Raw genomic sequence first — 52,423 nt, 5'->3', positions numbered from 1 at the left:
TGCCAGTAAATGACCGCAGGCTTACGGCGATTTTGACCCATTTCTACCATAAAAATCAGCGTCAGTCTTTGTGTTTATTGAAAAGCCTGGAGGTATGTTTGCAAAAGAGACACTGGTTGTATAAAGTTATGTTTGAATACTTTATTTGACAGATTGCAATTATTTGTATTGAATTCAGGTCCAAACAGTCCGTCAGGAGAAGCAGAGGATAGAGTATAGAGCTGCAGGAGTGGCCCTTCACCTTAGGGTTCCATCTCAAACCAGCTAACGGCAGCTAATAACAAAATGGCCACACTATTTTAACTTGAAGATGTATCCAAAAATGTATAACTTAATAACTTTTTGTATTTTCTTTCTTTGAAAGGATTGCAGTATGGTCATCAGTCACTACATGGCTAATTTAGTTTCCGCTGTGACTTTAAACCATTGAAATTTCAATGTTTTGAAGTCATTGTGGATTTTGACTTGCTGAACCAGAGCTCCTTAACGTAATGAATACGAAAATAATAAGAAATTTGTTACGTATAACTTTCCCTTATCACTATCAGTTAAGTTAACGTTCAGAAAATGTAAACTAAGTAACTCATTCCCTTCGAGGCCATGAGTGCCACTGCAGGTGTCATAGCACGTTGCGTTTTTTTGCTCATTAATTGTCCGTGAGAGTAAACACTACGCTGACAGAAAAGACAAAGGGACAAAGGGATATTGTACATCCAATTTAACAATGGAGATATTTTTTCTCACTCAAACTTGGCTGTAAATACTGTTTAAGTGGCGCTAGCCCACAGTTAGCTTTGCCCGTTAGCCTGTTAGCTTCCTCTTCGTGAGTCCATTAATGTGTATTGGTGGCGCCTACCCGGAGACCGTGAAGTTGCAATTGTGGTTTTCTGGCCACAGACACCAGGGGAGATGAAAGACCCCCCAATCATCTTCCAATCAACTTGTATTATCCCCAGAGGGACTACGAAAAAGCTTTATTAAGATAAACAGGTTACTTAGTAGTTCTTTAATATTTTCAATTGTAATATTTTGGCCACTACTATATAGGAAGGTGGTTTATCGTGTCAAATACCTGGGTGTGATAGTGTAATCTCAAGCATAGATCTGTTCTTTTGTTTTACATTTTGTGCGATAAGGAGTCGGGAATGCCCCACAAATTGGACTTTGGTAGGTTGTTGCATTGCGCAGCAGACAATAGACGGCTTCAAAGCGTTGCACGGGGGGCTGGAGTGTGTTTGTCTGCGAAATGGCTTCATTTTACTGCTCACAGCACCTGTCCACACTTTGAACAATAATCAAACCGGCGTGCTCTCCCGCTATCGCTTCAGTGCTGGGGCATGCAGACTCATAAAAACGTAAACATTTTGAGTACACAATTCATCTTTTATTACAGCGCGACACCGATTTCAAATATACATAGTAATGAGTACCTTCATTTCAGTGTATGATACAAGTATTTACGGTTTCTCTCAGGGCATGTCGGAAAAAAATGACAACAAAACGAAAGACCCCACTTTAGAAAATACGATTATCAATAGACACCGCAACACAGACAAGGTGCAACGTAGAGAATAATCTCTCTCTCCAGCTTCACATTAACGTCAAAATAATAATTAACAGTAGTGATGATGTCTGCATTAAAACATACATGAACAAAAAGTGAAGTGCAAATTTCTTTGGAAGTTAAAGTATGCTTTTCTTCATTTAAGACATAAATAAGTTATAAAATCGCAGCTATCAAAACAAAAACAGACTTTGAAGAAATAAAGGCAAGACATACATTTTCTGATAGTTTCAAGTAGGCGATACATTGGAGCCGTACAGACACACTGTACACATAGGCCGATGTTATAGACAGACAGCTGTTCAGTTCTCTTACAGCGACTCACAGAACCCTTTCCCAATCTATAACAATCAAACCTGAAATCCGTCAGACCTTGCTTGTTTTAATGGAAAATGTCAGACGCAAGTACTGAGCTGGGAAGTACTATTCATTTCATTCACTGAGCATCCCTCGTCTGCTAAGTTTCCTGCAGTGATTTGCAATACTGTCCAAAATGCCTCATCACCCGGCCGTCTGAAATGTTAACAGTGACAGCGCAAAGCAAGCCATTTCCTTAACCGCACTTAATGATTTGAATAACGTCAGCAACAAGTTGATAACCTCCAGCCTCAAAAATCCTTCCACCTTTTCGCCAACTTTACTCATACTTGAGGGTCTGCCGTTGGCCTTTTCCACAAATCAAAATTCCTCGAAACCCTCCGAGGTTTACACGTGTGACAGTCGATCACTTCTTTCGCTGGAAGACGTTGGCTAGCATCGCGCCCGACGTTGTGAGCTGCCCCATCTTGCTCAGGAACTTGGTCTTCGCATCTTCGCCCACCAAACTGGACGCGATTGACACAGATCTGCAGGAAAAAAAAGAAAAGAAAAAAAAACACAAAACAAATGTTGTAGTCAAAACAAAATCCCACACCAAAACCTGTAATTTCCACTGATGAGCGAAGCGGCCTTTACTCCACTTTTTTGAGGAGGAAACACTATTGCCGACACAGCCCCTCCTGACTTTTACAGTCTAACGGCTCCAGAAGTTCCTCTTTTGAGCAATGAGTGGGTTCAGAGTGAAATGGCACCAGTTAAACTATCTGCAAAGGTGGAGTATTGTTTAACAGAAGAGCAAACATCGTATTGCGGCACTTGTAAAAACGGCCGAAATGTTGACTGTTAAGTTTTAGCATTTGTTTGCATATTGCTACTACCTTTGTGTTGCCATAAAAAAAACAAAAAACAATAACACTGGGATATACAGCATTATTAGTGAGCAGCAGATTGCAAGTGAATTAGTTTGCATATTTTGCAAAGTGGAAATTCAATTAAAGCCGTAAAATATTGTTTATCAATTCGTATAATCGGTGTCCAAATATGAGCAAAGGTTGTTGAATAAACTGAAAAACATGTTGCAATGAGACATGAATAAGACTTGGCACGTGTTTAGCGTTTTGAACTTGAGGCCGGAGGGGAACACGCCTCTAAAATGAGCTTATGTGTGGAGACGTTACAGGCTTTTCTTTTAATGAGTCTGAAACACATGTTTACAAGATGGGAGAACTCTCCTCATCATGGCGGCTGTCCCAGTGCCCTTAAAAGCTTCCCCAAAACTATTCCTCTCATTTAGCCCCTGTGAAGATAACCACATAATGATTGTGGTGCTGACACTCTTGCATGTTCAGAGAGCAAAGCCCCGGGGAATAGAACCCACAGCATTGTCCAAATGGGTTCAAATGATCTTCCTCTTCACAGTAACCTCCAGATTAAAGCTTTCTGTCTCTGATGTAATGTTGGCCAAAACTTGTTTTAATTGATAAAGGTTATTGAGGATTCCTTTGCTTACCCTTGTGGATCTCCCATTGCCCTGTTTTCCACTTTGATTTCACATTCTTTGACCATCGAACTGAGAATGACCTGGGGAAAAAGAAAAGGGGGAAAATATAATAAATATTTGAGGTTAAAGCGGAATCACTGTTTTACTTTCACACCAACATAGAAAACATTTGCTTTTCAAAGCAGAAGGGAACACTACCACAAGGGCCTCAGACCAATTGCACGATGTGAGCTACTTTTACCAAATAAATAAAAATTGAGATCTTAAACCCATGCATTTACAAATGCATCTGTAAATGTGGCTTGAAACATGCGAATGGACTCATCAAGCGCAGGTACAAAGCCTTAAGGATGGAAAGGGCCGACGACTGCTCTACGCCTTCATACATAGTATATTTGATTTTGTACTACTAAACAGTATTGGACATTATCACGAGTGGAACACACACACTGAAACCACAATTTGAGAACCAGTGCTTTAAATCATTCTGAAAATAAAAGTCAGCTGATTATAGAGAAGTGTTAGTCAACAAACTGGATAGTGCTCGATCACATGAATGGGATCTTGCAATTTAGCGCTGTAAATAAAAAAACAGTGGAGGTGTTTATGACTCCTGTGAACACAACACACTGGCCAGTCATGCAGTCTGTCTGAGGAAACTCTGCATGGTTCCCCATCGCATGAGAAGCAGATAGACAAACAAAAAAGGTGTGAGAAGCTTGAGATAAAATGTATTTTGGTCTATGTCTAAATATATAACTAATACACCCATGTGATTATGCCTGCATACTATGCCTTCATACCTCATGCTCAGGAGAAAGCTGCTCCATGTCTGCCCGGAGACACCTCAAACCAGGCAGGAAGTGGTTGACCATGACCTCCTCAGAAATAACTGGACAGTATGTTAAAGATACGTTAAGCCATAAAGCAACATCATAATAACACACAAAATGAGTAAGAATAGTACGAGTGTCAATTTGGATTTTCTGGATTTTGTTGAGAGATAGAGTTCAAACGTGTCATCTGTATTTTTAAAGCCCGTAAACCATTACCAGACCCGTTCTGTACTCAAACTGCATTTATCACAGCGTCATTGCTTCATTGGCATGCCGCTGTCTAAATATGGTGGCTTCTACCTCTGCTGCCAGCGACTGACAGCGGTCCAGGCAACATATAATATGCTTAAAGGAGCATTCTCTTCTCTTTCTTCTGTACACATAATCATTTAAATAATAAAAAAAAACGTGCCACTGTGCCCAAAAGCAGGTTGATAAACCACAATCATGCCTCAACGTCACTTTAATGGCACGTCATTATTATAAAGTGCTAAATATAAATGAATAACCTCATGACAGCTTATTATCCCGTTTTCGTTTTCATCCACGACTGCATAATGTGTTCTGCCCTGTCACAGCCCATGAAACTATACGAAGCAACAGAGTGAACAAATCTGTATTTTTAGAGATGGGAATGTCCAATTCCAGAGACTGTCAGGCTGATTACAAGAGAGCCAATGCAGTGGGAGGTAGGTCTTTGAGGTTAGGGCTGGAGCTCCTGGACACTGCTGCTCTGTCAAATCACAGCCTGAAAAAGACCCACAGGAATGAGGCTTGACGCAGCTGTCCCGGGTGAGTGCGTGGAGGGTGGGGTACACATTGAAGGGAATTGTGAGAAATAAAAAGGGGGCAAAAGAGGGGAAAGAATCGCTGAAAACAGGAACCAGAGTAAATGAGCCAAACCTGGGAAATTTAACTAGATTAAAGCACACTTTCTTTGCGCTTCTCATGCTCCCTGTGTCTCTCTCATCCTTTCCTTTGCCCAACCAAACCCTATAATTACCCCGAAAATGGAGACAGCTTGTTTTTCCTTTCTCCTACAGCCAAATGACAAGCTAACGGTGCCAACACACACACTCGACCGCACACTCCAGCAGCGGGGCCAGAGAGATAGAGAGTATCTGACCTGGATATAGCTAGTGTTTGCGCTACGCTGTAGTTACCGAGTCACCATTACGGCAATGGATCTGAACGGAAGCCAATAGTAATGCGCAGTTATATTGGAAAACATTGGAATTTATGCACAGTAGTTCCCAACAGTTCAAAGGGAGGAGACTTCTGGGAAAAAAGAAGGGGGACGCTTATAAAATTGTGTTGAATGTGTTCATGTCAATAAGGATACAGCAACAGGAGAGGGCGCTGTAGGCCTCAAACAGCTGTGTGGCGATGTCAATCCGTTTGCTCTCCACCGTCTGGCTGTTGTTTGCAAGTGCGAGCCTGTGAAGGTGTGGCAGCACGACTGAAAACAAACACAAGGTCAAAAATAAAGCATAGAAAGTGTTTTATGTATGAAATCAAAGAATATTTTATGCTGACAGTCATCTCTAAACCGCGGCTCTGCGTTAGGTCCGACCCGCCCAAACGTCCGAATGATCTCCATGTGCAAAGAGTGCTGGTCCTGGTACTGAGGGTCCTCCAGGAAGGAAGCTAGCTGCATTTTGACACGCTCCAGTAGCTAACATCAACAAACAAACATATCAAGTACACATGTAAATTAGTCAAAAATAATTTCAGCTGTCAGGTAGTTCTGGCTTACCTCTTTTTGCGTGACAGTTTCCATGATGGTCCCAAACGCTGGAATAGTGGATATCCTCACCGAGCTAAAAATATCAGCAGAGCATATCAGCGTCAACAGCTCGAGACAAGCAGTCCACTGTGGTTTATGTGAAAATGTTTTCCTTCAGTTTTGAGTCTTAATATAGTACTCCAGAACTTCGAAAGGTGTTTTCGGCATGATATCAGGAGGATAGACTAATGGAAAATGCAAGCCAAATCAATACATGATCAGTCGTCATTTGTCAGTAGGGCTGAGTACCTGTTTTTTTGTTTTTTTGACAGTATTTATGCTGCATTATTCATTATCTTTTCCAAATATAACACAACCCAATGCTCATAAAATCTGTAAGAGACCCACCAGGCATCAAAATTTGGTATCCAAGAAAAAAAAGGTAATAGTAATGGTACCCAGCCCTATTTGTCAGTGAAAGAATAGTTATTATTTAGTGTTAATCTGTGTAAATTAAAAGGGGTATAGAGAGAATGGTGTGAAAACGTGGGCTGCATTCCAACAGAAACAACTCCAAAAATGGTTTGATTTTTTTGTTGCAGTTTTTAGAATGATGTCATGCATTTTCGATAAACGCATTGCCGAATTATTTTTACTAATGATTCCAATCATTTTGTGGCTTTCTGCAGAATGGAGCCCACAGGATGGTCATGTTTACGGAGATTGTTCTGTGTCAGATGACTCACAATTCAGGCCCACTGCACAGAGTTATAAGGGCCGGAGCCGCCCGGCGATCAACTAATGCTTCACTCATGCCCCGGAGAACCAACTGCAAACCCACCACACAGCAGGATGAGAGGGAGGCGGGGTCAGGAGGGGGGCAAAGGCCGGGACAAAGTCAGAGAGAAGACAGAGGATAGAGGGACTAACAGAGTGTAGCGAGTTATCGTAGACAGAAGTCAGGACATCAACCACTAGCTCATGATCAGCCAGTGGGAGGGGCCTTACTTGAACAAATCGGGGCTGGAGGAGGAAGGGAAGGAATGGTGCATGCTGGGGGGGGGACACATGCAAACAATCAAACAAACAAAGCTACAAGACTTGACAGCGATTGTGTTTTAATCGTGTTTAGTTCTTTTACACAGTGAAATGAGAGCTAGCAGGGATTAGCGACGCAGACTGATGTTGCGTCGTGTTAATGGTGATTTTGCTGATGAAACACCCATTAGACAAGTCCAAACCAAACTGGAGCAATACTGCGGAAAAGTTTCCTATAGTGAGGGAGCCCTATGCAGACCAGCTTTAGTTCATTTGAAGAAAGTCGCAATCTTTTAGTTTAATTTAGAACTAGTGACTTTTGGGCTTGATATGATCTTGGAGAACATACTTGTGCTTCGTCATGGTCACGACCTAGTTCAAATATAGTTTAGACTTTTTAAAAGTGTAATGCACTGCTGAGGATGAAACTAAGTCCATAATTTATACAATTTGAGATAATAGCCAACATTTAGTTACATTTAGCACTTTAAAGCACGGTAAATACATGATATGAAACGGCATGATGGCAAAGAATAAAGCATTACGGTGCTATTACGGTGTTATAAAGTTTAGTGCTACAAACATTTGCATAGAAAAAAAATTGGGGAACCATAAAATACTAGAAATACGTAAAACGTAGTATTTGCTCCTGGTGGTGGCAGACTGGTGGCAGGGTGCGGGTGTCGGGCGGCAGAGAGAAGGGGGAGAGAGACGCGGCGCGGTTTGTCAGTTTGCTGCTGCTGCTGCTGCTGCTGTTATTGTGCTGCTGGACTTACATTTCTGGATCGGAGGACAGTGTGATGAGAGCCGGGACCACTCTCTGAGCTACCAGCGTCTCATTCACCCCCTTCACCAGCAGCTGATCCCATTGGACAGAGAGCCAGCCGGGATGTCGCAGAGGTAGGCGGGGCATTGGGACAAGAGCGAGCAACACCGCCAAATAGGTAAGAGAGGGAACAAAAAAAAAAGGCCAAGAAGAAAAGGGAAGGAAAAAAAACACAAAAAGAAAGGAAGAAAGTGATAAACAATGAAAACTGTAGCTGCAAGGCACGGAGCGACACAGCATGTACATATCTAGGAAGTGTGTTCACATTGTTCACATTGACACAAAACATACATGCACACAAATATGTACACAATGTACACAAAATCAATACAAAGACTGTAGGGGATTGTAAATTAGGGGATTGTAAATGAGCTCTTACTGTCTCCTTTCCAGACCATGCAAAATGTGACCATTCAACTGAATGTCTATATAAATGTGATACAATCACAAAACACCACGAAATGGGAACATTAAGGTGTTTGAAGAAATTAATAGATGAACTACAAAACCGCTTCCTCTCCTCCTCCCCTGACCTCAAGTCCACAAAGTCCAAATGCAGGACCCTCTGGTTATGCACAGGTCTCATCTATTATTATATTTATTAATTTACAAGTTCCAAAAAGCATAAGTGGATTAAAAAAACAAATCTGAAAAAGCTGTGTTACAGTGTAAATAGGTTAACTTGTGTCAAACACAGTGCCTTTAGACCAGTGCAAAGAGTCCATGCGTTTGGAACCAGTGCTAGGATAACAAGTGGAGCAAGGTTGGCAGGCTGAATTTACATTTGCAAAACAATCTAGCTTCACATTGAGTGCATGTATAATAGCAGCAATAGCAAGCAAAGCTACCACATGTACAGCAAATTAATACATTACATATCTTAAGTTAAAATGTTTTAACACTATAGCTAACAAAGTAGACTAACTTCATTCTTTTAAAGTCAAACAATATACAGTACATTTTAAACACATTCATGCTGTTTGTCGTAAAAGCAGAGTTATCCATTATGATGTGAGTGTTTTGTACCTCGAACATCCGCGCAGCTGTACAGCGGACCAGTGCCGACGTATGGACCACCCCATACCACAGCACAGTGAGCAACAGCTCGTGGTACACTGGGTTCGCACTGGAAACAGACAAATGATTGTAATGTGTAAGAGCATGCTATAAATATACTGTGTTGCCGAGAAGAGTGGCCAGTCCTGTTCCTACCCTAGCTCCACAAAAGCAGCCTTTAAACTGTCCAAAGGTGCATGGGACAGAGACAGGGTTGTCATAACGTCTTCTAAAAATCCCACCAATAATTTGCGGTCTTCCTCCTGTAGGAACACAAACAAATGGAGGATGGTGGCATTTATCAAGATGAAGTGAACATTTCATCCCTGATCCCTGTGTTGAGAGTAAATATGTATATGGCCCTTAAACATTGAGCTGTAAGTATGTTTCAGTTCATGACAGTGAGTTACCTGGTTATAGCAGGTCAGGACTCCAGTGGCATAGATAGGGACTGTAGCTTTGGTTAGAATACCATTTCCTGTCGAGGCATCTGACAAAAGAATCCAGACATAACAGTATTAGTAATAGCATAATGAACAACATAATCTTTTGTACTAACATTTTCTTAACACAGACTCTTAAGAACATTGAAATGATTGCGGCTGTCTAAGTATTGACCACAAATATGTAATAATAGTTGTGATTATCCAAAACCAAAAAGGCAGCTCTCAATTGAAAACATATTTCCCAAAGGGTTGTCACTAAATCACTGTGTAGAGACAGTGGAGACAAAGGAGCGTCTATAAATTCAGAAACATGTCTGGAATTAAAAATAAAAAAGGAGTGGATTACCATAAGTGACTGCAAATTGTTTACAGCAGCACTGACAGTAACCGCTCTAGGAGTCTAGGATTGTATCTTACCAACATTTTCTTCAGACAATCTTAGGATCTCCTGGAACTGTGGTTTGACCTGAAAGAACAGGAATGGTTAAAAAACAGATTAGCTTATAAAAAAAAAAGGCAAAAGGAATCAAGTTAAAAAATAATGCGCATTACCTTGGTGTTAGTGAAAATCTTGCCAAATGTGCGACAGAATCTCCAGAAAAAACGCGAGAACTCGTGGACGCATGTTGATGATGTCACATTGATGCGACCGACAATCTCTATTAGCTGTGGAAGGCTGCAAATAAACCACATGTATTAGCATAATGGGTCGCACTTTACTTGACGGGCCAGCGACAGTACGGTAGTACACTGCCTGATAAAACTAAAAGTCACCACCTGGATTTAACTGACTGTCATGATCTGGGGTTGCTGCCGTTGGTCAGGTCTAGGTTCAGGAACACTAAAGCCCAAAGAATGAGAGCTGAACATCCTCAATGACCAGGTTGTTCCATGATGGATTTTTTCTTCCCCGATAGTACAGGCATAGATGACAATGCCAAGATTCATTGGGCCCACATAGTGAAAGGCACCAGAGAGTCCAGATCTTAAGCCTTTTGATGTGCTGCTAAAGGCTTTGAGCAGTGTTCACACTCTCCCATCATAAATACAAGATCTTAGTGAAAAATGAGCTAAAGGTGCTCCAATAAAATATTAACGCCATCTCTTTTTCTCATGGTTATTTTGTTGGTCAGGCAGTGTAAGATGGAAATAACATGTATATGGTAAAGAGATTTGTGATCATCACCATAACCCATAATAAAGTTAGCTAGAATATAGTTAGATATTATCCACAAGCCAGGTCCAGCTGACTGAAGAACAGCTTTATCGACCAGGAAGCTGGACTCTCTCCCTTCCCTTTCCGTACCCTCCCTCTGTTTTCACCTGCATCACCTCCACTCCCCCCTCAAGGACACTGCAAGTAAATGTCCTATACCCATTATTAGTGTGCTGTAAAGTGCGACCACATAAAGCCTAAACAATATGAGATCTGCACTTCTTACAGTTGATTGACGACCCAAAGAAGGCTCTCCCAGCCGGTGGTTCCTTCGTGCTCAAGCTGATGGTCGTATAATATCAACAGGGCACTCAGCATCTCCCTGCTGCCGATAATTGTCGCTACATCCTGAAGTGGCGAGGCTGGCCTTGGAAACCGTGTAACTGAGGAACAATTGTGAAAGATTCAAAGCACGATCCTGCTATAATACAACAGGACAACAGGTACAGAGGTAATGTACCTTCAATGGCAGGTGTGTCACCATGGAGTTTGACTCTGCTGGTGAAAGGGGCGTTCAACAGCACCACACCGAACAGAGGAGGGATGAGAGACTGCAGCGCTGACAGGAACATATGAAGCTTGTGCTCGTCCAGACTATGTTCTCCTTGCTTAATTTATAAATCAATCAGACAAAGCAGTAAAGAAATGAACTGTTGGCTCATCAAGACAATAGCCTTCTTGAAGCTCTTACCATAAGTAGTTTCTCTATCCGTGCCAGCAGGGAGGGCATGAGTGCAGTGTGCAGGGAGCCCAGCTCAGTGGCCCAGGCAGCGAAGGCGGGGATGAAGACCTGGTGGACTGCACTGACCACGCGCTCTGACGGGTCACCGAGGGACAGCAGCATCAGCTCAAAACCCTGGACACACATTGGACCACAATAAGACATTTACAAAGTGTGTTCGATAAATATAGACAAGCTTATCTAAAAGTTTGTGTACCTGAGAGTATTTGTCAGGGTCGTCAATGTAACCCATAATAATAGCCAAGCTCTTGACTACAGCTTCTCGGACCATGTCGGCCTTATCGTCAGCAAGCATCTGCTGCAACATGGACAACACCAAGGAGCTACGGATCTCCTTCTGCAGGGACAGAGTGAGGGGTGGTTTTAGACAAAATAGTGCAAAAAGTAGTCTTGCTGTTGCTTTGTGTTGTGTGATTGGTAATGTTTCAAAATGGCTTTTTCTGCCAGCAACCTTAAGAAGGATCATATGATAAAGGTGTAAATCATTTTCTTACAGGCAGGTACGGTGCTAAGGCTCCACAGGCTTCTGCCACTAACAATCTTCTTTCGGGATACTTGTGGTTAATCTGTGGAATAAATGGGAGGAGGATATTTTGAAGAGAAAGAGGGCATAAACAGACAGAGGCAGCCACAACGGAATGGAAATAATGAAAATATTTTTAACATTTTGGCCCTGTGAGAAACCACAATTTGTCTTACGAAGCAGATTCTCAGCCTCTAAATTTGTTTTCAGCCGTTATTGCCATCGCTGCAAAATTACTCTCTATTACATGGTGTTGACTGATGCGGATAGTGTCAATGGAGACAATACTGATATCACCATTAGGTCAAACACATTTTCTGGATTAGAAATGATAAATGTCCATATTGACATTGAAACTGAATATTATTTTGTCTTCCCAGAAAGGCTAATCAGTAACTGCGCTTTTAATGGGGCACCTGCACCTGTTTCTCACCTGTTCCCAACATTGGGGAAGTAGCTCGGCCTCGACACGTGTGGGACCCACATGTTTCGCAAATGCTACACACCCGGTCAAGATCATTTGTCTGAGAAAACCACACAAAATGGCATGAATGAGCAGCTGTAGGACACAAATATAAAACTGGGGTGTATTAAGAAATAGAAGCGCACCTCTGCTCGTCATCCGGTCTCTTGATTAAGTTGAATAGAATATGAAGAAGCTGGTCCCTCTCCTTAGGCTCTGGGTGAAGGCATGCGGTACATAAGATAAGTGGAATTAACTCCTACAGGGGAAAAGGCAGACAGAAAAAACAGACAGACAAATGTTAGGGCTGCATTAAAGTCGGTATAAAGATAATCAGGCTTTGAACTCTGCTAACAAAAGGGAAAAACATGAGGGAGAGGTTGAGTTATTTGGGACGAGTCATAGGAGAACCAGCATTTGGCTAGGCTTGTCACGATAATGTATTTAGAAGTGTGATATATTGCAGCAAAAAATGTTAACAATAATATTGAAGACCATTTGAGTCCCCTTCATATTAATGCCATTAAAGCAGAACTAAGTAAGCAGGTGTCGTGGCATGTTGCGATTTTTTACTCACTAATTGTTCGTGAGAGTAAATACTACACTGACAGAAAAGACAAAGGGAGAGAGGGATATTGTACATCCAACAACACAATAGAGATACATTTTTTCACTCAAACTTGGCGGTAAATTCTGCTAAAGTGGCGCTAGGCCGCAGCTAGCTTTGCCCGTTAGCTTGTTAGCTTCTTCTTCGCGATTCCATTAGAGTGTATTGCGCCTCCAACCCAGAGGCAGGGAAGTTGCAAGGGTGGTTTTCTGGCCAGAAACACCAGGGGGAGAAGAAACTTACCCCAATAATCCCATTAACACTTGTATTACCCCCAAAAGGATCTATTAAGAACAAGTTACTTCTTTAAAGTACATATGACTAGTTTTTATGTTTTTCTAATATTGGTGGGATTGATAGGATAATTCACTGGGTGAGTACCATAGCTTCATAATAGTTCGAGACGAGTAAAGCAGCAGATTTATAAAGAAAAGTTGATTATTTTTTTACATTCTAAAATGACGTGATAAAATTTACAGTACGGTTGAATGCCGACTTTATACCTATTCTTTTGTCACATTGTTTGCCCATTTGAATACAGAAATAAGATGGCAAACATTACAAGAATATGAAATCAGGGAAAACTAGGTAACATTCTCAGTCTAATCTTGCATATAGCAGCCCATGTTTTTCTAAATGGACTTCATCATATCTTCAAACAAACAGAAGCAGCAATAAAACAATTGACTTCACAGAAATAGCCTGCGCCTAGCCTTGAGAGTTCACAAGAATTTTATTTTTAGAATAATAAGGCCATATTATTGTGACATGCCTAACAAGGAATACAATAGGAACATGTGGAAGCATAGGTTTGCCTAACACAAAATACTGATACAGCTACAGTTCATGCACACACCCAGTTGCACTTTTAGTTTACATCTACTGCCGCGTCTCCCCAGAGGTCCATATCTATCCGACAAGTTCACAAACAGTTCGCACGACCTCCACCCAAAGCAGGGAGCGCTCGCTGGCCCATGATACACAGCCTCCATGGCCAAACTGTGGTCAGCCCGACATTCCACCACTCGCAACGCGCACCCAAATTAGAGAGTGCACACGGAGTTAAAAATGTGTGTGTTTTTCAAGCAAACTCTGTTTTCCAGAAAGGTATCATATTTTCCTGCCAAGTGTCGAACGCATGAGCAAGATCCCAGAAGTGGCTGGACGGCTGCGAGGCCGGGGTAAAGATAGACTGCAGTGAGTCACCGCTTGCCGCTGGATCAGACAGTGCCATGTTGGCCTTCCATTCATGAGGAAAATATAGCCAGGAATATTTCACGAGTTCTTGATGCAGGTAGAATAACCCATATATCTAGACTAGTAAACCAATTTAGCTGTCAAGTTAAATTTACATCAGCAGTCTTTCCGAAAATATTTAAGGGATTAAATTATAAAAAGAATAGATTCAAAATTCCTTCACTGAATATAGTGTTTTACCTTTGGGAGACTAAAGTAGAGCAAGGATAAACATGGTGGTCAGGAAGTGGACAGAAAGACGCCAAACCTACGAGAAGCTTCTACATTTCTAAGAGAAGTCTTAGTTTGCTCAATGTATTTTTATAAAGAAGATAACACAGCATAAAAAGGTTTTCTGTCTGCTGTTAAACTGTTGAGTTAGGCACTGGCCTCTTAAAATCTACAGTATAAGCACTGCACTACTGCACAGACACAGTCATACAATCAATGATTTACAGCGGACTGTTATAAGGTGATAAGGCGGCCAGGTGGTATGTTGAGCCTAATGTCGCAGGTCTTTTGTTCTTATGAGTGAGATGATCAAACAAGTGAAGGTGTGTCCTGTGCTGCCCGAAACTTCTAATGAACATAACGGACAGAGAACAAAGTCCACAGCAGACAAACAGGTCACAGCCAAAATGTTATGTCTTGAAAACTGATAGAGACAAATACTTTTTTTTTTTTTGCAAAGCAGCCTGTGTCAGAAAACCCAAACAAGCCACAAAGAGCAGCCCCATTAGCTCAATTATTTTCAAGATCAAATTAAATTAAGTTGGAAAAAACTGATGGTTTGCTACTCAAACATACTGTATTATTATTATTATTATTATTACACTGGGAAATTTGAGGGGGAGGTTTACATTTGCTTTTCTTTTAGGATAACAAATTTAAATGAATAGATACTGAATTATATCAGAAAGCATAAAAGAAACAATATTGGCAGGTAGGATCAGCCCAAGGCTATAGCTGCCTGCCTTAGACCATATAAATCAATTTTGTTCAGTCAATAAAGCAACAGTCTAAGCAGTAACAGTTGAAGCTAATGGCAGCCAGGCATTAGTTGTAGCTTTAGGTTGGAAACATGCAGATGTGTGCGTGAAAGACTCACCTGGCAAAGATGTGCAACCATTCTCTAGAAGAGAGGCATGCATGAGAGTGAGAGAATGAGTGAGAAAAATCAAACCAAAACTCAGAGCAGGCGTAAGGCCAGCAAACGTGAGAGATCGACCAAACAGAAGTCAAAGGGATGAAGATACCAGAACGGACAAATGGTATCATAAAAGGAAATGAAGTCTGCTGCACATAGATGGACACAAAACAGGTAAGTGTTGATTTCAATCAAATCATGTTAGGAAGATAAATACTACTGCCACAGTTTTCAAAACTTGTCATCAAATTTGGGAATTCTTTGGCATAAGGCATTCATCTCGATCCTTCTGATAACAGCAGGTGGTAAAATGAATGAGTCACCAATACATACATTTGTTCCAATATGTGTTACTTGGCTGAAGTTGCAAAGAAAACATCTGGCTGCAGATGAAACCCACCTCATTAAGATTATGAGGGTAGACTGTATTAGTTTCCCTGTTTGTTAATGCTGTTCTGTGTGTATCTATTAAACCAGACAAGAAGCAAGTGCCTGTGAACATAATAATAAAGAAACATAAACATAAACATAAAGTTTACCTCTCGTTTAGCAAGCAGCACATTAGGGACGATGTGCGGGAGACAGCGGCCGAGCATCAACATTACGCTCTGCTCACTGTCTGCAATACGAGACACCTGAAGAGAAAAAGGCAAGAAAACACTATTCATTTGTTATGGAAGGGCAAGACTTTTGAAATGTTGCTCACTGTGATATTTCTGACAGACATTGTGTGATTAGAAATTTCAACTATTATAGCAATACAAGAATCACATCAGTTTTATAAGATGTTTTTAGAAGGCTACAAGATTACACATGCCGTCTTTTATTTTGTCTGCGAAGAAAACTGCAGCTTCACTTTGACAACTGAGCAATATGGATAACCGCTAACCTCTGCTCCCAGGCGGCTGTCTGAGCACATTCGACAGAAGGACAAGAGGGCCTGCTGGAAGGCTGGGGACAGCTTCCTGTGTCAAAAATAAATAAATAAGAAAGTGATTCGACCTCAGCATGACCAGGAATAAAAACATTTACTGACGTGTGAACCAACACGCCAGTTTAGCTGCCCTTTCATATACCGGTAAAGTTATTTTATTTTTCATTTTGAAGCAAGGGCATGGGTAAACAAAATAGAGACAGCCTGTCTGATATCACATGATGACAGCGGTGATATTCAGTCATTTGGGTTGAAGATTTAAATATTCAAAGCAAACACAAAAGTAAACAGAACACACACTGCATCCATTGACTGAGTGATTTATGAGCTGGAAGTGAGCGGAAAACACTACGGCCTGGGTGGGACAGGAGCAGGAGAAGTTTATACATGACCCAGAGGTTAAAAGTTTACTCCCTGCCATGACCACTATGTACTTTAGGAGGGGACATGGACTTCTCGCAAACCAAGTCTTATACATAACTGCGGTCTATTACTGCTCTTGTGTCAATTACTGTCGCCATCTAGTGGAGAAGTATGGCAATAGCAACCCACCTGTTGGGCTGGTCAAACTGGACTGGGGGCCTCTTGTTCAGCTTATTGTGGCATTCATTGTGTGTTGTCTGTGATGTGTTCTGTGGAGGGCTGGGCTTTGGGTCATTTTCAGGTTCTGACACCCCTCGGATGTCCAGATACTGGCCATTGTCTGTCGGGGGCTATAATGAGACGCAGTGTTTTAAGTATTACAGTTTAATAACAACACAATGTGCAAATTTTGGACATACCACAGAGTCAGAGGAAGCAGTGTTGGAGGAGGATGCGCTATGTGTGTTGTCCGTGGACGGAGGTGATGACACTGTTCGTTTCAGTGTCTGGATTTCACTGTTGAGAAAATGGGAGAAAAAAAAAAAACATTTAAATAAAGTTAGGGATCAACTTTCTCAAAATTTGACAATAAAATTATGAATAAAGGAGAGAGTATTCAGTCTGCCCCAAAGCATGTTTCCTGAATGTTAATCGTAGCAATTTAGAATTTTACGGAAAAGAGACAGATTTGGTCACAGGCAAAGCAATTAGTCACTGTGGTAGACACATGTAGAACATATAGTACTTGTACTTATAGCACAGAGTACAGAACATTCCTGCTAAGGCGGCTACAGCTGCAGAGCGTCAAAGAAACGACAGAGGTTATTTCCGTGAGCACAAACCTTTGCAGTTTCTTGATCTGCTCAGCTAAACTCTCCTTTTCGTTGTTGAGGAGGCTGATCTGATACTCCAGCTCTTGAACCACTTCTGTCTGTTGCTGCGAAGTTCATAACAAAAGTCAGTAACTCAAATTTCAAACGCAGTCAAATGGAAGAGATTATTTCATTATTCATTGAGAACTCATATTTAATTCATAAGTCATGAAGATTTTTTTTTGGTACCATCTGGTGAGGCCGATTGATTTACAGGAACCTACGACAGGCTGTACCTGTTGTAAAAGGTCAGGCTTCTTGGGGGTTGCCGGGGCAACGCAGTTTCCAGGGAGATCTCCAAAGTCCACCCCCACGGCCACATCCACAGTGTCCCGGGACAGAGGAGAGGGGGCGCCGCAGTTTCTATACAGCTGCAGCAGGTCCGGAGGCTTCGGGATATTTAGGCCCACGTCGTCCCACAACTCGAAGTCCTGAGGAGAAAAGAGATTTATATTAAAATTATTCAAAGGGGCCGAAAAATGTATGTTATCTGATGCAATGTCATAAGAGTTCGGGAATGTGACGTCATATCGCTAAGCATTATGGGATTAGCAGCAATTATAAACTAATGGACGTTATAAAAGTTAAAATACTGGAGTTATTGTTCACATTAAAACACTTGGACACCACAGTGTGTTAGACGTATTTACCAGCAGTAACTCAGCCGCTAATGGAGTTGTTCCACGGCTTTTTTCCCCAGTTTTTATACTGTTTTAGCTAATGTAAGTCTATGGAAAATGTATGCTAATAGCTGCAAAGATGGCGGATCTCCATGGCAACTGTGTATTTTCCCGAACTCTATACTACCCGACTGTGATTAACACATTTTTCACTAAAAGCCGATAAAAGGCTAATAAAATGGTGGTTTTAGTCACGATATTTCACATTTAATTCTAATTTGAGCTATGTTTGCTTAATTTAATGAAACATATTGGAAATGGTGGAGTAAAATCCCTCAATAATATCGTTATATCAGTATTTAAAAAACAGCTATTCAAATAATTCAAAACACTGTAAAGAGTTGCAGTAAGAATCGTTACCTGATCGTCATTTTCATCAGAGAAAGTGATGGCGGAGAGTTTGTACTCGTTTTTTAATAAATATTCATTCACGAGAAAGTTTAACGCTCGTTTCTCCAGTGGGCGTATAGGTTCCTGAAGTGAAAAGAATAAAAAGTTACGATTTTAAGAAGCAGAAAAATTCTCACTGGAGTTTTTCCTCTTTATTCGATTTAAACAAAAGAATGAAAAATGATCACAAGTTCCCCCACCTGAATTTCAGGACTTGACATGAACTTTTTCCTCTCCTGAGAAGGCACATCATTCTCTGAGGATATAAAATAGTACATTTACTTCACACACATTGTGCTCCGAGTTCATTTACTCAGTTAGAAATAGACTGAGAAAGCTGATACAAATGAGGGTTCACATGGAGAAAAGTCAAAAGAACGCCACACCTGCTGCCTGAGTCAAGTTGGCGCGCAGAGCCTGAATGGTCTCCTTTGCTTTCCGTAGCTCAAACTCCAGCACTGGACAGGAAGTGACATCACACACACATACGCACACAGGAAATGCATCCAACCAAGGACAGGGAAGAAAACAAATAAAACAAAAATGGCAATGAAAAACAAACGAAACCAAATCACACGAAGAATTTAAGATTCAGAACACAAACAACAAAAAGAGGAACGCATGCAGATCATGGTCTACAGAACGCATGCAGCAGAGGCTTATGGTGAAGCTGGATGTCTCAGCGTTAGGGTTTCCTGCCCTCTCCTGCCTCCCAATAGTATAACCAATGTGACTGGAAAAACAGGAGCTTGAGGTAATCTTCCGTTTGTGCAAACAAAGGCACTGCTGCCAAAGAGTGCAGAACTAGATACAAATCAGTACAATCTGGGAGCTGTCTGACAAAGGATTTTTCACAGAAACTACTACAGGTAAATATTTGGTTTCAAGCCACTCGAGGACAGCCACAACGCCAACTGAATTTGAATCATCTGAAATAGCCGCCTGCCTTCTAAAGAAAAGCTTCTAAACACAGTGATCATTTGTGATATATAATAAACACTGATTAACAAAAGAGCACACAAAATCTCAGACATGTTTGATTTAAAAAGCACACCGAAAGATAAGAAGCAATGGAGCAGGAAAAAGTGTTGCATTGTTGTGCATTATCAATCTGTCATTTGAGCTGGCCCTGCCCGTTCTGTTGTTCCACAACTTTGCAGGTTGGTTCAGTGGTCATACTTTAGTAAGCCTGAATTGTGAGTGTTTGACAGATTAAACGCACACACAATGCAAGAATATAATGGGGAAAAAAACAAAGACTGAAAAAGAGGAGGAGGAAATAATAAAACAAAGAACTTGAAGCTAGTTGGATGGAGTGACTTGTCCAGTTTTGTTCACTGGGGTTTGATCAACGTCAGGAGAAAGCCAGAAAACCCAGAGTCAGACAGCTGGGGGCAGGACTGTTTGAGGAAGGAGCAGGTCAGTGGTGTGAGAGTGCAGTGGTGAGGGGAGTGCGTGGCCAATTAGAGAAAAGGAATACAGTATTTCAGAACTCAATTCTGGAATACACTACCTCTGCTGCATGATTTTACTTTACTTACTGAAAGCACCAGGCATTTCCTTTAATATTAAGTGCCTTGTTGTAAAAAAAATTTAACGTGAATTTCACTGAAAGACTAATGTGGGCTAATATTGTAAATAGATGACCACAAAATGTAATGGCATGCCGTTCATAAAATAGAAGATGAAAACACCAGGTTATACAAGGTCATTGTCCTTTAAGTAAACAGTCCATTACAGTCATCACACAACATGTGCAAGTGCCAGACTCTACTGGTAATGAAGTAGCACTGAGCTAATGGTATGTCACGACCAAACCACAGTGGATGTGGATGGGGGTGTGAGCTCCAACACTGCAGAGACAGGTCCCATACCCAAAATACAACATCGACTTGTTCTCTTGAGGCACGGGCACCTCTGGAACATTTTACCAGCACAATCATCAACATTAGCAAGTTGGATTAGAGTCCAGTCCATATAACCTTAATATTTAGTCATTCGGGACTCTTTGCTCTTGAGCCTTGGTAATACGGCTCATCTTACCTGCCACCCTCTCGTCTGACTCCCTGTTACCGTCGTCTGAGTAACGGGCAAAGTCCAAAGAGTCCAGGGTGCTGATGCTGCCCGCTCGATCTGCAGTGAGACATAATACATGTCACATGAATGTCAGCATGACTTATGATTGCTGAGAAAGCATTTTTCAAAACCTTAGATGAAATATCTTCTTGAAGGCATCTGTGGAGCTACAAAAAACCTTGAGTAAGAATATGAAAGATATTGACACTAATACAATACAAGAATATAACAAAGAGGCTTTGACTATGTTGTTTTTCCTTACGCTTGCAGACTTTTTTGTATTTGTGTCACGATGACATTAACTTCATAAAGATGATCTCTACCACTAGTAATCACAACAGGAATATTTTTTCTTCTTCAAGCTGACACTACTAATGCTCCTATTACATTGAGCTCAGCTGCATTGAAAACTAAGCCAATGGTGTTAGCTTTCCCCAGGTGCAAAACAAGCAGTAGGCCGGCCTGTTTGCTTTGTGATATCCCGATAAGTTTGAGGTCATAGCCGATAGTAAGTACATAGTTAAATCATTCACATAACTTCCTAGTCCATTTAAACTTTATATATCGACAAATGATGTACATGAGTAATTAAAAACTACAAGAAACCCATCCCTTTTGTAAATAGCAGTCCTTTACTAGTAGCGATTGACTGAACGCTCTTTAATTAACCCTTTGTTAGCTGTGGACAACACTGACATGATTTGCTTTGTTGCTGAACCAAAATGTAAGAGAAAAACAAAAAGACACCCTCGTCTACAGTAGAACAAGGCTGACCACACAAAAGAGCGTTCGAGCCACTTGACCTTTTCAATGCTACATCCCTGGAGCAAACTGCCTGGACTCTGATAAATGTGAATGAAGACATTCCTTCCTCTGTATTGATTAAAGACTGATTCCTTTTAAAGATCAGTATTTCACTTGAGAAAGAACAGAGGGGTGTTTTTAATGGTAGAATGTACTCATAAAGTGGTTCCTGAAATGCTACTTATGACAGTATCAGTTCAAATCAATCAATGCCCTTCACACGACTACAGCAGAGAGGCAAAAGACCAGCCATAGAGGGGGGCAGTGGGGCAATGACAACAAGTAGCTTCCAATGTGACAAAATATGACACTCCAATAGATTCTTATAGTGCTCCCCTTTTTTGAAATGTTATAATTTTTCTGACAAGTATTTCAGTCGTATTGATAGGATGCTGAAAAATGAATTTGAATGTTATCATACCCCCACTGTGTAAGTAATTTATGTTTTATATTTTTGCTACATACGAGTACAACTAATCCATTTTTCATAGAACAAAAATGTGAATCACATGATGAGTGTGGTGCTATCAGGACAGGGAGGGAAAAACTGCATGTCCTTAGATATGGTCAATAAAAATACTGCACTTATTTCCGTGAAGCCAGGCCAGATAGTACATGTAACACAGTGATATTGCTGCATCACTCTTTGGTTTAAGGCATACATAATAATGCGAGCAAAGTTTAGTTTATTGGCTGGAGATTCATTTGGGGAGACAATTGATTCATTGACTGTGACTTGCTGCCATCTGCTAAATGCTAGTGCTAGCCTCAGGCAGGTTGCCAGGGCTCACACTCAAGACTACACAAATGTCTCCTGAGACATCAAGTCACTGGTGTGTGGTATCTAATTAAAATAAGGAAAAGGCAGCCTTGAGCAGCTAGTGGAGATGCATCATTCTCCCGCAATTGTTTTCTCCATATTGTGTGGTAAAGCAACAGGTAACCTTCAGTTCCCCAGAGGAAGGATTTAAATCAGTAGGCCTATGTGGTCAGTGGATTATGTGAACAATATTACAGTTCTAAATGTACCTTTAGCGACAAGACTTAATGAAGATTCTCAGTAAAGATACCTATTCCAAACAATGTTATCTGTCATATCAATATGCTGTACTCTTATCCTTTAACAAAACCATTCAAAAACTTCCACAGTATCCAGTGCTTATGATAATCATGTGCAACATTTCTTACATCCTGACACTTAAAACATGACAGCACAATTCTAATGCAAAGGACACACATCCATTGTAGCCTTTTAGAAAGTGCCTCTCCTGTTTCCTCCAGACCTTTGACCTACCTCTCTGGCATTATGGTGGATCTACACAGTGATGTACATTATTAATAGAGGTTGGTTGGGATCTACTGTAATGGCAGGGCATCTGTTGATTTAAGAAGGCAAAGTGGACATTGGGCAGTGTGACACCTGACCCCAAACCCTCCTGTTGGCTGCGGGCCTTGGATCAGACCAGGAGAGGCCAGGTGCAGCAGGCGGACATGTCCAGATCGATTATTTTCCAGTAGCAGTCTGTCCTGAGGAGCTAGCATCACCTAGCTACATGGCAAATGAGCATCGTTGTGCTACTTGACAGACAGTGGCACGGTAGCACACATTACAGCTACTTACTCAGTGGTCCTCCGGGTCCGAGAGCCTGGTCTTTGGCAGGAGGAGTGCCGCTCTGGCGCTCGAAGTTGCCTGGATTGGAAAAATAATCTCTCAGCCTCGGGAGCTCCCTGCCCGCCTCCAGCAGCTCAGTGTGCAACTCCAGGGCTGTGAGGATGTACTGGTCCCGTAAGAGCTGAGCGGCTATGACATCCACTGATATCCGAGTCTCTGCAGTGCCTGCCATCGCGGAGGTGGCTGCCGTGGTCGACACCGGGATGCCCTCACCGCTGGGGCTCGTCCTGGTGCTGGACAGCGACGGAGGCTCGGCGTCCGCGGGAGGCGAGAAAGGGTTTCCCGGTGGCGGCCCCGGAGCTTCGTCGCTCGGACTCCTCTCTGTGTCAACTGTTTCACTGGGTCGCCTCTCAGCCTCTTCCTCAGAATCACTGAGATTAAATGGGTTAACTGACGCCATTTTTGCACTATGATGAATTTAGCAACACAGGCTAGGCTATTCACACCAATTCCTTCCTGAATGGACGGCTAGCATAGTTCTGGAAGGTAAGAGGGAGGAATCCGCTGCTGCCATTGGTCAAAGAGGATACATTTCTGCCTCAAAGCCCGCCCATTTCACCGAATAGAGCAGTTTGATTGGACGGCTGTGACAGAGTCTCAAGTGGGTTGGGCACCTTTGACAGCTGATAAGAACGCAGATATGTCTGTTTTATTATCAATTGAAATGATCGGATAGATTACATGTGCGAGATATCACAGATACGGTGAGCAACATTGAAACGGTTCTTTTGCCAGATTTACAGGCGCCAGAAGGGAGGACATAGCTTTAAACAACTACAATACCCACAATTCAGCTGGGCTACGGAAACGTCACAAGTCAAGGCACAACAAGGAAGTGGATGCTCATGGCACCTGAATTTCTTGTTTAATCTTCTTAAAAGTGGTTTTGTAAAAGCACGCTCTCGCCTTAATCTTGTCTTGCATAAGAAGCCGCGACTTCCTGTTGGCTTTTCCAGTTACATGGGTGATGACTGGCGAAGGAGCAATGTACAGTGGAGTGTTAAGATTTACAATTTGAATGCATGTTGGAAGATTTAGCCTTTCATTCATTTTAGTTCGTGACCTTCTTGAAGGGATCAGCTACGGTAAGAGGTAGGGCTAATTCCTTGTAGCCTAGTACTATCGCAGCTATTGTAATTACACAAACTTGTCTAATAACTGTACTATAATGTTGCCTAAATTATTGCTTGGTATTCATTTGTCTACACATAAGTAGTATTACAAATAATCCATTATGTGTAATTTATTCATTTTATTTTTTATTTTTTAGGCTGAACAATGAGGATGATCACCTTCTTCCTTGTTGGGCTGACAGTCCACGTGGTTTTCTTCCTGTCTATCTTTGACATATACTTTACATCTCCCCTGGTCCATGGCATGACCCCTCTGGCAACTTCACTGGCACCTCCAGCTTCCAGACTGATACTGATGGTGGCTGATGGACTCAGGGCAGACAGTCTGTTTACACTGCTCCCAAATGGCTCATCCAGAGCTCCATATCTGAGGTTGGTTTACTGATTCAAACTTTATTGCATTCTAGACCTAATAACTATTTCCTAACAATATATATTTTGTTTTTAGGAGTATAATAGAGAGTAGAGGTACATGGGGTGTGTCGCATACACGAGTCCCCACAGAGTCTCGGCCTGGACATGTAGCTCTTATTGCTGGTTTCTATGAAGATGTCAGTGCAGTAGCAAAAGGTTGGTGCATAAAAGTGGAACATATGAAGCAAAGGGTTTTTGTCTTACGTCTGTGTTTGTTGTGTGTTTCCAGGTTGGAAGGAAAACCCAGTGGAATTTGATTCTGTCTTTAACGAGAGCAGACACACCTGGAGCTGGGGCAGTCCAGACATCCTACCCATGTTTGCCAAAGGTAGAAAATATGAGCATAGTAAGATAAAGCTGTAATTGTTCTTAAACAATGACATTCGTTCTTATCAGGTGCCACAGGAGATCATGTTTATACCCACACTTATCCAGCTGTGGAGGAGGACTTTGCATCTACTGATGCATCAAGGCTGGACAGCTGGGTATTCAACCAAGTAAACGTAAGGCAATACTTCTTCAAATCATATGAATACTGCAATTCACCAATCAGATATATTGAGGTCTGATCTCAGGTACAGATAAGTTTGTCTGAGTTTCCATAAAGCAGATTCTAAAGTGTTTAGATAGACGCTATATGATTCCATCCTGGACATATTTTATTCATGTGGCTGTGCCCCAGGGGAACAGAATGTGGAGGAAACTCCTCCAGAAGAGGGTGCTGTCCACATAAAAACAAATATTTTTGAAAATAGATTATTGTGCATTGCTCGAATACACAATTGTGGAGCAATTTGTGCAAGATTATGATGTTTGACTGAAGCCTAAAAGTAACATGACTCCCTTCCACTCCTCATTTTAGTAAGTTATTCATTTAAATGTATCATGTATAATCGAATTGCAATATCTGTCCAAAAAATCACAGCTAGGTTTTTTGTCCAAATTGTCAGCCCTACCTTGAACAGTAATTGCATTATTGTTTTCTATCTTCTTATTAATAGTCATTCTTTGAGTCTGCCAAATATAACTCCAGTCTGAGAGCCACTTTGCATGAAGATAAAAATGTCTTCTTTCTCCATCTGCTGGGACTTGACACAAATGGACATGCGCACAGGCCAATGTCACAGTAAGTAGTGTGATCTACAATTTTGAAGTAGTGTGATCTACAATTTTGTGACTTCATTTTTCTTTCTATTTTTTATTGTTCACATACACACGCAATGAGCAAGCAGTCTGCAAACACAAACACTGTAGCTGACCAAACTATTTTGCCTTCTGTAGGGAATATTTGGACAACATAGGATTAGTGGACGCTGGTGTATCGGAGCTAGTGTCTATGATTGAAGATTTCTTTGGAAACGATGGAAAAACTGCCTATGTATTCACTTCTGATCACGGCATGACTAACTGGGGTAACCCTCTTTATCGCTCATAACAATTTTGCATACTTACTGTTTGCTTTTGTAAAACGTTTTTATATCTCACTATAATTTGTTAGGATCTCACGGAGCAGGTCATCCTTCCGAGACTCTGACTCCTTTAGTCGTCTGGGGAGCTGGGGTCAACGGCCCCGTGACCGTTAAAGAGCCTCAAGCATTCGATGATGGATTCTTAAAAGGTGAGAAATGCTCAGTAAATATGTGTCCATCATAATGTCTTTGTTTGTGCTATGATTTTGTGGCTGCTGTTTCCCATAGATTGGGACCTGGAGCAGATTCGTAGAGTTGATGTCAGCCAGGTAAGATTAAGTTGAATAGAAAATAAAAAGACACATTTTGATCTCAATCATGTGTTTCTAGGCTGACATTGCTCCTCTTATGGCATCGCTGATTGGTGTTAATTTTCCTATCAATTCTGTTGTAAGTAAACAAATTCAAATCAAGGAACATTTGAGCTAATACTAGAATGGATAATAACCTCTCTTTTTTTCCCTTTTAGGGGGTGCTTCCTCTTCAGTACCTAAACAACAGTAATCACTTCAAAGCTGAAAGCATGTACGCTAATGCCATCCAAGTGCTGGAGCAATACAAGGTACAATGTACAATTGTTATAGAATGTTGTTCATTGAGTGTTACCATATAAAGCCACCATGTTGAGGATACTAGCAAATATTGTCCTAGCAAACATTAGTCGAAACAAAACTTCACTACACACTGTCAATGCTTTTATGTGAGCAATGGCCACAATATTATACATTATACTTTAACTATAATAGGTGTATGTTTTATTTGTTGTGCATATTTTTGTCAGGTGAAAATGATTCAGAAAAAGGAGACCACGATATCCTTGCTTTTTACCCCCTACCAGTAAGCACAAATACAGAGAGTACTTCTACATTTTTAATGAGTTGCATTTGTCATTACTGTTTTCCTATTGTTTTCTCAGACAATTAACGGAGTCTGAACAAGCAGAATTTGTCCACAGGATCAGAATGATGATTCAGCTGGAAAAATATGAAGAAGCTGTGAGTTTTAAAAGTTGTATTGCCTAAGAGCGGCTTGACCACTTTTAACTGTATTTCTTTTGTCTTAGATATCTCTCTGCCAGTCTCTCATCTCTCAGTCCCTAAAAGGCCTAGTTTACTACCACACCTATGACAGATTTTTCCTGGGCTGCAGTGTGGTGTTGGGTTTTGTCGGCTGGACCTCTTATGTTGTCCTTATCATCCTCAAAACTCACGCTAGCCTTAACAGAAATCACAATCTCACCAAACAGGTAAGTACAGAAGAGCAGGTCTGTCCTTATGATTCATTATTCTGTCAAAGTTTATTTAACTTCTGTTATTATATTGTGTTTGCAGATGCCACGATTTCATTTGTCATGGCTGAGCACTAGTGTGGCAGTGTTGATCGCTGTATTTTTATTCATTCAAAGGAGTCCACTCACCTACTATGTTTACTGTCTGCTTCCGGTCCCTGTGTGGCACTTTGTTCTTAAAGAGTAAGTCTATAGAAAAGTTTTAAAATATAGAAACTTCATTCAAAACAAGTTAATTAGGTTGCTTTGGATCATATGCTGAACAGATGGGACAAAATATCAATCATTCCAGATCACTGCAGCCCATTGCACAAGCTCTCTCAATTTCACAGGATGCAATTTACCTCAGACATAATTATCTTTGTATGTGCGGTGCAGCTTCAAAGAGCTTAATTAGGGCCTTTCAGTTACAATTATTGCCATTCATGCACCACACGGAAACATGAACAAAGGGTTTTTTGTCTTTTCAAAACCTCATCGAGTGTTGCTGTCAATTTGTGCTTCAGGTTTGGAATCCTGGTTGATTTGGTTCATTCTGCCCCGTCATTGCCTTTGTGGAAATGTTTAGGCTATTTTGTACTAGTAGCTGTTGGAATCGAATTACTGGTAAGTGCATTTGTATTTATTATTCTGTTTTTTCTTGTTACATACAGTGAAACGCTGTGTGGTAATATGGGTTCAATGATGCTTTGCTGCCACCAGGTGGTGAGCTTCTTCTATCGTGCTGTGTTGTCTGTGGGCCTGGCTGCGCTCTCCTTTTGGCCTTTTCTCTCTGGACTTTTTGAAAAGGCCCAGGTAATGATGTGCTTTCCACAGAACCAGGATATGTATGATTTTTGCTATTATCAGTGATGTTTTAATTTATTTTCACCAGAGGGGACTAGATTTTATACAAAAGATTCAAATATATTAAAGCAGTGGTTCCCAAAGTGGGGTCTGGAGCCCCCTGGTGGGCCTCAGAGGCATTGTAGGGCAAACCAAGTACATTGAAAAAGATATGTTTTTAAAGGAAATTTACATTTATTTGCTACATTATACTACTTATAATCAGTATTTAGCTTATAGTCATGGCTAAATGTTGCTTTTTATGTGAGTTTAGTTGTAAAATAATAACGAATTCCTCAGGATAGAGTAAATATGTTTTTATTGGGGGGCCTCCGAGAGATTTTTGGATCGATAAGGGGTCTATGACATCCTGGACTTTGGGAATAGCTCAAATGTGTGTAATTCTGACACACTGAATATTGGTCTCCACAGGTTCGATCCGTGAGCTGGTTCTTGAGTTCCCTGTGTCTGGCTGTTTTTCCCTTGTTGCCTGTTGTGGGGAGAGAGCCCAATTTACATTTAGTGTAAGTACATTTTTCCCTACTGTAACTATACAGTCTACCAAACGGAATTTTTGACTAAAATAAAACAAAACCATTGATTGTTTGTTTTGTCATTTGACTTTCCTTTTTCCTTTTTTTAATAGCACATGTGCAGGTCTGTTGACCCTCCTCACATCCTCCTGTTTCCTCTGGTCGTCACGACACAAAACACCACTGTACCACAGTGAAACAAAGATTCTGCTTTTCCAGGTATTCGCTGATTACCAAATATGCTTCATGATCATTGCATTTATAGTTATGTCTAAAACTCAACTGTCTATTTTAGATGATCCATGTGACTGTGTGTGCATTCATTCCTTCCCTCACACACTCCAGTCTGCAGCAGAAACATGGCCTGCCACTGCTCAGTCAGATTGTCAGCTGGACCACATTAGGTGTGTTTAACGGAGTTATTTCCTCCAGCAGGGATAGTAGGCTTTCTTGGTAGTTAAATGCATTTGCATCACTTTGACTTTGTTTAGTTATAGCTGTATTTTGTCATACCCTTTCCTTGTTTTCTGATTTGTGTACGACTCTTTGGCTTACAGTTTTGTCTTTATAGTGTTTTGTAAATAAAGTTGGTGTGGCATTTCCCCCTGACAGTTGGGGCCTGTACCGGTGGTACAAAAATGAAACTGAATTAGAGAAACGCTTGGTTGAGAGTCCAAGTCTGCTGTAAATGTATACAGTGCATCTTTTAACTTTTTATTTCATGTTTTAGGCTCCTCCATACTGATTCCGCTTCTCAGCTCTACACGTCTTTTCCATCGACTCCTTAGTGTACTCCTGTCTCTCACAGCCACATACCTACTACTAAGCACTGGGTAATGTACAAGGGCCACACGATATGAGGAAAACTGATATATTTGATTTATGTTTTAACTATTGAATAGCAATAATTTGGCAACTTTTTGCAGCTCCATCATGTACTATTTAAACTTTGATCTTTTTAGGTCTGAAGCCTTGTTTCCACCAGCCTTATCGTGGCTAATGTTTGTGTGGATCAACATTGAACAAGAAGCACTGCTCGCCCAAGGTGTCTCCGGTCGACAGGAGGTAGAATGTCGTCGTAAAAGGACAATTTCACCTTTTATTGTACCAAGCATTTGATGTTGCATTGTTTTTTGTGTGTGTGTGTTCTCAACAGCTCTCAACGATTGATTTTGCTGCCAACATTGACATCACCAAAATTCGGCAGCTAAAATTAGACGACATTCGGAGATCTTATTTTTTTGTATCCTTACAGTAGTAGAATACATCTCAAAAGCTTGTATTAAATGAATGATACTATAATTGTAGTTACCTTGACCACGTTTGTAGGTGTTTTTTATAATCACTGCCTTTTTTGGCACAGGAAATATCGCCTCTATAAACAGGTACGTTTTTTTTTCTGTCTTTAAAAAGTGTAGGCATTGACAGGAAGTTCAGTTGGTGGTGCGAAACATGCGAGTCTTTGTGGCAGAAATCCGTTATGCATTGTGATTTTGTGACATTGTTTTTGAATATTTCATCAAATACCGTAATTTCAAGCCCCTCTGGTGAAAAATTCATAACTGACATCCGATAACTTTTTCTCTGTTGTCTAGCTTTGACCCAGCATCTGTTTACTGTTTCCTCACTGTTTTTAACCCCTTCATCATGGGAGGACTCATGATGTGGAAGGTACTTAAAATGCAATCAATAAATGTACTTTTAAATAGCTTTCTACAATACTACCTGTTAACTTAGCACACCCATTTACAAGCTTTTTTTTCTTTCTAGCAACATTTTATACAATATTCATTGATCTGATAGTTCTGTATTTAATAAATGATTAAGCTGCTCATCTCCTTTTAGGTTATTATTCCATTCATCATTGTCATGTGTACGTTTGAGACCATCCAAGTCACAACGCAGCTTTCCTCAAGAAGGTACTTGAATTACCTATGTTGTCTTATGTACATGTCCAAGATATACTTTCACAAAGATACTGCTTCTTGCATAAAAAGTCTAAACCTCACTACAAAACAACTGAAACTGTGGTGTGTCAAGCAACAGACAGTATGAGGACACAAACACAACAGGAACCTCACAGACTCATGCACTATAAGGCCAGCAATAACACTAATTTGAGCATGAGTGGGGAGGGTGCTGGGATTCCTTAAAGGTGCATTATGCAACTTTTTATGTGGAAAAAAAAGTTAAGTAAAAAAAGTATATTTGTGCATATTTTACCTTGTTGTGACCCAGCGGCTGTATGACGCTTTTACTTTCGATCACAGTGGTTTCTAGAACGCTCCAGGATCAGTTGTTTGAAGGTTTTCTCTGCTGACGGACCCTCTCCCAGGAAAACCTACAAAAAAATTGATCCGGGAGCGTTATAGAAACCACTGTGACGGAAAGTAAAAGCGTCACACTGACCACTCATACAGCTGCCCGGTCACTACAAGGTCAAATACGCATAATTTTTTCCTTTTTGTTTCACATACAAAGTTGCACAATGCACCTTTAAGTGATAGGTTCTTTCAGTTTATTATAACCAACTGGTTTTAGACATTGAATCACTGAATCCAAAGTGTGGGGTTCTCTCTGCTTTCTGATTGGATAATTGGCTCAAGAACTAGGACAGAAAGAATTTTTTGCACTTGAATAATCAGCGGGGATACAGAGATTCACTTTCTTATATTGTTGTTTTTCAGTTTGTTCCTCATCGTTCTCGTCATTTCTGATATAATGGCTTTGGTAAGACTTGGACGTTTCTTAAACGCAATAGTAAGCGATTTTGATCTTTTTTCTTAAGTTAATTATTGTGTCTACCTTTAGCACTTCTTCTTCCTGGTCCAAGACTATGGAAGTTGGTTAGACATTGGTACGAGGTGAGTTAATCTTATAACCTTTTTTGGCAGTATAATTTCAATGTGTTACATATTAATAGAGGATAGTCCTTCCTGGCTTTGACAGGAAGGCTCATTTCACAGCTTTGACAAGACGTGTGTTCTTCTTTTGCAGCATCAGCCATTATGTGATTGTGATGTCGATGACGATCTTCCTCATGGTGCTCAGTGTGGTCACTCACATCCTCACCTCTCAAAGACTGGTTTTGTGGAGAAAGTCCAAAATGCACTACACATAACAACATGGTGAAATATTCATTGTATTGTTTTTTTTAAATTATTATTATATTGTTTTTAAGGTAAAGGGAAATATTTCTACTTCTTTAACTTGATATTTATATAGTAATTATGTTAATAAAGCAGAACATGATGCTGAGTCTATGACAGTACCATTTCACATTTTATAGTAAATGTATTGCAAACAGGAAACTTTTAGTGAAAAACATGGTTGACAGTAAGGTGCTTCTTCTCCAGGTCTTTATGACTTTCCTAAGACAATAAACTTGACTATGATTATGTATAAAACATGAGTGATACTTAAATTATTATTATTATTATTATTATTATTAAAGAATGTATGTACTGTATGTATAGCCATACTGTGCACAATGTTATTATTTAGAAACATACAGATTACAAATGTGAAACATCATTGTGAATTAGCATGTTCTTTTGTACAAAATAAAACCAGTAAGTACTAACAGGTTAAAACCACATCCCCTTTTATACTTCTCCTTTTCACGGTATGATTCTTCTACTTCATAGGCAATTGTGTGGTATGTCCGATTAATCACATTAAATTGTACCCGTAAAAAAATCAACTTCCAATGGCCCACTATTGTAAACTATGCATCTGAACTGCCTGGTCACTTCACATAACCCCCAACGTCGTAAAAAGAAGAATGAGGAAGAGCTTTGTGGTTGGACTTGGGTCTGTAAAATCACCTCCTGTTTCGCAAAGTAACTCACACATTTAGTCCACATGCAAAACGAGAATGATGTTTGGCTGGCACATGTAAAACTAGACTGATGTTTGGATGCCGTTTGTAACACTAGAGCGATTTTTGGATGGCAACGCGTGAACTGGAGGATTTTCAGTTCTGGAATCTAGTGAAGATTAAACCTGCGGCGCTATCACACTACTGCTGGATAACAAGTAAAGGATTCCAACATATTTCTCTCTGCTCTTCACAAAACTACTTCAAAAGGTTTGTACTTTTTTTTTTTTTAAACAGGAATTGAGTAAATAGTTTTAGTAAGATCTCAGCCATGCAGGACTGCTTCAGAAACTAAACAAAAAACCTCTAAGAAAAGAAACAAATCTAGCCAACCTCATCCAAATTAGCATTTTTTAAAGAAGTTTTACTAAATGATCCAGACAAGGTAAAATGAGTTGTACAACATTTAAAGGTAAATGGTAGTGAACTGCTTCTGTATTCAACATGACTTAAGAATATGTGGATAGCTAACCATGCTGATTGCCAGGACTCCCCTGTAAAATAGACTCTTAATCTCAGTGGGACTTTCTTGGTTTAATAAATAATTCAACTTCTTGGTCAAATAAAATAAAATAAATCTTTGGTGAGACACGTTTTCTGCATTATTCTTTTAATGATTGATTTTTCATACAGATCTCTATTAAATCTACGGCCAATTACAATGAACAGCATGGTGCTTTATAATCAACAGGTCTTCAGCAAATTGTACATGACAGGAGTTGAGGTCAAGCGTTGGAAGAATAAAATGGAAATTCTTTTGTTTAAAATGATACAAAAGCAGAAAATGATAAATGCTCTCAATTGATATAGTGCTTTTCCGCCTATGCCGCACTCAAAGCGCTTTACAGCAAGAAACCACTCACCCATTCATGCTCTCATTCATACACCAATGTACGCAGACACTGGAGGCAAGGTGGGTGAGTGTCTTGCCCAACAACAATGTGCACCTGCAGGAGGCGGGATTCGAACCCCTGACCTTCCCATTATGAGTTTACCCACTACCACTACCATCTGTGCCACTGTCTAAAAATAATTTGATTCCCTATGCTGATAAACAGTACTCACGACCAAAAACATTTTTGTCTTTATCTTTCAAGATGGATGGAACAGCCTATCAGACCACAATGCACCCGGACCTCTCTCCAAACTCAACCGGACCTCCAAACTCCACCGCTGGCCCACAAATGAAGTGCAACCCTGTCCTGCTGGGCATTTACAGTGTGGTCTTTGTCAGTGGCCTGATGTGCTTCAGCTTGGCTATGCACGTTTTAAAATCCTCCACGACCACCATCACCTCCATTGCCGTCTTCAACCTCATCTTCACGCACTTCCTCTTCCTCCTCACCGTTCCCTTTAGGATCTACTACTACTCCACTCACCACTGGCAGCTGGGATTGAATACATGCAAAGTGATCAGCAGCATGATACACGTTCATATGTACATGTCGTTTGTTTTCTATGTAATCATCCTAATCTCGCGGATTTGGAGTTTCTACCGGAAAACAGAGATTATGCCTTCGATTCAAAGGCTGCACGCACTTCTGGTCAGCGCTGGGGTGTGGGTAGTTGTCTTGGTCACTTTCCCGTGCGTGGTGACTTTAGTCTACGGCAAGAGAGCGGAAGATAATAACACAACGAGCCAATGTTTTGCTTTTGCGGAAGACATTCAATCAGAAGCTAAAGTGCTCAACTACATTATTAGCACAGTCATTATTGTGACAACAGCCGTGCTCACCATTCTTCAAGCAAACGTCTTACTGGTTTTGTACAAGAGGGATGGGAAGAAGTGCACCTTGCAGCAGGATTTCAGTGCCCAGTTGAAGAGCCTGTGTTTTGCCCTCATCATGGTGGCTTCCTTTATCCCATACCACATTTTTCGCCTCTACTACTTGGAGCATCTTGAGCTGGAGAACATTAATGAAGTGTTTCTGAGTTTGACCACTTTCAACTGTCTGGACATGCTCACTTTCCTCGGGAGAAGAACATGTTTTGTGTGTGAAGCAGGAAGGTAGTAGCTAAAGAGGTAGCCTAAAAACAGGTTTGACATTTTCTCTTCCCATAGAGCCATTCTGAGGCCTCAGGCAAGACACTGCACCTGTCTATGGAGTATATCTATCATAAAGGTTACCACTTGATACACATTAAAGTATTTCTTTTTGTTTTTGCTTCTTATTGTGATGGAATAAACTGAACTGAACCTTATTTATATTATTTCCTGGTTGTGACTTGGTGATGGTCAGATACATTGGAAAGGTTAATCAATATTTTAAGCCTGGTTAATCATTATCGTGTTGAATAAAAACCTATCAATAAAATCTTACATCTTTGGAAAGTTATTAACATCATGAATGAGTATGGATCTATAAAAGGAAGCGTCAAGAGGAAGTGACATATTGGCTCAAGTAAGACCACAGTAAACTATACTTCTACACCATAGGGGACAACGTTGTGTTTTTATATAATCAAATCCTACATCATTGCATTTTTTGGTGTATTATTTTATTCTAAAATTAAGACATGCATATCAATTAGCATAAATATTGGCAAACTACAGAAATATGAAATTGTTTGTGTTTCTATGGCGCCATCCTCTGGTCAGAGATTGTACCGCAAGGCAAATGTAGATCTCAAATTGACCTTTGAATATATTTTTCTTTTTACATCTGGTATATATGGTGTAGATTAAAATGCTTTTTCACTTCCAGATAGATGATAAATGATTGACACATACCAAGAATGGGAAGTGAAATAAGTGTCTAAAATCGTAACTTGTTGCTGCTTCAGTGTGAAACATTGTACCTACAGTATGTGCGGTCCAACGCGGATATCGTAGCTCACATGTACACCAGCACTGCAAACCCTTCACCTGCCTATCCTTTTGCTTTTGGTTTTTTATGGCACCGAGTTACTGTTTAACGCATCCCCACCCTGTTCTGGGTTTGTTTAGTAAATCGATCTAATGACGGGGCTACGGTGGATGGCGCCATCAAATGTGTCGCAGCATGAATTATTGGCCACTCACTTCTCCCAACATTTGCTTTCAATGTTCTAGCACACCTTTAGCACTCACCTGTTCCCAAAGTTGGCTGGACTTTTGTTGCGCAAAGTACCGTTCCCACCCAGAGCGCGCTTTGGCTAAACTTGGATAAATGCACATCGTAGAAGAAAAGTTACGCAAAGGTAAGTTCAGCATTTTATTAATATACGATCGTTTATGTTACTAATGAGCTGGTGTGTAGCCGATTTGTGATATCTGAGTCGTGAGAAGTCTGTTTTTTTCCCGTGCGTAATTCGTCGTGAGGCCCCATTTGAGCGCGGGGGCATAGCCTAATCCTGCTGTGGAGATTTTTGCGTGAAGTCTACTGGTAATGGAGCCGTGTTCTTCTCACCTCGCCGTTTTGTAAAAGTGATAAGATGTCACGTAGACCGCGCAGTAAAGATCATGTGATTCGAGCGTTTCATTTTGCGCACCGTGACTTCACAAGTGAGGTGTGGGTCACCCCCAAAAGCGGAAGCTAGATCTGTGCCATCTTTCTACCAAATAGCCTACAAGTGCACTGCGAGAAAATGATGACATAGTGTTTTACTGGAGTAAGCTGTTGGTGACAGTTATTAGACCACAGTGAATTTTTAATCTATTCTTTTTAACATCTTGGAGGATGAGCTGGTTTGCTGTTGGTTAAATAAAGACTTAATATACTATATGCCAATATGTTGTTTATTTAATAATAACAACAAAAAAGAAATCCATTACTTTTTGGACTGAAAGTGATTTGTGGCTTTGTATCTGTTGCTTCTGTCCATTTTCTTCCCAGCTTTGTGGTCCAGGTATGACCAATGTTTCCATCTCTATAGGCTTATATTATGTTCTGTGTTTGTTTACCTAGTTTTAAAGTCACTCTGCGGAACATTTCAGGTCATAAGTTGTCATAAAACTCAAAAGCAAACATGCCAGCAACACCAACAGTGCTCCTGGTGATCACTGATAATGGCATTAAGTCGCCAAAATAAAACAGTCATGAAAGCAAAGCAGCAATGTCTCCATGGAGACGAGTTGACGGTGAAGTCCCACTCTCAACAAAGCTACCACTCATGCCTCACCAACATTTGGACCTGTAGGCTCTCATGTAGTATGTAAACAATGCCTGCATACAGCGGGCAGTTCGCACAGACAGGCCTCTCAGGACAGGCTTTATGACCGCGCTGAGCTCTCTGTTGCTAGGAGGCCTCCTCATCACCTGTCACATGATTCAATTTGTGTTGTGCCAGATATCTTAGGCTTAGGGTCAACATTATCATAATTAATACTGACCTCGCGCTGACCTTAATCTTGTCGTGGTAATGTCCTTATGAAATTTAATTATTAGAATAGGCCAAGAGATGAAACTACTTCAAATATGCACTTCAAGAATAGCACTGAAATATAAGGATGGAAGCAACAGACTACTCGCACAAAGATTCTCTATCATCTATCACCACAAATGATATATCAGGGGTTCTAAAAGAGGGCTGCACAATTAATTGCAATGGAATAAAAATCGCAATTTCAATGGCTGCAATTTGTAAAGCAGAAAGAGTAGTGTTGTATTTCTGTGTAAAAAAGTGACTAACCTGAACATGTTCTGAAAAGCATGTGACTCTTGTGTTAGTTATACAAACAGTATTTCAGTTTTCTCTCAAATGTTAATGCTCCTGGACATGTTTACAGTGTGTGAATAATGATTTCAAAACATTAATCGCAATTCAAACCACTATTGCAAACAAAATCAGATCATCACCCGTGAGTTCATGAAATAAAAATGGAAGAATTAACGGAAGTAAATAGTGCTCCTCTTAAAATTCTTCAATATAAAAAGGCCGAAGCTTGTAAGGAAAAATAATTCTAAATATATTGTGCTTTTTATGGACCTATTTGGGTCTGAAATAAAGATTGATTGATTGAGTGGCCGTTCACTAAAAATGGCCTTCACCTCTCTCTATACACAGCCCAGCGGTAATATAACTATGATTGTAACTTGAATAAGATATTGACTGGCATTACGCCTATAATATGTAAGCCCATGGTTCTTTGAGGCAAAATATGATTGTTGACTTATTATTATCGGTGAATTAGTCAAAGTGTGACTGTATGAAGTCACTTCTCACAGGTTGATGAGTCAGGAGTGAGCCCTGGTTAAACTTTAATTTCTACACTTCCCTGTCCCCGCCCTTTGTCAGTTTTATAAACACGTGGCAACATAGACACTTCAAACTAATTGAATTTTAATTTTTATATCAACCCTGTAATGAGTTTTAATGTACTGGTACTGTCTCCCTCACTATACTGTAATAGTGATAGCATTATCTGAGCACATGCTCCTGGTGCACCTTTTGTGATTGGCTGATGCAGACCATCAAATCTCCCATATAGTGCCACCTCTTATCATTTACAGCCTCCTCCAACACAATGCAGCGAGGTGATTACCTTTAAGCCTCACAGTAAGATTTAGTGCAATGACACCGGGGCTGTGATGGGGACATTTTAACTGGTTTCTGCTCGTAAATTAGCCCTTTTATGGCACCGCGAACACAGAGGAGGCAACTAGCTGGCAGCAGTTTCACTTGTTTACTCGATCGTCTCTTTGATGGCCTCTGCCTCGCATCTTACGGCGGTTAAGATAGCATTTTCACAATCCTATCAGGTATAAACCCAATTTAGAGAAAGTTGGGACACTGTATAAACTGTGCATTGAAACCGAGAAGCATATCTCACTTTTTATTTCTTGTCTTATTCACATTAAAGCCATTTTTTATTGCAGCAACCACAAAAAGACCTCCTTTTGTTGCCAGTGCTTCTGATTTTTTGGGGGTGATGTGTTGCTGGCTGACATTAAAAATAATATATATAAAAACAATATATTTTTGCACGGTTAATATACCGCAACCACAGTACTGCAAGAAGCTACTCCGATCACTGTGTTGGCCCCAAACACATTGAGATGTTTTGCTCACTTCCTATACTTCACTTAAGAAAAAAAAGTGGTTTCATGAGGTCAGTGTTAGTTCTTATTTATATTCTGAACATCAAATTGAAAGTATGCACCAACAGCAGTAATGCAGAAACCACGGTAAAATCCTCAACAAGGGGAGCTAAATCTGGTTGCAAATGTACAGGGACACCTGATAGACAAGGTAAGTACAAGTCCATAGAAGGCACCAGCTCTACGAATTGTGTCTAGGGAAGAGTTAATGGAAGTTATCAGTGTTTTCCACTTCACTCTGTGTCTTTATAGATTATATCTGCAGAGGTAGTGCTGCTATCACTCCAATATTGATTAGATTAGGAGGCCCAGGGCACACTGACAACAGCATGCATTTTGATTGTCTTAAAGACCAATCCTTTGTTATTCTTACCGCAAACACATTACTTTGCACAAAATGTCACAACATGCTGGGGCCTAAAGCGTGAGTAAAAGCTACTTAGCAAAAATATTGTAAGCAAGTGGGGTAATCTATTCTATTTATCTATCGAGGTGATAAGGCAGTGGAAGGACAAGATAACCTGCAATAAGGCAAAAAGTCTCTGGCCTAAGCCCCACCCACTCACTGTCCTTCAGCCAATCGACACATTTATAGATGTTTTATACCAGGTGTCTCCTCAGGTATGTCTGGATCAATAGCAATAGGCAGAGCCCTGGCAGATTATAGCCAGAAATGCAATAGAAAGGCGTCATTGAGAGGAAAAAGGAAGTGAGTAAGACTTGCCTGGACATAGGAATGAAGTATCCTCCTGTTCCTCAGAGTAGATCTCTCTTAGAAATGGAAGTAGCTAACTATTGTGAAGGTCTGGACCCCTCGTACAGCACACTGGGATTTGAGAATGCAGAGGTTCTCTATGGAGGAGGTAAGATGCAGGCTGAATATCCACCTTTTTGACTGAATAACTAAGTTGGCAACTTATGTGTTTGTGGGGATGCACATACTGATTTTTAAATTGTATTCTTAACACATGCATCATTTATTATTATAGTAAATCGATTTGCTGGCTACTTTCCCCCCATACTTTTCCTTTCAGCATAAACAAACATTATTAAGGGGCAAGTTTTTGTAATACCTCCTGTATTGGATCTGATGACAATATTGACCAATTGAAAATGTTATTCCTCTCTATTGCTTTGATTTGCTGCTCGAGTGTATCTAGTCTTGAGTAGCCTACACGTGGCTTGTAACTTGAACTGATCGTAAAGATTGCAAAACCTGACATATGCACCCACAAACTTTGCACTCCCTTACAGCTATGCTCATAATATTACCTTGACGTTGCACATGTGTGTGTGTTGCAGACAGCATGCCAACAGAGGCGGGTGTGCCTGGTCCAGACGGGATGAGCAGCAACTGTGCCATCTGTGGAGACAAGGCCACGGGGAAACATTACGGAGCCTCCAGCTGTGACGGCTGCAAGGGCTTCTTCAGGAGGTCCATACGCAAGAGCCACATCTACACCTGCAGGTATGAAGAGATGCCTCAACTACGTTTATAAGGACAGTATACTTTGCCAGCACAGAAACTAACAAGGTTGAGTTTATACACAACACCATAAAGACTCACCTTTAATGACACTGTTAATGACCCAATGATGTTTATTAATGCTGAACCCCTGCTCTGCAAACATTGATTATCAAGTGACTCATTCTTAAAGAACACTCAACTAATGATTTATGACGGGAGATACTTTTAAGCGCGACCCAAACTATTGAATCCTATCAGTGTTACAAATCTCTCTCTTTAATTGTGTACATTTTGTCACGTGTTTGGTGTCTGTAAAGCCATAGACAGTGGTGTTTAACTGTATGGCCATTTACAGGTTCAGCCGACAGTGCATTGTGGATAAAGATAAGAGGAACCAGTGTCGTTTCTGCAGACTTAACAAATGCTTCCGGGCAGGCATGAAGAAAGAAGGTAAGGAAACTCAAACATGACAATACTGTAGATGATGTAGGTGCGGTTCTTATTCAAAAGGGTGTTGTCAGGGAATCTCAAATCGGCTTTAAGACGCCTGAAAAACTGTCCGCCATAAAAGTGAGCGAGTGCTGCCCGTTTATGATGGGTATAACCTTGGCACACGGTTTTATGGAGCCTAATCGTGGGTCATTCAAACATGTTGTTCGAGATTGTCACTGGTTAAAGTTTGACAGAAGTAAAATGGTCAGCTCTAGTGTCTGATGTCATCGTGTATACTCAGTTGCTGTAAAATGTAATGATCATAGTAAGGGCATGCTATGATTAAAACCGATAGCGAGAGATATAGCTAATCAGCGAATCATTATATTGTATTGTTTTGCAGCTGTGCAGAATGAAAGGGATCGGATAAGCTCAAGACGAACCATCCAAGACCAATCCCAAGACCTTCCACCTATTACTGTATTGGCCCAGGCAGAATCGCTATCGCAACAGGTACTTGATCAACTCTTGCAATACGCTTCTGAAGCCTATCACTTCACACTACATAGCCAGGCACAGAGACATGCAGTGACAGAAGAGTAGGGAAAATCTTGAAACATGATACACATTCACATATCTCACATACAGTGCCCTTTATCATGTCCATATTCTTTAGCCTGGAGTGACTGATTGTATTGATTAAATTATACTGCATGACACATTCTACGAAGCTTCTAAATTTAGCTTAGATACTAGTTTAAAGGTGCATTATGCAACTTTTTATGTGGAAATAAATGTGTGCGTATTTGAGTGGTCAGCATGACGCCTTTGCTTTCTCTCATTTTTCTGTCTCTAAAACGCTCCAGGATCAATTGTTTTTAAGGTTTTCAGTTGAGCGGGTCCGTCAGCAGTAAAAACCTTCCAAACAATTGATCCTGCAGCATCGTAGAGACCACTGTGATGGAAAGCAAAGGCACCATGCTGACCACTCATACAGCACTGGGTCACTACAAGGTCAAATACACACAAATATCAACCTTTTTTTTCAGATAAAAAATTGCATTATGCACCTTTAAGCATCGAGTATCTGGGAATTGATTTTTCTATCAGCACAAACTGATAGAAAATCCTTCACTCACAAACATTCACAATGGAATTGTTTGAAATAATCAGTAAAAATGTAGTAAAATATTTCAAATTTCAACAACTCTAACAAATTATCTTGGCAATTTGTATTAAATCAACGGCTAAACAATTTCATTTGTGTTTTTAGCTTAAGAAGAGTAGAACAAAACAAACAAAAACAATAAAACCACCCAACACTTTATTATCATTTTAACAAAGCAAGGCAATGCAAGTTTCCACTCACTTGGAGGTAGATAATGATTACTACTCATGTACTTCTTAACTTTGTAAACACTAACAGCTAAATTGTGACTGATGTTTTCTGTCTTCCAGATCACGGCTCCTGTGGTATTAGGAGACCTGGCAGAGCAGAAATCGGCCTCAGTGGTGGACGTATGTGACTCAATGAGGCAGCAGTTATTGGTGCTGGTGGAGTGGGCCAAGTACATTCCTGCATTTGGGGAGCTGCCTTTGGATGACCAGGTTAACAAGGCGCCAGCTTTTATTGTTTTATTTATCTGGTTTTGTAGCTGTCACGGTATTGAAGACTCTTCCTGGAGTCCTTATAAGCAAGATTCATAGACTTAACTCCACAAGACCTATAGCCCCCGCCCGCGGGGGCTAGCCCCCTGGTGGTACAATGTAACGCTCGTATCTTGCTACCGCTTCCACCCACACACGCTTATCATACGTCAAAATGTCGAGCAGAGACGCCTCTACAAAAGTATCCACTTCAAACTCAAATCAATCTAACACCGCTCAAACCCCAGGCAATAAAGCACACACATGGCTAGAACGCACCTTTTGACCAAGTACTAATATCTGAGGGCTGACATCCCACAATACGAACAGCAGCACACAAAGCTATACAGCAAACGAAAGCTAACAACTCACTGAATCGATAGGTGTAAAGCTTGTTAGCACAGCACTAAACGTTTTCAGCAGAGCCCACATCAAACTGCAGAAAATCCACCAGCAAAAGAAAATAAAACATGCAATTGCTGACTTACTTTGGCTGTTTTTCGTCCGCGGTAAAACTTTTAATCCCAAGCCTGTACTCCGGGTGCTCTCCGTGAAAACACTGTTTCATGGACGCCATGTTGGGTCTGCTAGCCCCCGTCAAAATGGCACAGCGAGCCAACGCGCTAAAACTGTGACTCACACTAGCTCTCGCTGTGTCTATGTTTGCTCACCTGTAATTCGCCAAAGCTGCTGTCCGTCACAGCATGGGTGATCTCATTGGGTGCAGACGAACGTCTGCTTTCAGGGGACATATCGACGTCCGTGATTGGTTGAAATTTCGCAGTGTTAGCCGGCTGCGTAAAGAGGCCAGTTCAGTCCACTCTTTACGCGCAGAGCGCATGACGCACGGGGAAGCGGCAGAAGAGTATTTTCGAACAGATTTTTTTACATTTTATCACCACACCATGGCTTCTAGAGGGAAAAAGAGGGTGTACACGGCTGAGGAGACACGGGCTATTGTTCTTGGTGAGATGGAGTTTGAACATACTTTTGATGATTCGTCTTCTGACGAGTCCGACCTGTTGGAGCCAGCCAGCGGTTCAAATACGAGTATCCACCAGATGAGAGGTAATTGTTTTCTTCTTTTAGTATAAATTTTACTGACAGAACAAAATGCACAGACAAGTGTATTGCTATTTTGTGGGAGTACTAGTTTGTCATGCATGATTTGTAAAGTGCTATTTGTGTTATTATTTATATTTATATTTTATTATTTATTATTATTATTTATTATATATCTGAACATATATTTTTGTATTATTTATTCCTCAGCAGTGATGATGATGGCAAACAAGAGTCTGGTGTGCCAAGCAGACCTTTATCACCACAGCCAGGTCCATCTGGAGTGCAGATGTCACCAGCTGCTTCGACAAGGTGAGGGTCTAATTTGTTTTGTAGTACTTAGCATAAACTCACACATTGCAAATGAGTCATTGTCTATAACGTGTGCATTTTGCAGTGCTGGAAAAGAAAGTCTGCCATCTCTACAGTCAACACCTCAGGAAGGAGCAGTGCACAAAAGGGCGAGACGTGTATTGTCCAAAAGGCAGAGGTGATTATTGACATTGTTGTTGTTACAGTATACAATAGACTGTTTGCAAATTAGTGACTGTCTGTCTTCCTGCTGCAGTATGGCTCCAGACACATTCACACCTTCAACTGGGCAAGGTGTGAGTTCCTCTCACAGCAGTGGTGGTGGGGAGGAGGAGGAGGAGGAGGAGGAGGAGGAAGAGGAAGAAGAGGAAGAAGAGGAAGATGAAGATGAGGATGAGGAGTACCAGCCGCCCTCTGCCCCAGTGTCAAGAAAGTCCAAAAGGCTGTCGTCCGCAGAGCAGAGGTAAGCGTTGGAAAAGCTGCCTGCAACTGATTGCATACAGATGCAAATTAGTGACTGTCTGCCTTTTGTTTTTCAGTGCTCCTTCAAATACACAAAGTGTGTCTGCCCCCCCCTCCAAGGAAGCCACTGTCAGGCCCCGAAAGGCACTCTCCAAGAGCAAGACGGGGAGGAAGAGAACAGGTCCTGCTGCCACAGTATCTGCTCCTAGTGATCGGTGGAAAAATCGTGATGAGGAGGACACTGCACCCAATCCACGCCGTTTTGTTCCAGCGAGAGACACAGGGCCTGTTTTGGACAAAGACGCTTCATGGACAGTCCTGCAGCTATTCCAGCTGTTTTTTGCCAGTGCCACGGTGAAAACAATTATTGGAAACACAAACATTCATGCTGAAAGCCAAATACCTGCATGCCAGTGTATTATGGGGAGGATGCCACGGCCCAGAGAAAGTACTGCAAGAGATGCTTTGATGCAGGGGACAAACGAGTAAAGACCCCTGTGTACTGCAGGAAGTGTCAGGTACCTCTGTGTCTGACAGCCAAAAAAAACTGTTATGTCGCCTGGCATGATGCTCGGTGAACTTTTTGTTTTATTTTACTTTTTATTACATTTGTGTGTGTTTTTGCTATATATAGTTTTTATAAATAAAGTGTGCTGAAATATATAAATTTTGTCTTTACTTTTTTGGAAAAAAAATAGCATTTTTATGACCAAATATGTAAAAGCATCCTAAATTTTCATTTTCATTGAGATATTCCATATTTCAAATTTTGTGCCAAACTGTGCCAAACTGTGCCAAAATGGCACAGTTGGTCTCCGCCTGGATTTTTTTACATTCTAAGCCTGTAAAACTGTAAAATTCTTTGTTGAATAGGCACCAACTTTGCTCCAAATGTTCATGACAGGATTTACTTACAATTTAGGTTGCAACTTTGCTTGTTTACTGTAAAAATAAGATGTTTTGCTCCTTTTTTTCTGTTTTTATTAGGCGGAAATCAAATTTGTTGAGAATGGACCACAATTTTCCTTGCCCACAATTATTTTCTTCCAAAACTTCACATCCACAACATCCACAAGCCCCAACAGCCCAGCTGTGAACAAAATTTGCATTTTAAACCTTGTACAAGGCTTTTAATTATGAAAAGTATGGGAATACTATTTTCGGAAAAGTGAGATAAATAGAGGGTATGAGGTTAAAAAAAAAGCATTAGCTTTTTGTTCTCGAGTTCAAAGCTCTAAACATCACAGATATACACAATGCTATGGGTTGAGCTAAATGACCATGGGTGGCATGTTGATCTCTGTATAAAGGCTACACACTTAGACAAATATTTATTTAAAAAAAAAACACCCACCCACGCACAATAAATGAAACTGTAGTCTGTCCGGGCAGGTTTTCTGACTTGTTTCCTGACCCAGTAGGTTAACGTATGCCTATGTTGTTGATTCCAGGTTAGCCTGCTCAGAGCCCACGCGGGTGAACACCTCTTGCTCGGGGTCGCCAAGAGGTCAATGCCGTTCAAGGACTTCCTGCTCTTAGGTATGTGCGAGCAGGCTGTCAAATGCTGTTTATTTTTTATGTGTTCTGAATCAGGAGGCCCAGCGCTGAAGTGTGAAAGCTGATCAAGTGTTGTGCTAGCTGGAAATGATTAACCCAAAGTTTCTGTTTCACTGTGACTTCAAAAGTTTCTCCAGTAAAATGCATTACTCATTACTCAACAGTGTTCGTGCACATAAACTACGTAAATATTTGTGCAAACCTATTCTTAAGTATTCCAATTTCAAACAGAAAATACTGTAGCCTATCTTTGACAATAAGATTAACTGTGTAATAATGAATGAAGTATCAGTTGTGGCAGCAATAACAGAGGTAAAATGTTAGTCTCCTAGCATAATTGCCAAAGAAAGTTCTTCAAAAATGATTCTGTTCTGAATTGGTGAATTCTGGTTGTTTACTTGCAGCAACATTTCCGAAGTACTATCGCCTTGTCTAAGCTTGTGTGTCTGTTCATTTCTACGATTTCTATGTAGAAATAAAATGACTTCAGATTTGTGGTAGCTCTGTTACACTCAATACTTGACAGCCTACGAGTTAACTTTAAAAATCCAGCTCAAGGGTTGCTGAGGTCTAATGATCAAATGTATTGTTTATCAGCACTTCAGATGTCAAAAATTTCACCTCTAATGACCAGCGCTGTGTTTTTGCAGGTAATGGGTGTGTGATCCACAGAAACAACACTGAGCCGGAGATTTGTCGAGTGGCCAATCGAGTCCTGGATGAGCTGGTCCAGCCGTTTCAGGACATTCAAATAGACGAAAACGAATATGCAGCACTTAAAGCCATCGTCTTCTTTGACCCAGGTAGTGCCCATTAAACAAACACTTTTCATTTGTTTGGAAACTTGACGAATGTTGTCATCCTTCACAGAATACAATATGGTAAAATTGTTTGTATATAGGTCCCTTAGCCAAAACATAAATTCTCGAGCCTCTTTGTCATTTCTGTGGAAATCCCTTATTTCCACGGCTTCCAAACGTTCCAATCCTTGTATACCTTACTCATATGTGGTCAATGATGTGTGACCATTTTCCGTTTAACTTTGCATAGTTATTCCATTACTTCAGGTATAAACTTGGATTACTTTCTCACTGTTGTTTATCCCCTCCTCTTCCATTTGTCTTTAATATAACCTGTTCTTTTGTTTTTTTTTCAAATCTGCAGATGCAAAGTCTCTAAGGGACCCATCCAAAATCAAGGCTATGCGGCTTCAGGTAATAATCCACAGATCAAACATAAGATTATTCAGAAATACCTAGTATCATCATGTATTCTGTATCACCGTAAGTTATTCTCACATGTCTCAAAGCAGTCCTATACTTTGACAATGCATGAACACCATCGTTCCCTTATTTTGATAGATACTGGCAAACACTGAACATCCATATGGGCTGCAGCTCTGGAGATGCCCTGTTTAGCCGTCACAAATTTGTTACACATCTAACATACATCCACAATGAGGACATACAGTTTGCTTGTTGCCTAAATAGTTGTCAGGTAAAATAGATGGTCTTTGTTAGGGCTCCACAAATAATCGCACTCAAATCAAAATTAGGTATTGCAAAAAACAGCAGGGATCTGTTCAGTACAATGTCAATGCTTTGAACTGTTTGTTCTGAAATTCATGTGATTCTTCATATTTTAGTCTCCTCTCAAAGGTTAATGCTCATGAACATGCTTGCATTTGTGCAAATATATCAAAAATATTTAGTTTAAAACACAAATTGCAAATCTAATCAAAATTTAAATCATGGTGAGAAAATTTGCAAATAATATTTTTTTCCTAATCCCCCGTCATTTGTTTTCATGCGTACTTGTTCTGTTTTTGTGCTGTACTTCTCACTTGGACACAATATAAACTGTTATTCTATTATGTCTCGCTGTTGTGTCCAGGTCCAGATGAGCCTGGAAGACTACATTAATGACCGCCAGTATGACTCCAGAGGTCGCTTTGGGGAGCTGTTACTGCTGCTGCCCACCTTACAGAGCATCACGTGGCAGATGATCGAACAGCTGCAGTTCATTAAGCTCTGTGGCCTGGCCAAGATAGACAACCTTCTCCAGGAGATGCTGCTGGGAGGTGAGCCCGCTGCCAGTAACCCCTCCGAATATGGCCTGACCTTCAGCTACACACCCTCAGCTAATGATCGCCGCGGTGATTGACATGAAAACGGGCGAGGCTGAAGCAGACAACGAGCAGTTTGTGTGTTTCTGATATTGCACAGGGAAAGACAGCTAATATACTATCTCACCAAAGACTTTTTTGCATTTTGTTATATGCTGATATGTCGAGGTTAGTTTGTAGGTTACGGTTATTTTCAAATAGGTAAAGTAGCATAAATATTTGGAAGGAAGTTAACTCCCTAAATACACAAATTGCTATGTAAGGGCACTGCATATACTGTAAATAGGGCATTTACCCCTGAACCTAAAAATACCAAGTTCTCACCCTCATGTGGGCAGCATACAGTACGTAAAACCTTGGGATCAGTTTAAGGGAAGAGGTCCAAAAGAACAATATGGAAATAACCATATAAAATAAGTTAGTACAAATACAACCAGCAGATATTTGGCTCTGTGTGTAACACAAGAATTACCCAAACCCTAAAACAGTACTAAACCAGGTCTAAAATATGGCCATAACCCAAAGAAAAGGAATTAAAGCAGAACTAAGTAACTCATGCCCCTAAAGGCCATAAGCGTGACTGCAGGTGTCGTAGCATGTTGCGTTTTTTTACTCATTAATTGTCCGTGAGAGTAAATACTACGCTGACAAAAAAGACAAAAAGGAGAGAGGGATATTGTACATCCAATTACACTATGGAGATACATTTTTTTCACTCAAACTTGGCTGTAAATACTGCTTAAGTGGCGCTAGCGTGCAGTTAGCTTTGCCCGTTAGCCTGTTAGCTTCTTCTTCGTTATTCCATTAGTGTGTATTGGGGCCTCCGACCCATAGGCAGCGAAGTTGCAATTGTGGTTTTATGGCCAGAGACACCGGGGGAAATGAAAGACCCCCCAATCATCCCATTAACACTTGTATTACCCCCAGAGGGACTACAGAAATAGTTTATTAAGGTAAAAAAGTTCCTTAGTACTGCTTTAAACTGTTGATGAGCCCACTTCTACCATCTGGAGAAGTCCACGCAGTGATACCAAAGAGAGATATTAGATTTGAATCCACTTTGGCTATAGACCAGTGTAACGCCTTAGTTGAAAGCTAAGACCCACAAAACTGATCTTTTTTTTACCTTGCGTTGTTGCCGTTTTGTCATCACTTTTTTCACGTTCTTTTCCATCTCACTTTTGCCACTTTTTTGTTGTATTTTTGTGGCTTTTTTATTGCAGTTTCGTCGCTTTTTTGTGGCTTTTTTGGTGTGTTTTTCTAACACATCTTCGCCGTGTTTTCATCCTCGTTTTCTTCTTGTTTTTGTCGCTATTTTGACGCTTTTTTCAAGAAACCTTTAGATTTGGGTAAAGCCAAACTGGAGATAATGTGCTCGGGTCAAGTGAGGGTTAAGAGGTTAAGCTGGATTCGGAAGACACATATTTTGAAAAAGCAGCACTGCGGGACTAAATTAAGTAACTCATTGTACACTTCTGTTGTTCACGTAAAGGTTTCGCAACAGAATCTGCGCACCTGCACCACCCTGCTCACACCCAGCTGACCCAGGACCCTGTGACCGGACACACGCTAGTCATCAGCGCTATGCCAGTCACACACACTCCACAGATAGGTACGATGACTGTTCGATGCTTTTCAAAGAAGGCCTCAAAAGCACATTTCATAACACCCATCGCACTATGTCTCTCTGTTCCAGCCTCTCCGGACACTCCCATCCCATCTCCTCCTCAGGGTCCCGTGGCCGACGTGTACAAAGCCTTCTCTGCGCCCCTCTGTCCCGCCACCAGCCCCTCCCCCTCCGCGCAGCCCGAGTCCTGACTGCTCTGCCAGCGCGGCTGATATTTCCCCCTACTCATTTATCATCCCAGTCATGGTGGAAAATTATGAAAGTAATGCATGTTTGGAGAGTGCGGTCAGGGGTCGTAATGCAGCGACTCCCATCAGGCTCACAACAATAAGTAAAATGTAATTAAAGCCACTATGTGTAGCAATCTCCAAACTTCAGCGTGTCACTGTTTAAATGAGGGGGAATAATGGAACAGCACACCAGGGTTTAACATAACAAGCTAGACATTTTTGTGGTCTCATTAACCTAAAACACTACACTGCGTCTCCATTTTCCACTGATACTGGCAGCAGCCGAGGGAGTTACTAATACTTTTACTCAATATGATACATTTTGTACGATTATCAAATATACTTTTTGTACAGTATAGCTTTAGAAGGGAAAACACCATTTTACTTTGTGATAACATGATTGTTTGTGTTTATGTCAACTTGAAATATGCGTTATTTTTAAGTACTTACATGAGTACAGGTCTGGAGTGCTTCAACCACCGGCTGTAAATTTGAAGTGCAAAATGCGTTGTTTTTTTTTAATGCATATGTTCATAATTTATTTAATTAATAGAGGAAAGGTGTATTTTTATTATTTTGGTGCCTTTAATCTTTACAGCAATCCTGTGTATATGAAAACGTTAATCAAAATAAAATTGTATAACTTTATATTTAATTGTGTCAGGAATAATAATTTAATAAGCCACACATTACTTGTTTTATACCATGTACTCATGATTGGTTAATAATTGTATTTTAATGAAAAAAAAAACTAACTGCAGAGTCTATGGCCCAGGTCCAACCGACTGAAGAAATGCATCATCATCCACTGTCTGGAAGCTGAACTCTCCCCCTCTCTGCTCCTGTCTTCATTTACAAACTGAGGTCCACTCCAGCCCCCTCAAAGACACTGAACTCTAACGCCCCAAATTTGCACCAAGGGTTTGAGAGAAATGCAATTTTAAATTCTCTGTAAATTGACAATAAAATTGATCTTTATCTATATATATATTTTTTGTAATCATTTGTATTATACTCTTTTTTTGATCCTTACGTTTTATTTTGTATAATTTAACAGCTAAACATCTAATTACAGTGCCGTTACCCTGTTACCCTGTTGTGAAGAATAGATTTGGATGAATATTCTGTCAAAAAAAAAAAGTGCAATTACATGAGAAGAACAAAAAACAAGTCCCTTCACTATCTTCTCCCAGTGTCAGAAATCAAATATTTATTAAAATCATTCCTTTTCCTCACATTCCTAAATGTCCTAAAATGTGACCAAAACAATGTCAAATTGACAGGTGCGTATTTCGATATGGCCTCCTCATCAGCAATAACACCGAGTGTGGTTTGTCTATTTCTTTGTTTATGGAAGTCATCAGGCTCCCTGCATTTGCACTGGTCCGAGATACACAGTCTGTATCCGCCGCTTTATTGGCGGGCTATTGAGACGCCACGGCTGGATAATGCTGCTCATCTAAAATCAAAACTCGCTCTGCCTACAACTATCAGTCCAATACAAAATGCCCCTAAACCTTAATGCACTGTATGTCCGCATATGCTGAAAGTGAGCCTCTAAATTAGTGATTTTGTTTACAACTCGATGATGTACTCCGCTGTGGATGGGAGCGGGGGAATCGAAACGGGAGCTCAAACTGTCTGGATATTGTTGTGTGAAAAAAACAATGCGGGTTATTTATGGAGGAGAGTGGATGTGCTGCTGTCTAGAATCAACATGGCCAAATCCTCACTATCAACACATAATGGACAAGCAAGCAGCAGGCCGGGGTCAAAACAACAGTCACCCACCAATGAAGATGTATGTTTACAGGTACATTCTCTCTGTGTCTCTGCCGGCAATTTATTTATAATCTGCAGGGGGGCTGTGTACATTCCTGTATATATATTGATATAAATATATATACTGTATTTATGTGTGTGTTTTGGGGCCCAGAGTACTTTAATCAAAGGTCTATAGTGAGGACTGAGGAGATGCGGCCGCGCTGCCTCCCCTCTCTCTCTCTCTCAGATAAAACTGTGTGTTAGCATGCCAGTCACATATCTCATCTGAAACACACCGGTCGGTATGATACTTGCTGCACCTCTGGGGGGTGGAGGGGGGTCTGGGCAGACAGGACTGGGGAGCAAAAAGGGGGGGGGGGGTCCTTTTTTTGTGCTGTATTAACTTGGTTGGTGTTGACGCTCAGACCAATCCAGTAATGTGCGAATCCGAATATTCATGTGATTATTGTTCACTATGTTGTCAAAAATTCTTTAACTTGCAATACAAGCAACTAGGGGCCGTGCACGCTGTAAAGGAAATACAAGATATTCCCAACACCATGCTCAAGGGCTGTGGTTGACTCCAGTAAAGTGAAATTATGGCACCTATGCAAATTACTAGTACAGTACAAACAAACAGTTGCCATTTTAAGTGTTGTTTGTTCCAGCAACTGAAATTGTGTGTACACCCAGTGCCTTTCATCCGGTGAGGACACAAGACCCAAAACACAAGACTTTGCAGTCACTATTTTGCTAAACGTGACTGTTTAAAAATGAGTGTGCCCGTTAATACTGCATCAACAGAACTCTGTGAGATAACACTGTATTATATGTTAAAACAGGGTCAAAATTTGTATTGTATTGTGTTGTTTTTACTTGGGTCACAGATTGTCATGATGAGGCTGAAAATGGTTTCTGAAGCCTCACCAGTTGAGAACCACTGTCCTACAAAGTGCATGGTTGAAAGTGACACACACACCGATACTGACACTCTTAATCGGATCACCAAACTAAATCTTTATCAGTAAATGATTTTTTTTTTCTTTACATGTAAAATGTGTTTCAGAGATGTAAAACAAAAGCCACCACTCATCTGTCTGTCCGCTCCTTCCCACTCATCGTGACTCATCTTGTATGTC

The 52,423-nt window shown here is 40.7% G+C and overlaps 4 protein-coding genes across 9 annotated transcripts; 3 read left to right on the top strand and 1 right to left on the bottom strand.

The window, feature by feature from the left end:
- Nucleotides 1-1,373: 1,373 nt before the first annotated feature.
- Nucleotides 1,374-23,436, bottom strand: relch (RAB11 binding and LisH domain, coiled-coil and HEAT repeat containing; the record flags this gene model as incomplete). 4 transcript variants are annotated; one of them, XM_079575792.1, is made up of 31 exons in its annotated part: nucleotides 1,374-2,409; nucleotides 3,393-3,463; nucleotides 4,187-4,275; nucleotides 5,562-5,678; nucleotides 5,756-5,894; nucleotides 5,976-6,039; nucleotides 6,692-6,774; nucleotides 8,836-8,935; nucleotides 9,022-9,128; nucleotides 9,276-9,355; nucleotides 9,729-9,777; nucleotides 9,864-9,987; nucleotides 10,754-10,910; nucleotides 10,988-11,135; nucleotides 11,219-11,383; nucleotides 11,466-11,606; nucleotides 11,764-11,835; nucleotides 12,226-12,316; nucleotides 12,402-12,514; nucleotides 15,207-15,230; nucleotides 15,785-15,880; nucleotides 16,135-16,210; nucleotides 16,732-16,892; nucleotides 16,962-17,058; nucleotides 17,385-17,479; nucleotides 17,651-17,845; nucleotides 18,455-18,568; nucleotides 18,685-18,740; nucleotides 18,871-18,942; nucleotides 20,528-20,617; nucleotides 22,986-23,436. In XM_079575792.1, the coding sequence occupies 31 exons, from the start codon at nucleotides 23,434-23,436 to the stop codon at nucleotides 2,289-2,291; spliced, it is 3,558 nt and encodes a 1,185-aa protein (XP_079431918.1). In that variant the 3' UTR covers nucleotides 1,374-2,288. The 4 variants fall into 4 exon arrangements, with proteins under 4 accessions (XP_079431918.1, XP_079431917.1, XP_079431919.1 ...); XM_079575791.1 differs by lacking the exon at nucleotides 6,692-6,774 and adding an exon at nucleotides 7,760-7,842 and having other exon boundaries at nucleotides 1,375-2,409; XM_079575793.1 differs by lacking the exons at nucleotides 6,692-6,774; nucleotides 15,207-15,230 and adding an exon at nucleotides 7,760-7,842 and having other exon boundaries at nucleotides 1,375-2,409.
- A 547-nt stretch (nucleotides 23,437-23,983) lies between these two features.
- On the top strand, nucleotides 23,984-32,017 carry pign (phosphatidylinositol glycan anchor biosynthesis, class N). 3 transcript variants are annotated; one of them, XM_079575806.1, is made up of 29 exons: nucleotides 23,984-24,121; nucleotides 24,307-24,541; nucleotides 24,618-24,739; nucleotides 24,813-24,911; nucleotides 24,980-25,086; nucleotides 25,585-25,709; nucleotides 25,865-25,995; nucleotides 26,082-26,201; nucleotides 26,281-26,321; nucleotides 26,383-26,442; nucleotides 26,522-26,614; nucleotides 26,834-26,889; nucleotides 26,969-27,047; nucleotides 27,116-27,298; nucleotides 27,384-27,523; nucleotides 27,847-27,946; nucleotides 28,043-28,135; nucleotides 28,598-28,689; nucleotides 28,812-28,917; nucleotides 28,994-29,102; nucleotides 29,429-29,531; nucleotides 29,661-29,763; nucleotides 29,855-29,941; nucleotides 30,028-30,083; nucleotides 30,294-30,369; nucleotides 30,544-30,617; nucleotides 31,386-31,428; nucleotides 31,510-31,562; nucleotides 31,696-32,017. In XM_079575806.1, exons 2-29 carry the CDS (start codon nucleotides 24,315-24,317, stop codon nucleotides 31,817-31,819), a joined length of 2,802 nt encoding a protein of 933 aa, XP_079431932.1. In that variant the 5' UTR covers nucleotides 23,984-24,121; nucleotides 24,307-24,314; the 3' UTR covers nucleotides 31,820-32,017. The 3 variants fall into 3 exon arrangements, with proteins under 3 accessions (XP_079431932.1, XP_079431933.1, XP_079431934.1); XM_079575807.1 differs by having other exon boundaries at nucleotides 24,001-24,128; XM_079575808.1 differs by having other exon boundaries at nucleotides 24,019-24,121; nucleotides 24,448-24,541.
- A 584-nt stretch (nucleotides 32,018-32,601) lies between these two features.
- Nucleotides 32,602-34,607, top strand: gpr141 (G protein-coupled receptor 141). The gene is made up of 2 exons (XM_079575830.1): nucleotides 32,602-32,788; nucleotides 33,676-34,607. Exon 2 carries the CDS (start codon nucleotides 33,676-33,678, stop codon nucleotides 34,588-34,590), a length of 915 nt encoding a protein of 304 aa, XP_079431956.1. The 5' UTR covers nucleotides 32,602-32,788; the 3' UTR covers nucleotides 34,591-34,607.
- A 4,727-nt stretch (nucleotides 34,608-39,334) lies between these two features.
- Nucleotides 39,335-49,576, top strand: hnf4g (hepatocyte nuclear factor 4, gamma; the record flags this gene model as incomplete). The annotated part of the gene is made up of 11 exons (XM_079575827.1): nucleotides 39,335-39,461; nucleotides 39,901-40,066; nucleotides 40,422-40,516; nucleotides 40,902-41,011; nucleotides 41,957-42,106; nucleotides 45,433-45,520; nucleotides 46,189-46,341; nucleotides 46,703-46,752; nucleotides 47,432-47,618; nucleotides 49,156-49,275; nucleotides 49,360-49,576. The coding sequence occupies 11 exons, from the start codon at nucleotides 39,335-39,337 to the stop codon at nucleotides 49,479-49,481; spliced, it is 1,368 nt and encodes a 455-aa protein (XP_079431953.1). The 3' UTR covers nucleotides 49,482-49,576.
- Nucleotides 49,577-52,423: the final 2,847 nt, after the last annotated feature.

This window comes from Gobius niger, assembly GCF_951799975.1.
Source record: "Gobius niger genome assembly, chromosome: 18".
NCBI classification, from domain to species: domain Eukaryota; kingdom Metazoa; phylum Chordata; class Actinopteri; order Gobiiformes; family Gobiidae; genus Gobius; species Gobius niger.
The sequence above is the reverse complement of the archived record's forward strand: the minus strand, read 5'-3'. Positions and strand labels throughout refer to the sequence as shown.

Excerpts from the sequence above, each read along its gene's own strand:
- pign (XM_079575806.1), top strand. The coding sequence starts at position 24,315 with ATGAGGATGATCACCTTCTTCCTTGTTGGGCTGACAGTCCACGTGGTT. Across the intron at positions 29,103-29,428 it reads TGTCAGCTGGACCACATTAG|GCTCCTCCATACTGATTCCG; the intron begins GTGTGTTTAACG and ends TTCATGTTTTAG. Across the intron at positions 30,618-31,385 it reads ACGCAGCTTTCCTCAAGAAG|TTTGTTCCTCATCGTTCTCG; the intron begins GTACTTGAATTA and ends GTTGTTTTTCAG.
- gpr141 (XM_079575830.1), top strand. The coding sequence starts at position 33,676 with ATGGATGGAACAGCCTATCAGACCACAATGCACCCGGACCTCTCTCCA.